General features: G+C 35.5%; 1 protein-coding gene across 1 annotated transcript; it reads right to left on the bottom strand.

Moving 5' to 3' along the window:
* Positions 1-23,172: 23,172 nt before the first annotated feature.
* LOC129228609 (polycystic kidney disease 2-like 2 protein) lies at positions 23,173-49,824 on the bottom strand. Its single transcript, XM_054863290.1, has 7 exons — positions 49,732-49,824; positions 49,430-49,556; positions 47,750-48,069; positions 35,245-35,362; positions 30,604-30,860; positions 27,612-27,783; positions 23,173-25,055 (listed from the first exon to the last, which is right to left on the bottom strand). The coding sequence occupies exons 1-7, from the start codon at positions 49,822-49,824 to the stop codon at positions 23,572-23,574; spliced, it is 2,571 nt and encodes an 856-aa protein (XP_054719265.1). The 3' UTR covers positions 23,173-23,571.
* Positions 49,825-72,089: the final 22,265 nt, after the last annotated feature.

The raw sequence follows: 72,089 nt of genomic DNA, 5'->3' as shown, positions 1-72,089 counted from the left end.
TCTATTTAAGCCTTTATCAGTCGATTGCCGCTTTGTCCGAAATTCGCGTTCCGTCACGATCGGACAAGTCCCCGCGATGACTCACGTTAGTTTAAATTTGAAAAATCATAGCAGTGCGAAATTTTTTTTCTCTCGATGCGCGTCTCTTTTTCGATTAATATTAGCGGGGAGTCTTAATCAATGTATGCTAATTATTTTTAATTAAAATTGTCCGGTGGATCGGAGATCGCCCATTGGCCGACGATTGGCAAGCCTCCATTGGTGGAACAACCAAGCCGGGTGAGGTGTACAAATGGACGAGTGCGATCCACAGCGGTAAAAAACAGTCAACCTTTTCCATGAACTTTTCTCAAGTTTTCCAAAATTGAATTAAATTTTTCAAAATTTTCAATTTTTTTTTTCAATTCATTTATTTTTCTTTTTTTCACAAGTGTGGCCCTGACGACGTCCTTTTTTAATTATTTTCGCTCTTTCCCCTTCCCCCCCCTCCTTGCCATCTCCCCCCCCCCTTTTTTATGTTTCATACATTGAGTGCTTCGCACAATTTTTGTCTACTCCACTGACCCTAATCGATTTCAGGTAAATGGGTATTCACCCAGGCCTGTGAAAATTCAATGTCTTGTCTTGTCTTGTCAGCGGTAAGGCGGAGATTCGCATTCACCCATTTCTCCTCCTTGGACACCGTTCGTAGCGGACGTGTGTACTCTCTCTCTGACGACGGGACCGGTTCTTCGCTGGCCCCTCTCCTTCCGAGCTATTCTGTCAGGGCTGAATTTGCTCCTCGACGGTTAGGCCTCGGTCTAATCGGGTCGACGGACGGATTAAGCTGCGCGCAGTTAGCTTTTCCCTGGCGAGAAGAGCCTTTTTTAAGGCTATATTACTAATCGCCCCCCCTCATCTGCAATTATGAGCCTCTTCAAACATCCTGATGATGTCTCAGAAGATGAAGCAGAAATGGATCTCACTAATGACAAATCTCCCGATAAAGACAAACAAGACGAAGCCAAGTTCGCTCTTGAAAGGAGGAAATATCTGAAGAATCATAGGGTAAGTGAATCCCAATTTACCTTATTGATCAGGGATTATCAGTGGAGTAAGACCGCTTTTGAAGTCAAAATTAGTAAGGCTAGAAATTGCAATGAATTAATGGCTATCGCCGAAAAACTTCAATCTCTTGTATCGGCCTTCGATGATGAAATCGACAATAATAGGACTTCCAGAAAATATAGCAAACAAATTGCCACCCAACTTAGGTCATGTGACCAAAAGCAAATTGCCCACTTAACCCAGCTATTGTATGCTAAACAATCCCAGTCAAATGAAGATGAGGATCTCAGAGATAAAGCAATCCCAAACAAAACCTCGAGTGAAAAAAGGACCAGATCCGACGAGGATAATGAAAATTATGACGACAATAATGATGAATTCAACTACCCTCCCCCTAACAAAGTTGCAAAAAATACAGTAATCGAGGATTATCCCCCCCTCCCTACAAAAAACTCATATGATGGTCTCCCAGTTGAGAATCAAGTTACTAATGACCCCCCTACAACCAATAGTGAAAATCAGCCAAAAAGCAATAAAAATTACAGGAACCCAGACCACAAACATATTCCACCAATCACAATCTATAACCCCACAGGTCAAGTCGACCTCCTCAAAGAACTTTCGGACATCACTGGCTCAAAAATTACAGGGAGAATTGCAATTAACCAACATACTAAAGACCCAATGCTAATAGTTTACCCCACTACCCCAGATGACTACAGAACTATTCGTAAATATATTGAAGATTACTGCTTGGAGTCCCACACCCATCCCCTTAATGAAGAAAAGGATTTAATCATAGTAATTCGCGGACTGCCAATTAATATGCTAATTGATGACATCAAAGCCGAGCTGGTTGAAAAAAAATTCACAGTTAACAAAATGACACAAATGAAAAAAGGCAAAGAACAAAATCCTATGCCCCTCTTTGTTGTTCACCTCCCAAAAAATGAAAATAACAAAAATATCTACAACCTTGAGACTATTTCCCATATCAGAGTTAAGATTGAACCCCTCAAAAAGAAAGGCGGCCGCATCACACAATGCTTCAGATGCCAACAATTTGGCCACTCAAGCCGTTGTTGTACCCGACGCCCCCAATGTGTTAAATGTGGAAATCCACACAATACTTTCGAATGTGATAACCTCCCCACTGATCCCCCCAAATGTGCTCTCTGCGAAGGCCCCCATACTGCCAACTCCCCTGACTGCCCTCTTAGACCCAAAATCCACTCGGCCAATAAAGAAAATATTTGGACCGCACGCAAACAGGCCACTGAGATCTTAAACAACATAAATCAGCAAAATCAAACTTCCCCCCCTTTTTTCCCCTCTCTCCCCCCCCTAAATTTAAATAATATAGCAACTAGCACAAATCCCACAACAAATTCAGACATTAATAACTCCACTCTTCAAGCAGTAAACACCATATTCCAGCAAATGATCCAAAATATGCAAGCTCTCCAGCTTATCTTTACCCAGCTCCTCAATAATGGCCGCGAGTAACAGCCTGCGTTTGGTTTCCTGGAATGCCAATGGCATATCTTCCAAAATTAGCGAGCTTCGCGATTTCGCTGCTGACTATGAACCGGACATTATTCTTGTCCAGGAAACCCATCTCAAGGCTGGTACTCGCGCCACCATTCCAAATTACGTCTGCCAACGTAACGATCGCCTCATAGGCCAAGGTGGAGGCACCCTCATTTTTATTCGTCATAGCCTTAATCACAACATCAATACTATTGACACCCCCAGCTTTGAAAACACGACTATCACCATCTCCATAAACAACTCTAAGGTCAACATTTGCTCAGCTTATATTCCCCCCCTCAAAACCCCCACCATCGCTGATCTCGACAAAATCACCAAAAACACTGAAAACTTCATCCTCTTTGGTGACTTGAATGCGAAGCACAAACTCTGGAACATAGGTGTTGGAAATTCCAAAGGTGAAATTATTTACAAGTATGCCACTGAAAATGATTACCAAATTCTTGCCCCTCGCACCCCCACTCATTTTGGCAACTTCTCCCCCACCACCCTCGATATTGCTATCACCAACTTAAAGCTCCCCTACCTTATCATTTCGGAAAATCTCCTTTCATCTCATTCTCATTCTCATTCTCATTGAATGTTTCACAAGGCCTAGGCAGAGCCTATTTACCTCGAGTCAAGTAGGGTGATGAGAGTAGCCAAAATATGCAAAAGCATACCTAGAAGGGAAGAGAAGGGGGGGGGAGAAGAAAGCCTATGGGCTCGTTAGGGCGACGAGTCCGGCGATGACGGCTTGGAGCTGTTGCTGCTGGGCCTGCATTTGTGAGAGCGCCTGTGCGAGCATAGTCAGAATTTGACTGGTGTCTGGCTTTGCAGAGGATGTTGACTGTTGAAGAGCAACGGGTCGTGGGATGAAGTCCAGAGGAGTGGTTGTCGGCTTGATGAGGGGGCGAGTCCAGGCGTTGCCGGATGCATTCGGGAACATTCTGGGTGGTTTTGGCTGGCGAGGCTTGGGACGAGCAGGACAGACTGGTGCATTGGCAGTGTGTTCGCCGCCACATAGAGCGCAGCAAGCTGGGGTATCCTTTTTTTTCGTACACTCAAACGAGCGATGGTCCTGAGCACACTTAAGACATCTGGGAGCACGATAGCATTTGGCGGCAGTATGTCCATAACGCTGGCACTTGTAGCATTGTATGGTGGTGCTTTTGGGGCGAAGTTTTTCTATTCGGATTTTCAGGAAGCCAATGTCGTGTAGGTTGAAAATTTCATCAGCATTGTCCGATTTCTGGAGGAGCACGATGAAGAGGGGAATGAGTTTCTTTTCAGGCCCGGTCCGCATTTGGATGACTTTAATGGGGTCGTAACCTTGTTCCTTGAGAGTGGAACTGATGTCCTCGGTCGAGTAGTCAAGGGGGAGGCCACGGATGACTACCTTGAGTGGTCGTTGTTTCGGGAGAAGGCGGCTGTGGAATTGGAGGTTGTGGTCCAACAGGTAGCGTTCGATGATCTCAACATCTTCTTCTATGCTGAGGAAAACTTGAAGGTCAGAACCAGAAAGTTTTCCTTGGACCTTTCCAGCGCAGATGTCAGCAAATTCAGCCAGGAGCTTGGATGGGGAGGGAGCATCCGCCACGATTATGGGAGGTGGTGAGCGACGTCTAGCTGCACTAGGTTTGGCAGTGTCATCTGCTGCCGTACTAGGATCCTGGCTTTTCTGGGGGGGTTCTTCGGAAGCTAAGACGTTAAACTTGTTTTTGGTGGGAATGTTGACTTGCACCTCGGGCCTGTGATGGGGGGTCTCAGGAACGTCATCAATCGCTTGGTTGATCTCCATATCGTCGTCGCTGCTGTCGTTGAAGAGAGTTGCGATCTTGTTTTCGACGTTGTCAGAGAGAGCCATGATGTCTTTCTGTACTTGAAGGTCGGCTGCTGTCCAGTCGGTGGACTTGGCTGATCTGAAGAGGTCGGTCCTGATGGCCTGTAGATAATTTGAAATTCCTTTGAGGGATGGTTCGTCGGAGGAAGATTCAATTTTTGATAAAGTTTCCATGGGGTCAAAGTCATATTTTTCTAAGACAGCATTAAAGGATTTTGTAGACATGGTCCTGCGTCCGGATGAGTCGCTCCTAGTGGAGGTCGTTGAAATAGTTGAAAGAGATGGAGAAATGGGTTGATGTGCGGCCGCCTCCCGGGGGACAGTTTCGATGACGGAGTTAACTCCGCCGGCCCTGACAAGGGCCTCTACGCTGTAATCCCCGGAGCGACGGTTCGCAATCTTCCGCGCTGGTTGCCGTGGCATCGAGACGAAGGAAAAACACGTCCGACCAGGTTGGACGCTCAGCGTGGAATGACTCCTTTCATCAGATCACAATCCAGTTTTTCTGACCCTCTCTCTCACCTCTGGTCTCCCGAAACACAAGTATTTCATTAATTCCACCAATTGGAACAAATTTTACGTTCTTCTCCACGACCAAGTCAACGGAAACCCCAACACCAAAACTACTGCTGAAATTGATAAGGAAATAAACGTTCTAACCTCAACCTTCCATTCAGCCTATGACGAAAGCACTGTTCGCATCACCACTTCTTCCCCCCCACTCAGGCTCCCCCCCCATATTAGAAGAATCATCAGAATCAAGAACAAACTTAAAAAGCTGTGGCGTGAGACTGCTTATCCCCCGTATAAAACGGAGCTAAACCACCTCACTGATATCATAAAAAATCTTGTCAAAGAACACAAAACTAGCTCCTGGAATGAGTTTATCTCGAATCTCCCCAGTGACAATAGTACCCTTTACAGACTCGCTAGAAACTTTAGAAATCCTAAAACCCCCATCCCCTCTCTCACCACCCCCCAGGGCACGATTAACTCAGATGAGGATAAAGCTAATGCTTTTGCTGATAGCTTTGAGGCCACCTTCTCCAGCAACCTTTCTTCCCCCCTCGACTCTGAAGTCAGCTCCACAGTATACAACTTCCTATGCAATAATGCTAATCCTACCGTCACTGAGTTCTGCTCCCCTAAAGAAGTTAACGACGTAATCAAAAACCTCAAGAATAAGAAAACTCCTGGTAGCGACAAAATTTCCACCCAAATGCTTAAAAATTCCCCCCTCAAAGTCATAACCAACATCACTAAGATTATTAATGGATGCCTCCAAATTTGTTATTTTCCCAATAGCTGGAAACATGCTGTAGTGGTTTGTATACATAAAAAAGAAACCCCTCTCACTAATATTCAGAGCTATCGCCCCATAAGCCTTCTTAGCGTTCTTGGAAAAATCTTCGAGAAAATCTTAAAAAATAGAATAATGAAGTATTGTGATTCAAATAACGTCATTCAGCCTGAACAATTCGGATATAGACCAAAACATTCCAGTATTCACCAGCTCCTCCGTAATATTAACTGCATTATTGACGGTTTTAATCACGATCAGTATTCCGTAGGAGTTTTCCTTGACATCAGCAAGGCTTTCGATAAAGTTTGGCATCTTGGTGTAATTTACAAGTTAATCCAGCACAATTTCCCCATTTACATCATTTTTATCATTTTCAACTACCTTCATCAACGCACATTCCAGGTAAAAATAAGCTCCTCCTCCTCCACCCCTAGGCAAATCACAGCCGGAGTCCCTCAGGGAAGTGTCTTAGGCCCCACCCTCTTTTCCATTTACATGTCCGACCTCCCTCTTCACAAATTCACTGTTCTTTCACTGTTTGCAGACGACCTTTCCATAATCTCAAAGCACTACTCCAGAAACTTTGCTCGCAAACGTTTACAAGACCACATTAATACTATTGCCACCTGGTATGACTACTGGAAGCTTACAATTAACACCAGCAAAACTCAAGCTATCTTTTTCTCCAAAGGCGACGCCCACCACCCAAAACAAATAAAAATTAACGAAGACAATATCACTTATTCCTCCCATGTCAAGTATCTCGGTATCACTCTAGATAGAAAACTCACTTTTGCGAAGCATAAAAAAATCCAAACTGATAAAACTAATTTTAGAAAACACCAAATGAGGGCCCTTCTCAACAAGTACAGTCACCTTCCCTTTACTAGTAAGAGACTCCTTTACATAACTGTCTTACGGCCAGTCCTTATGTACGCCATCTTCATCTGGGGTTTCACTGCAAAGAAAATTGTCAAAAAATTACAAACCACTCAAAACAATATCCTCAGAACTATCAGCAATTCTCCCTGGTTTATTAAAGGCAGGGACATTCACAGAGATGCCAATATTAAATCCATTTCACATCAAATCATCCGGGAGGCCAGAAATTTCTATGGAAGTCTCCACTCTCACCCAAATCCGCTCATCAGAGAGCAAGCCATTTTCAACGAAATTAGAAATCCTAAGCACAGGTACCCCGCCCACTGCAGGCTCCTTGATTACGACTCCTTAAGCACAAAAAACAACCCTCTCCCAAACCCACAAGCTGATTATGATGATCTCTTTCCCCCTTAAGTGGGCCTTTTGCTTTTGGTGCTGTTTATTCTTCTAATGTTTCCCTAGGGGAAAAAAAAAAAAAAAAAAAAAAAAAAAAAAAAAATTATATAATTTTACAAAATGACAAAAAACATAGAAAAATATCTTCTCATAAACTGACAAAAAACAGTCAACCTTTTCCATGAACTTTTCTCAAGTTTTCCAAAATTGAATTAAATTTTTCAAAATTTTCAATTTTTTTTTCAATTCATTTATTTTTCTTTTTTTTCACAAGTGTGGCCCTGACGACGTCCTTTTTTAATTATTTTCGCTCTTTCCCCTTCCCCCCCCTCCTTGCCATCTCCCCCCCCCTTTTTTATGTTTCATACATTGAGTGCTTCGCACAATTTTTGTCTACTCCACTGACCCTAATCGATTTCAGGTAAATGGGTATTCACCCAGGCCTGTGAAAATTCAATGTCTTGTCTTGTCTACGTCTGGGGGTGCTACGCCAGGAGTTCTTCGTCTTCTGGTTTGGTTCTAAATGATCGAAATGTTGACAGATGGTCCTGCCATCTATCGTGTGCTGTCTGAGCTAAATCGGACTACCATCTAAATTGTCGCTCAATAAACGGAATGTGTACCTCTCTGCCTTAAATCGAGTAGCATTACTACTTATTCTCGCGTATCCGAGTGATTTTAGTAACGACAACAACGGAATTCCGTTTATCCGGCCCTCGTTTATCCGCATCAACTGTAACATTTAACAAGAATATTACGGTCACATAGATAATTTTAAATTTAAATTGCAAGATCTTAACAACTGTTAACGCACTAAACATTCGCTTTCAATTTTAATCGATTAAAGATAAAACATTTGACAGATTGTGCTCTAGTCAAACGTCACATGTCTTCAAATCAATGCTTTGTTAAGAAAAGAAATTAAGAATGATCCTCATAGTAGGGAACAGGCTCCCCCTCCTGCTCGTTTCGCTGGTCAACCCCCGTCGTATACCTTCATTGAGACTCAATGCCGCCTGCGCTAGGTGACAATTGATGATTTTAATGCTTTTTCCCATGAATGTTCTCGGGGCAAGGACGAATACCAGGGAGGGGCTCTTGGGGCTGATCGCCCCTCCTTGAGCCGAGGTACGGGAACCTATTTCTTCAGGTATATTTACGATATTAAAGTAACAAAAACGAGATTTAACAATCTTCGATGACGTAAGGAGAAAGGAAGCAATTTCCAGAAATTCAAGTCTTGAAAACGCAATTGTAGTCAATCTCTAATTACTTTAGAGATACGGGCTGGAATTTCCTACAGGATTTTTTTCGCAATTGGAATTCCAAAACCTCTAATTTAGACGATCTTAGATGATATTAGAGATAGGTTCGTGGGCTCTCAGTGAAATTTTTCGAAGAAACACAATTGTAAGACACCTTTGATCAGGTAAGGGTAAGCGATGTGATAGAGCACACTCCAAGGAAAATTTTTATAAATTGAAGTTTCGAAGAGTATAGATTAAAAAAATCATCTCTCCCTCCTTGCAATGTTTCCGGATCCGTGTCCACACAGGGGCTTCTTTTCTTCACCCACTATCTTTGCCTTACATCGCGGCAGAGACGCTGACGTACCTCCACCACAGACTTGATTGATTAAGAAGCTAAATTTGCCGAACGTATGAATTGAGCATTTTATTGATGTACCTGTTTCGACATTAAATAACTGGTAGTAAAAATTTACTTAACCACTGCTGTTGTATAGCTAGCAGGGTGCTAGTATTTAATATCTATGCAACGTGCGCAAAGAGCGAACTCAGAGACGAGTGTTAGTTGGAGTTATGTTGTTGCGACAGAAGAATCCGTATGAATCATTCCATTTCAACATCCTCGTGCAAGTGTACTAACACCCAACCCCTACTTCTCATCCGTCAAGCATGCAAAAGTAAAAGGGGTTTGCTCTCCTCACTTTTCAGACTAAAAAACTAATTATTTAAATCACTAATTTTTTATTTCATAAAAATAGAAGCATGAAGCCTGCGGTGTTCATCCGTCTCGATTTTTGGTGCCATAATCTAAATTTTTAAAAATTATTAAATCGATAACAATAAAAGCAATAATATGGCCAAATTTTACGAAAAAAAATCAGCTCCAGAGGCTACACCCCTTAACCCCTACACTTCTTTTGATTCCCCCACTTTTTGGTGCACCACCCGCCAATGCTTACGTCCTTTCTCTCCGGAAAAATCAATTTCATCAGGTAGTTAATCACGCATTTTAATGTTCTTATGCATGCATTTTTACCGGGTGTTTCAAAAATGAGTGACACATTTGAAAAATTAATAAGAACTAAAGAGGCAGCGATAGAAATATACTGTTTGTTACCTTATACTTGGAACAACAGTAAATTTTCAAACACACAAACTTTCAAAATTAGTTGCAGTGTTCCTCAACAGATAGCGCTGGATAGGTTAGAGGAGGCTGCAAGTGTGCCAGTCTGAAATTTTATTGTTTTTTCAAGCATGTCGCAATTAAACTGTATTTTTGCCGCTGCCCGTTTAGTTTATATTGATTTTCCAAATTTAAACGGTCATTTTGGTGATCTCACGGACTGCGTTTTCGTTAATGCCTTTTAAAACATTTGCAGCGCTACCTGTTGAAAAACAGTGCAACTAATGTTGAATGTTTGTCTGTCTGAAAATGTATTGTTGTGCTAAGCAAAATGCAAAAAAAAATGTATATTTCTGTCGCTACCCGTTCTGTTTTTATAGATTTTTCAAATGTGCCAGTCATTTTTGGAACACCCTGTAAATAAGCATACACATTTTGTTAATTAAAACGAAAACTTGCTTTTGTTTAGATAATGAAAATGTTAGGAAACAATATTTTAAAGAACTTAGAAATAGATAGCACGCATAGTTTTTGAATTAATCGAAAAAAGTTTTGAAAGAAAAATATCATTAAGGTTCATTCCATAGAAATTTCAACCTCAGCCTCAGATTTTTTTTTTTTTTTTTTAAATCACAAAATACTAATTTTGACCTATCATTTCATCCAGCATACGTTCTGGTATATATGTAGTTGCAGTAACAGTTAGCAAAATTTCCATTCGGTACTTTTCTTCCGGCTCCAAACGTGCAAGGTTGTAAAATAAGGCGTAGCATGCGCAAAAAATATACTATTAAGTTTTCTTGAATAATGTAAAATTTTTTGAAAAATTTTAAAAGAACTAGGTTTATTATAAAAGAATAGATGCTGGCTCAATAAAAGTGACTATTCTTTTTTTTACATATATTATAAGATAAATATTTTAATTAAACTGATTATTTTACTGAAAATATTTGCGTTACGTTAGTCACGAACATGTGCTATTTTCTGTTTAAAAACTAAACCAAATAATGGTACCAGTCAACACTTTTTATTTTCTTACATCTGTATCATATCTACTTAAAAGGAGCAAAATGTTTATTTTACATATAGTAGATATAAAATAATATTTAGATACAGTAGATATAAACTAATTAGTGTTACAAACGTACCATTTGAGCTGCGACTAACGTAACATTTTCTAAATGACTGCTATGATTTGAAACTTATTTCATTTAATGTTCATTTTTATTAACAATTTTGAATAAATAGACATTCTACATTGATTTAAAATATTTAGGGTGAAAAATACCTCTAGTAATGTTAGAATGTAGAAATTCTGTCTGCTTAAAAAAGGCATTTTTAAAGGTCTTCTTTAAAAAAATATTATTATTATTATTATTTTTAATAGCAGGGTGGGTAAAGCAAAATGAGTACTTTGCTGAATGTGCATTCAACACAAGAATTCGAGCTAAAGAATTAAGAAAATAGAAAGACTATCTTAGCAAAGGAGAAGGTTTTCATTTTTTAGAAACTATCTCCTCTGATTATTAAAATGAAGTAATGGCAGCTCGTTGAGAAAACTTTTGGAGCTGTTATATGATACAATGACCATATACGCTGCTGTAGCATATTACAGAATATAAATGAATGATGATTTAGAAATTTAAACATTTTTGATGACATCTAGAACTACGTAAAATGCATTCTGTAAAATATTAGATTTTTTTCCTCAAGATTACATTTAATTTAGGATATACACTATTCGTTCGATGAATCAGTAAACCTTGAAGATTAATCTGTCGTTGAAAAGTGTATTACCGAGTTTCCTATAACGACAACATTTTAATTCAGGATATACACTATTCGTTCGATGAATCAGTAAACCTTGAAGATTAATCTGTCGTTGGAAAGTGTATTGCGGAGTTTCCTATTACGACAACATTTTAATTCAGGATATACACTATTCGTTCGATGAATCAGTAAACCTTGAAGATTAATCTGTCGTTGAAAAGTGTATTACGGAGTTTCCTATAACGCCAACTAGTATATTGACAGAATATTAAAATTTGGTGGAAACGTTCAACTTGTTTAAAGTTAATTTTTTAAAAGAGAGATATTTAGGATTTAACTAGCCCAAAAATAATGTTATTCAGTTAGTAAAAGCAGTTTTTTTTTTCGGAACATTTAAATTGAGTTAAATTAACTGAATCCTTCCAATCAATTTTTTACATTAATGATGAATAAGAATAAAGAAAGAAAAAAATGCAACATAAAAAACTGCAAAAGTGATGTAAGTTTATTTCAAATGGCAGAGAACTTGACAAATTAAAATACAAACAGAACTAAAACAAAGAACAAGAGGGGGGGGGGGGAGTCAATGTCTCATTCGGCTTCTTGCCTTCCAGTACCATTCTGCCAAGGAGCTTGCTCGGAGTGCTCTGCAGTGGGAAATTTAGTGGCTATCCATGAAGATGAGGTCTCCACAAAGGGTAAAGTTGGGAGTCGCATATACACCAGTTTTAAAAGAAATCGCATGCCGAAAAGTTTTACAAAAAGTTTTTTATATTTATGCAGTGCTTGTTATTCGATGGTTACGTTAGTCACGTTACGTAAGGCACACACAGTTTTCCGGAAAAGAACCACAAAGCCCCCCTCCCCCCCCAAAAAAAAGTCAGCTGTAATAAAAATGTAGTACTTTTTTGAAATAGATTATTTTTTTTTTCAAATTTTTCAGCCAATTTTAAATGTCCGTGTAATTTTCGGAAAATTTTTGAGACGAAACATCGGCATTGTTTCTCAAGGTTGCAAAAACGTTTCGTTAGTTACAACGCCTTGTTTGCTGTAAAATACCTATCCGTGATTATTTTGCTTTAAACTCTTGTGTAGAAATGAAAAATAGGCACTCTGTGCATTTTTAATCTGCATATTTAAACCAAATAAAAGTTCTTTTTGCTTCAGGTTTTTAAGTTGATTAAGAAAAATCAGCTGTTAGTGTTACGTTAGTCTCTATGGGATGACACTTAAGGTAAAAATTTAACTCGAAAAGAATAATTCTTCGACAATTTGTTGCGGAGTAGTTAACCACACTTTTAAAAAAATGATGGGGACGTATAACACATATGCATCACTCAGAAATATAATTAATCTTGATAATTGAAGCAAATTTCTATTGTTTCAAAATGTAAGGTAGCGCCATCTGTTAAAAGTAAATCATGAATGCAATGTGCAGAAAAATTAAACATTATTAGTATTCTAGTAGGAAAAGGAAAGAACTCCTCTCGACAGTTGTGAAGACAAATATATTCGTATTCATTACTGAAAAATATTAGTCTTGTATGTTTTAACCACAGAATATCTTAGACGAGCTTCAAATGTTACGTAACGTCATCTGTTGGAAGTAAAAAAAGAATGTAATGACACACACCTAAACACACACACAAAAAAAAGCATATATTATATGTAAAGAGAGGAAAAGAGGTCTTCAAAGCAATTCTAAAGTCGAATATAAAAGCAAACATTGCTCAGAAATATTAATTAAAGGGGGGGGAGGGAAACATAAAATTTTGTGATTTAATTATCTGTAGTCTATATCCCCATGTATTCGCAACTCCAACGAACTATAGGGTACACTGAAGTCACTGTCCTAATGGCGGACTTAAAAACTAAAACAAACGCACATGGTAACGAAGAAAAATGCTAAAAGTGTTGTGATTTTTGTTCGTACGTATGATTTTTTTCGCTTTATTCTTTTTAAATTAATTTTCAAAGTCTTGTGGATATTCTGGCCCACGTAGAAAGAAATGAGAATTCAAGAAGCAAAACGTCAAAGATAAATGCAAACTACGTAAGTTCGTAGTTCTAAGCAGCTATTTCCACGATGTTGAATTCGATATTTATTAATTCTTGATAAAACTAAATAATAATTGTGGCCTGACAAGAATAACAATTAATGCTGGAAAATTCAATATGACATTACAAATTGTTATCGAAAGAAGATGATACTTTTTTGCCTTGCTTGGCAAGCGCTTGTTGTTTTGCATTTGTATGAGTTATTTCTTTCGAATTCCCGAATCGGTTAATTTAAAAATTTTCTGTTTCGATTTTTCTAATTTCTGAGTTACGATTTAATTGTGTCATGTTATGCAAATCATCAACAAAATTGTCACGGATATATGGTGGTAGTTTTCTTTTCAGTTGATTGACCATTATTTCTTTTCACTTATCGAATTCTGTAATCTTACTACCATTTTATTCCACTCATGATAAAAATTAAAAATGGTTTAACTAAAAACGCGAAATCTCGCCAAGGCTACTTTGCTCGCACTATACGAAAACTATAACCCTAAACAAATTTGGCGAAACCTTTCAGCTGAGAATAAAAGGAATAAAGTAAATTCTTTCTCGGTTATTCATTTTGTTCTACGATAATATATTCAAGAAAATATTTTGCATACTGTCCATTCCAACTAAATGCTGCTGTAAAATATGGTAAGTTTAATTAATTTAAGATTAAAAAAAACCCCATATTCTTACAAATTCATACAAAACAATAAAAAATTTTACCTTGTATAACGTTATCCAAGTTTGTTAATCCAGAATTTTCGCTTTCACCAATTATGAAGGAAATAATGAAAACTAACATTATTTTGAGAAGCTCGAGAATACTACTAAGGGAGGAATTAATTTCTGTAGCTGAAAGCAAACTAAGACTCATCGATTGCGTTAATAAATACTCAGAACAAACTGCCTGTGTTTGAGTCAACAGACACACGTGGAACGCAACGTTGCAATGTTTCAGTTTCATTTGCAGTTTTGTAAATCACCGCAAGGTAGCGTATTCGAGCGCTGGAGTTCCGAATTATTAATCGAAAGGACAGATTGGTTAGTTTGATTGAGTTTTTTTTTGGCACAAGAGCCTTAGTAGTCTATACTTCGCCAAATGATTGTTGAGTAGTGGAAAGAAGAGGCAATAGTAATTTTTACTATGGAACAAAGGACATAAAACTTCAACAATTTTGAAAAATTAGCCAAAATAAATACATATAAATAAAGTATTAAATTTTGAGTGACGGGCCGAAAGGAATAACTGAGAAATATTTTAGAGCAAGATAAAAAAAAAAAGTCAACAAAACAAAAACAAGACATAAACAACGACATAAGACAAAACACTAAATAAGACGCAAAAACCCATCCTCCTGAAGGAAAAGGAACAATTTAGGAACGAAAGAACTGGGGGAATGTGAAAAATCGACGTTATTCATTAAACAGCGGCCATTGGAGCAGTTTGAAAAGAATAAAAGAAAGTATTATCATGAAGTAACATCGGCTATAGTTCGAGCGAATCCTTAAAATCATCAATTTCTGGCACCAAATAAAGGATATTTTTATTGAAAAAAAAAAAAAAAAAAGAACTCACATCTGTTCATTGACTGAGTTCTTTCCTCCAGAAAGGAGAACTTCATATGCACAAAAAACAAAGTTTTGTAACTGCATAAGTCAATCGTAAAAGCCGTAATATTTTTTTTTTTTTGTTGCTGGTTCCACACTCAAAATAATGCGAAAAAAAGACATTTTTCATTGCGGGCTAGTAGTAATTGAGAATTTTAATTACTTTTGGAGAATTGAATAAAACGAAACGAGGGAGGAAAAGAGAACCATTTTATTTTAAAGTTACTAATGAGTAGTTATATTTTCCCTCATGAGGTGGCGTTAGTTGTTAACCTTCCCCCATTTACCCAACTTTAACTGCTACTTTCTCGAGTCCCTCTATAAATTACTTCCCATACCCAAACCCCAATTCGCAACTCCAACGAACTATAGGGGGCACTGCAGTCACTGTCTAATGGCGGAATTGAAAACTAAAACAAACGCATGTGGTAACGAAGAAAATGCTAAAAGTGTTGTGATTTTTGTTCGTATGTATGATTTTTTCGCTTTATTCATTTGAAAAGATTTTTCAAAGTCTTTTGGTTATTCTGACTCATATAGAAGGAGATTAGAAACCAAAAAGTATTACGAAAGTAAACAATTAATGCAGAACACACAGTAAGTTGTTCTGAAGCAGCCATTTTCACGATGTTGAATTCGGAATTCATAAATTTTTGGTTCGCTTCGAACGGCATTTTCATTTTGTACCGTTTTTTCTATACATTAGTACATATTAAGTTCAGTTTCGTGACATTTCCAGCATTTGTTGACATTTTTGTCACATAGTGCACATACGTGGCAGACTGTCAAGAGTAACGTTTAACACTAGATAATTTATTTCTATGACTATATGATTGGATATCCAAAGAAATCATGCATTTAATTCATTCGTCATGGAAATGATTTACCTGATATGCGAAATCTTGTCAAGATACATTATTCTTTCACATAATTTTAAAACCATAAGCCTATAAACAGATTTTTGGCGAACTTTTATTTTTTATTGTTCAAATTCTTAACGTTCTTTCTGGATTTTTCAATCTGTTCTGCGATAAATATTTTCAAGAAAATTTATTTGCATACTGTCTATTTCAGTAGGATACTGTAGTAACAAAGGTTATTTAAATCATTTATGTGGAATTAGGTTAAGGAAAAGTGTCCAGTCAATGTTGTTAAGTTCGTTTTTTTTTCCATCGAATTGAAAAACTGATTCAAATTCACTCAGAACAAAATAAATAAAATGTGTACTCACAGTTTATATATGGTGGTAGTTTTCTTTTCAGTTGATTGACCATTATTTCTTTTTGCTTATCGAATTCTGTAATCTTACTATCATTTTATTCCACTCATGATAAAAATTAAAAATGGTTTAACTAAAAATGCGAAAACTCGCCAAGGCTACTTTGCTTGCACAATACTAAAACTACTATAACCCTAAACAAATTTGGCGAAACCTTTCAGCTGAGAATAAAAGGAATAAAGTAAATTCTTTCTCGGTTAAACATTTTTCATTTTGTTCTACGATAATAAATTCAAGAAAATATTTTGCATACTGTCCATTCCAACTAAATGCTGCTGTAAAATATGATTAGTTAAATTAATTTAAGATTAAAAAAAACTCATATTCTTACAAATTCATACAAAACAATAAAAAATTTTACCTGGTATTACGTTATCCAATTTTGTTAATCCAGACGTTTCTTGTTTACGCTTCCACCATTTAATACTTTTTTGAAAGAAATAAGAAAAACTAACATTATTTTGAGAAGCTCGAGAATACTACTAAGGGACGAATTAATTTCTGTAGCTGAAAGCAAACTAAGACACATCGATTGCGTTAATAAATACTCAGAACAAACTGCCTGTGTTTACGTCAACAGACACACGTGATGCGCAACGTGGCAATGTTTTAGGTGCAGACGCAGTTTTATAAATCACCGCAAGGTAGCGTATTCGAGCGCTGGAGTTCCGAATTGCTCCTTCGTCTAAATTCTTCGCAAAGGGTTCGAGACATTTTTCTCGACCTACGCGTATGTAAATATTTTAACGTGGTTAAGAATTTACGAAGAAGATGTGATTTTTAAATTATACTCTATTTTACTGTTAAAAACACTGGCAGATTGAATTAAAAATTTAAAAATGCATTATAATAATTTAAACTGAGTTTCGATGTTTTGATCATGGTTGTGAAGTCAAGCGCTATGAAGAATGCCGAGATTTTTTTTTCCGTTAGTTTTTAACGACGCTCTTTGCATCCCCCCCCCTTATCACTAATCTTACTTCGAAAATCCAAAGTGCAAAGGTACGGGTAGAAATCTTTTCAAAAAATGGGCGTGTGTGTAGGCATGAGTGTGTGTGTATGTGTGTATGTCTGTGGGTGTGTGTGTAGGCGTGTGTGTTAGTGTCTGTGTGCAGGCATGAGTGTATGTATGTGTATTTTGTGTGTGGGTAGGCGGATGTGTTTGTTTCTGTGTGCAGGCATGAGTGTGTGTGCATGTGGTGCTTGTATCTGTTTGAGTCTGTGTGCATTATAGGAATTTAAAACAGTCAATTGAGAACAATAAGCAATGTGATTGCTCAAAAAAAAAAAAAAAAGTAAAATCTGTGACCTATTTCCCCCAATTAATTCTAATTTGAATTCCGAAACTTTGAATTCAAATTATGTTTTTCGCAATCACGAGTTGCGACAAGACCCTACTGATTAGAGTTATTGTTTCTAGAAACGGCTCCCCCCCCCCCCCAAGCATGTCCCTCCTCCTGGGTGGTTACGTGTGTATAGTTGTGTGTGTAGGCTTACGTGTGTGCACGTAGGCGTGTGTATGTGTGTAAAGGCGTGCGCACGTAGGGGAGTGTATATGAGCATGCGTGTGTAGGACATGGACGCCACCGCCCAGCAAAAGTGGATTTCGGCGGACAGTGCTCAGGACCAGCCGCGCCGCCGCCGGTGGACGGTGGTGCTGCAGCCCTGGTCCAAGCTGAAAAAGGAACCGTAACGTCAAGGACAATCAAATGAAAGCAATAAGCAATCGTGATTGCTCAAAAAAATCTGCTTAAAATAAAGAAATAAATAAATAAAAATATTGGATAATATCCTCTATGACATGTTTACGCTTATTTTGCGATTGTTTAAATCATTTTTTATGCTTTTTCTCAAATATTTATTAATTTTGTGTAATTGTTACAAAAACTACTTCTTTTAACATATAAGAATTTTTTGGGATAATTCTTAAATATACCGCTTAAAATTTTATTTATTCATTTACTTTTGCTAAATCCTTGTCGGTACGAAACCCCTTTTTCCCATTTTTTTAATAGTATGCATAACGGTAAAAAAATTTTCTTTCCAGAGAAAAAAAAATGATTTGAATTTTGTCATCTTGAATTCAAATTATGTTTTTCGCAATCACGAGTGTGTGTGTGTATATGTAAGCGTGTGTGTTTGTGTGTGGGGGGTATGCGTGTGTGTAGGCATGTGCGTTTGTGTCTGTGTGCAGGCATGAGTGTGTGGGTAGTTGTGTGTATGTGCGTGTGTAGGTGTGTGTGTGTGTGTATGTGTTTGTGTATGCGTGAATGTGTATAGGTGTGTGTGTGTGTGTGTATGTGTTTGTGTATGCGTGAATGTGTATGTATGTGTGTAGGTGTATATATGTGTATGTGTGTAGGTGTATATATGTATATGTGTGTAGGTGCGTGTATGTATGCGTGTAAGTGTAGCATATTGACGAAACCTGGAGACGGTTTTCGCTAGAGGAGCAGCATCGTGAGGCCCGTCGACGCGACGGTGGTGGTCTCAGAGGGTGCTGGTGGGAAAAATCAAAGGAACGCCAAAAACAGTCAAATGAAAGCAATCAGCAATCGTGATTGCTCAAAAAAGAAAGGAAAAACATTTCCAGTCCGCATTTATTCTCTATAAGTTTTAGCCCTTTAAGATTATATCTGCTCTCAGTCAGACCTACGCAGTTCTTATATGTGAGCTCTTGATAAAGGGTGTGATTAGTCTCCTATACCAGGGCTAGCAACCCTAGTATAGCTAGTGACATTGTTCACTTGCTCCCCCTCGTGGGAGTTTGCTGCAAACTGCCAGTGTATTATACTCGTACTTATTCTCAACTTCATGTTATTATTTATCCTAGTATTTCCTATTTATCCGGATTTTCATTATTCTTCTATTACACTGTCTTATCTCATGTTGTAAATATGTATATATGTACATAGTGTGGCCCTGAAACGATTCCTTTTTTCTTGTTTTTCCTCCTCCCCCCCTCCCCCCCCTCATGACCTAACTAATGTCAACTCCATCACATCTTATCCTTCGTACAGAGTAGAGCTTCGCTCTGACTCAAAATATTTATGATCTGCGAAGTGCATTGCTAAGCGATTCCATTTAAGTAAAAATTACTTAAGAATTTAAACTGGTAGTTAAAACTCAAATTTCTAATAAATTAAAAAACTAATATTCTCTAGCTAGTTAACAGCCATGCCGGTTAAGTTTCAAACGTTTGAAAAGATTGATTAATACGAACAAAAAGTAACTAAAATCATAGCTACTATATTTCTTTATGTATCAGATGACTTATTTTGAAAACATAATAAACCAACACTCAGGTACACAGCGAGATGGGATGGAGTTATGGTCAACTCCCAGGGTACAAAATTTAACCCATCTATTCTAATATGTTATTTTATTTGCAAATAAGAATTTTTGACACTCTCTCCAGAGCAGAAGGTGTATCCTTAAAGGAAATTATATTCTGAGTTGGACTTTTCGTCATAACACGCCCTTCGTGAGTATAACTACTGCATTAGGATTGGTAATATTGAATTATAATAAATTTTCTGGGAGGGATTTTAACTCCAGAACATCCTCTTGGCTTTGGAATTTACTTTAGCACTACAGAATGTTATAAAAACCTATTTTCTACATCATACAAACGCATTTTTATAATTTAGAGTTTTCCTTGAAACGGCTATGTTAACACAATCACTAATGAACATAATAAAATCTATGCAATTTATTACTCTTTTATTCATTTTAGTTTTTTTTAAAGAAAAAGATATATTTGAGATCAAGTCATAAAAGAAAATGCAACAAGGAAATGTGAAAAAAAAAAAGCTTCGTCTTTTACATTAAAAGATTGGAGATGCAATGAAAATTGATAAGTCAGTATGAAGCTATAAGTCCAGCAATTCCTATATCAAGAGAAAGCGAGAAAAACTGACGCATGCGCAAAAGATTTGTACTAGCGGATTTTAGCGTTCACTAACGTACTTTTTCAGGCAGCCACCTGGTTGGTCTGTTTCGCTGGCAGAGAGGCAGAACTTTTGGTCATTATGGGCGATTGCTTGAAGCAAAATGCAATAGCCGCGGCATGTTGAGCGCATCCCAAGCTGTTTAAAAGACAGGTGTTCCTGATTTCCAAGTGGACGGTTAGATGTCGCCAGGTAGTACCTTTCCTCTGTAAAAAGTTGTTCAGTTTCAGAGAAATGAAATTACTTCAGGGAAAAAAATGAAGCATGAAGCTTTATTCGACTCCCCGAAATGCTTTGATTTAACCAGGGATATTTTATCAGGCTCAATTTCTTAATATTGTAAAAGCAAACCGGATGTTCGTGTGATTCTGGAATAATGTGTCTGCAATAAAATTGTGCGCATTTTCAAGAAAAAAAAGTTTTAAAAAACATTGAAAGTTTATCATGAATATTAATACTGCATATTTGGAAAGAAGAGAAAGGGAGAGAGAAAAAACTATTTTTTTAAAACGATGGGGGGGGGGGGGGGGATAAATAAGTAAAAGAATATGAACTCGAATTCGTTTCTGAAATATTATTCAGTTTTTTTCGCAATTAAGGATTGCAGTCAAACTCTACATTTCTACGTTGTAATAAAAGCCAAGCATGTAATGGCAATTAAAACGTGAATAAACGAATAAACGTTTATTTTAAGTGGATATTTCTTTGTTTTTGTATTCGTTGTAACGGGACTTCCCTGCTTTTTAAAAGTGCTGCCACAACCATGAGTGAATCATCAAAAAATAAGTAATGTATACAGTTGGAAATGGGCGCATAGTTACGGTAACGTGGTTGTACCGAAATATTAAAAAAATGTCACCACAGAAATTCAGAAAGATCCATTAAGCTATGATAATTCGGCCAGAAAAATGCATTAGCCAAAAAAATATCGTTAAAAGTTAAATTAAAGTTTAAAATGATCCGCCAAATGGATTTTAAAAATAAAGCATTTTATTACATTAAAAGTTCCGTTAAAGTGTTTAAGAAAGCTCAACTGCTTTACTTATTGCCAAGCGGCCGCATTACCGTAACTCAGTCTCATTCATAACAACTGCTTAAAGTTAGAAGAAAGTGGTATGTTTGAGAAAAATTCAAATTCTTCAGAGACATTTTCTTAAAAATTGGTTACATGATAAATCAAAATTTGCAAGATTATTATGCAATAATGTGTTTTTGGATGGATAGCAGAAAAAGGGCGCAATATTCTATATCTATTATTGAAAATGGCTACATTTTATAAAAACATTCCCTGACAGAACTCAAAATAATTTACATTAAAAATAGGTCTGAGTTTCCAATAAATTTGACATATATATCAAGATAGTGTGTTTAATGCAATCTTTGACTGTTCAAAAAAGAAAAAAAAAAAGCCAGAAGCTTGCGTATGTTTTAAACTAGTCTACAATCTAGAGTGACTACAGACATGGGTGTAGCACGACTGTTAAAGTACAATCAATAAAAATTTGATGCTGTGATAACAAGTAGCTTTTAATAGTAAACATAATCTTGCTTATTAAAAAACTAAAATGTCAAAAGAAAAGCCAGATCATGGTTTCCTCTCTATTGAAAGAGGAGGCAGTAACATAACAAGCATTCATCAGAATGTTAAGGATATATATATATATATATATATATATATATATATATATAGTAAATAATAAATGAATGCATTTAACAATTGATTGTTTTTTTAAATTCAATTACAACCACTCACAACTATGCCAACTTGAACTTGAAGGAAATAAAAGCTTTAGAAAAACTAATATAAAAGTGAAAAACACGAGAAAATTTAGGCCATATTCATTTTTTTTTCTTCAAATTCTTTGCTTGTGAAGCAGTATAGAGGAGAAAAATTCCCATTAATAATTTATAGTATTAACCATTACTATTACATCCTTATTTTTTGTTTGCATTTAATGCCACCTTTGCAATTTACTGATGATGGATGCACATAGTTTATTGCGAGGCAGTTTTTATAAGAACCGGGCAGAAATGGGGTGTTCGGATATATATCATTTTTGATTTTGATCAAATTTTTATGGTGGATTCTTTTAAAGATTTTAGAAGACACGTATTTTTTCTTTACCTCCAAAAAAAACTTTTTGGGGACCTGTAAAAATTCATAAAGTGGAATCCGACAAAGAGGTTTTTCTAAATCAGCATTTTTTAAAATGCGATTATTTCTGTGTATTAAGCATCAGCCAAATAAATTCTTGTGCTGACAATATGACATTTAGTACCTAAATTGAAATACATCATGTATTTTGTCGCTGACCTTCAGTACAGCCCTTCAGGGGTCGCCAAACTTTGTCTGATTTAGTCTTGTACATAAGTGCTGGTTCACACTTTCAGACGCAAGTCGGCACGGGTTGCCGTGGTTCATATTATATGAAACTTTTTCAACAATAATTTGCCATGCAAGGAAACATATAAGAGTGTATGTGACTTAAAAAATATAGTTTAATTTTTTTAAACGTTACCTTGAGCTTAAAATAAGATCTTTAGTATCGAAGAATTTGAAGCACAAAAAGGATCCACACTTTTTGGAATTACAGAAAGTTGTTTTATCAGTTCCAAAAGTTGCGAGCTTCCGGGAAAATAAAAAATCATCATTGTGCAAAATAAATACTAATTTTAAAATAAACTAAAAGTTTAATGCTAAAAATATAAAAGAATAAAAATAAATAAATTAATAAATGTATCTTTTTTCTCCTCCTAAAATACACAAAATGTGCAGAATTTATTATTCGCTGCTGTCTTAGAATCTGAACTTAGTTTTTAAATGGATTACGGATAGTTTTAAGAGGGTTCTTGATCTTCATTGGGGAACGATAAACTGACTAGCCTAGCTGGGCCAAGAGAGCCTGCTGCTGATCATCACATTTGTATTTAATATTTTGATGTTTTTTTTTTTTCATTTGGAAATGGTGACAGTGTGCAAATATTTTGCCATTCATGAAGGAGTAACTTATCATAACAAATACAAATGTTTTTTACCTAATATTTCGATGTAATAATTGACTAATATTAGAGGTTTGGCACGAAATATAGCTATTCAATATGCAATTTCATAAAATTAGACTCAGACAAAAAATATTTTTCTTGAATTTTATTTGTCATTTCTAAACACAATATTCATCTTCAATAATCATACACTTTATAAAAGTACATTCTAATTATGTAATATGACTAAATATATGACTGGATAACAATATTTAAAATCGTCTTTGGTTCTGTGCGTATACTCTAAAAATTAAAACAATTATAAACATATTTTGGGAATTTACAAATAGGAAAAAAAGTCCTGCTTGACTAAACCAAGTGAGATTATAACATGAAAACAGATAGCTATGTGTTTGAAGGAACTATGAATGAAATAACAGAAAAATCACTACCCTGTTAAAAGGAAAAAACATCCAATTTAGGTTACTTTTCTGATTTTTTAAAGGAAATTATATATTTGGAACAAGTGAGTGTTCTGAGAAAAAAAAAATCTGGTTGTCCTTTAACGGTTCCAACTCATAAATGACATTTTATCAGCCTTTGATTTGGTTGTTTTCATCCCAAAATCGTAATCATTATCATCATCCTTTTTGTATAAACTTTTGAGAGCTTTCTTGCTGTTGAGGTCTAGCTGGCCATCAAAATAAAATGAGTTGATGTGATTCAAAAGCCGGTCAACCTTTTCTGGAAAATCTTGTATTTTGTCTGCATTTGGACCAAGTCCGCTGCCGATGCCAAAGATCGGTTTCACGTCATTGTCAAAATCATCATCGTTTTTAGGCTTGTCATCATCAAATATAAAGAAGAAACCTTTCAACCTCTTCCACATGAAATCGACTATCTCGTAATCATTGGCCTGTTTGTCGACATCTACTTTGACGTCCTGGAAAGCGCTCAGAATGAGAGTAACGAAGATGTTCAACAAAATTATTGTGGTAGTGAGGCAGAATATGAAAAATGACAAGGGACCAAGTATCGGAGCTGCGAGGCAAATGGCATCAAAATCGAATCCACCACCATTCATTATGGCAAAGGTGGATTCAGCAGCAGTGACGAATGATGAGAACTCTCGAATCGTAAAGCCAAATACCAAGTAGAAAAATTGTACAAAAGCAAGATAAATAATTCCAAACACTACAAAGAATGATTTGAGATCTTTCGCACAAAGAGCAAGAGTACTGTACAAAATACCCATTCGTTTGTTGAAACGAAGAATTTTAATAAATTTTAATATAGCAATAAACATAAGGAAAGCCATTAAGAAACCAAACACTTCATCAACTGAAGCAACATACTGCATTTTGATATATCCGTTACCATGTGTTTTCTCAAATGTGGATAATATCTTTCTGGTTACCAGCATTCTGTAGGAATAAAATACTATAGCACTGATAGAAAGACTGATAACTATTACTTCAGCCCAGTTCCAATAAGATTTGAAATAATCTCTGCCTTCCAGCCTAAACTTTTTGAATTCACGAACCAGAAAATATAAAGTATAAATGACGTACCCCAACTCACAAGCCAAAACAAAAGCACCGAACCCTTGATGGTATCTCATGAGTCTAATTACTTCAAGGCGATAAAATGGAACTACACCTCCTCCGGGCAAAAACTCGGCAACGATTGTCATTACGCCAAAAAGATTCACTTGAGCATTGTAGACCGAAAATTCAGCAAAAACCGCTCGAGTTTTCTCATCAATCCAGTCACTTTTCTCAAGGTGAAACATTTCCTCCTTGAGCTTTTCATGTGTCCCACGTAGAGGGAACACATATCCACCTCCTGAATAAACATCTCTAATGGCCCAGAACGGCAGCCCATTCAGTTCCTTGGAAGTTCGATAGCGGTATTCATCATTCGTGTCATTTCGTGCCAGAACTTTCCAGCCAGGCTCATAACTTTGCTTGTCTTCATAAATGATATTTGAATGAGAGCGACATACCTCTGTGAGAGTTTTCACTCTTCTGTCCACATTACAAGATCCTGTAATCAAACAAGAAATATATATCAAAAATCAATAGTTATACATATCGCTCATATATGAAGGATACAGGTGAAAACTGCGTCAGTCAGCTTTTACAAGGAAACGAAATAATGATGCAGTCAAGTGGTTGCTGAAGTACACTTTTTAAAAAATCACTCATGTTTTGACAAAACTCTGTAAGTCAGCTGAAATATTTTTTTGAAAATAGTGGTACTGGGAGAAAAGCCCATCAGTCAAACATTCAAATGCGTTTTTCTCAAAATTAGCTTTTTTTTTGACTGACAGGGTTTTCCCCTGTACCCTTCATATATATATACATACCCTACTGAACAATATTATATACTCAAAAATTTGCTTTAGTCTTGGCCATAGCTTAACTCAATTTAATTTTACTTGTTATAAAATAGATATGAATAATTGAAAAAATAATCCTAAATCAAGTAAAGCTCATAGATTAAAGGAGTAATTTAATTTCAAAAGTGTCTAACTTTAATATTTAGTGAATACATGAAAAATGGATAAAAGTAAAAACTTAACAGAAAAAATCTTGGATTACAACAAAATATTGTTCAAAATAAACTCGTTCAGAGCTGTATTTTATGTATCTTTACTTTTTTGCTTTATTTGACATTTAAGTATTTACTCATTATATAAAAATTAGAAAATTTTTAGAAAATTTTTCATGGAAAAATTAAACACCGATTTTATACTATTACGACTTGTTCTTTGAAATCCTTTTCTAAAAAGTTACAGTGGATATCTTTTTTTCATTTTATAAGCAGGTAGCATAGAAACAATGATTTTCTAAGGGATAAAAAAAGGTTTTAAAATTTAAAACTAAAAATATATAAATAAATTGTTTCCTGTAAAAAATTTTAAAGCAATTTTATAAGTTCAATAAATTAAAATAATTATAACTGACCTTGAAATTGATTTTGAAAACAACTCAAATTTAAAATTGATGGCTAAATGACGTTATGAGGAAAAAAAATCAATGAGAGCTAAAAGAGGGGGGGGGGGGGAGAGATTTCTTAAAAATTTAAGGAGTTTTTGGACTCAAATGAGACTGAAAAAAAACAATAATAAAGAGATTAAATCAGATATACAAAAATTAAATGCAGTGGTTCTTTACACATAAATCTGTAAATAAGGATGTAATAAAGTATTTTGCTCCAATTGAATAACTTCCGGAACATAGTAGAATTGACAGACCATAAAATGACACATTTTATAACTTTTAAAGCTAGAACAATTGAAAGAATGATAAACATATTGATATAAGATTTCTAGAAATGAAAAACACATCATATTTTTAAAGATATATTAAATATAAAGATTAAAATGTAAATGCCAGATTGTTAGCTTTTTTCACTTGTAATTGATACAATGAAACTTCTATATGAGCAACCACCTCCATTAACGATCAGCTTTCTAAGGGACTGATTTTCCTTCCTATCTATTCAACCTTAAAAATCCTCTGAGAGAGACAAGCGAAACTGCTAATAACGATAAGAATGGAAAACTCAACACTAAAATATGAAGAAATTTTTTGCTAAGAGAAAACCAAGAAAGAGATAGAGAAAGAAAAGCAATAAAACGTTTTAGTCTGGACACACATCTGTCTTCTTTTGCTTACGAATGTGGAAACAAATCAGAATAAGGGTGCAAAATCTAGATTTCAAAGCGTTTCAAATGGATTCCCTTCGTGAACTTCTGTTCAGAGACTCAAGAATGTTACAAAAAGGGGGATGTAAGTTTATCGTCCCCGTGGGAAGCTAAGGTGACACTTGTATATCTTGCGGCAGGTCAGCCGAATTTTCTGTTATTGTTGGAGGTTGATAAGGACAAGTAATTATTGAAAAAGTTTTTCTCGGAATTTAGCTGTTATTTACGAATGGAACAGGGGGGGTCCTAGGTCATTTTTGTGGTCAGAATCCATCTTTGGCTCATTTGAATGGATGATAAATAGACAAGCTCATGTTGTACTCAGATTGCACTAATGATAATGACATCAATAATTAATTTTGCTGGCTAAAATCTGAACTACAAATAAAAGTTGGCTCAGAAAACACAAAGAATCTGAAGTAGACAAATTTCTTCTCACATTTTAAAGCGAACCAGTTTCTAACTGGAAAAATAAAGTAAGAAACATAATTTAGAGAAGAAAAAATTTAGTTTCCTCATTTAAATATATCCTTATAATATTGTTTTTAATATACTGTAAGCAGAACGTAAATGATTTCTGTTGGTACAATTATCAAAAACAACCTCTAAGAGTGACCAGTCTTCATTATCGACCAATTTTTTCAAGAACAGAGAGAATGGCTGCTCAAGAGAAGTTTCACTGTATCTGAAATTGCTGTCTACAAAACCAAAAGTTAAGACAATCTTTTAACCTTTGCAGGTGTGGAAAGGTGGTGATAAACACTAGAGACAAAGTCAATAATAAAGAAGAGAAATTGTCCTGAATAAGATTAATGTAGATCTAGTGACATTAAGTCAAACAATGATTTAAACCACAAGTGTAACAATATTTGAAGAAAGTAATAACTTACGCTCTTTTATTCGAACTTGTCTGAGCATCCCATACCCCATTATTCTGTTCACACGATCACTTAAGAAACCTCGGAGGCCAAAAGGCTGATCGCCATTGTACCATTTACCAACAATTAATTCTGGTATGAGAACTTCTCGAGTCCATTTGTAAAAATCAGCAGTGGAGGTTATCTAAATCAAAATGAATCAATTCATGAAACACACTTTTTTAAAAACAAGCACTGAACAATTAGATATTTAAAGAGTAAAGCGGAGACTCCACATTAGCAGAGAATCGACAGAAATGGAAAATCTTATTCAAATTCGGATCTTGCCGTTTTTGTGAGGCGTAAACGCGGCATAATCAAGACCTGAAAAAAGTAGAACTTTTTCTGTTTCTGACTTTTTCTAGTTTTTTGTTATCCAACAACCAATATCAGTTCACTGTCAAATGTAAACTTTTTTAGCGATGGCGTCCGTCATTGTTATTTGGTACAAATGAAAGGACATTTGTTAAATGTTCATCAGAAAAATAAGAATATACCCATTATTGAATGACAAAAAAATCAAATAGTTGAATGGGCAGCAATCTGTGAAATGCTTAAAATAAGCTTTAAGTTGAGGCTTCTAAAGTTCACTATCTGTAATACATAATCATAAAAACAATTTGCATGTAGACTAAATTTCTAAAATGTAATTAAAAGTCCCGAATTTTTATGGGAACGTAGTTTCTTGGCGAGATTTGAAATTACAAATGTTCTTTAATTTAGTTAGAGAATTGATTTACACTTCAATGGAACTTATTATTTATTGCATAGTTTGGCTAAATTGTTAATCGCTTGACAAAAGTAGAAAGATGTTTAAACTAGTTCATGGATTGTTTTACATTTTTAATGGATCTTTCAATAATTATTTACTGCATGTTTTGGCTGCATTATGGATTGCTTGGCAAGATACAAATTGGTAATTTTGTTTTATATTGTCTTGATGGAATGTTTTAGGTTTTAATAAAACTTTTAAATATTATGTACATTATATTTAGACTGACGTAATGGCTTGGCGAGATTAGAAATAAATGTATTGAGTGGATTATTTTACATTTTAATCTATTTTTAATGTTATTTAATGGCTGTGTGTGTGTGTGTGTTTTTTTTTTTTTAATTTTTTATTTTATTTTTTTTTTATTGTCATGTTTCGAATTTTATTTAAACTCCTAGTGGCTTGATGGTCTAATTTATTTGGCAGAATTAGTATACATTAATGGAACTTTTGAAATGGCTGAGACGCCATGATTTTTGAAAGCTCGCCGCAGCCACATCAACATAACTTTGCCATATTCATTGTAAGACATTAAAAGCATAATTGGAATGTAATGGCAATGTTCTCTCGGCATGTATTCAAAAATATTGGCCACAGAGTCATTACAAACTGTTCATTAAAAGGTCAAAATTTTGTCAAATAAATAAACTCAACCATCAAAAGAATTAAAACTTTGGTGGAATCACCATAATGTGGAGAATTTTTCTACACGAAATGCTGAAAGATTTTTTTTTTTTTTTTTTTTTGCACTATCAATGCAAACAAAGCATTTTTGTGCAGCAAAATAAGATTTTTTTGAAAATTTTTAGAGAAATTACTACTTTCAAAATCTAAAAAATGAAAAACATGGTTTTATTTAATACTAAAACAAATTTAATAAAAAATACTGAATGGGTATTCATCGCCAATTCTGCATGTTCCCGCTAAAAATTGGTTAAAATTGAAAATAAAAAACTGCCAAGTTAATAGAATTGACTTCCATAAAAAGTTTCATACTTTTGTAAAATAACCCACCAACTAAATTAAACAATAAAAGCTTTGATCAGTTAATGGTATAGCCCAACCTCATTATTTCAAAATGATGCCGCATAATATGTGTAGGTTTCTGTGTCGTTTTAACTTTGCACATTCATTTATATTGCTTACTCATTGAACATCAAACATCCAATGAGAATGTAAAAATTATTCCATTAGATGGCGCTTTCTTTTTGTTGTAAAATATATTACGCTGAAGTGGAGTTCACGTTTTTCCAAAACTGAAAACGAGCCATTTTACGTTCCTGCCTTATTTTTCTGTTTCACGGCAATGTAGAGCCTCACCTTAAGGAGCAAAAAATTTACTTTTGGAAAAAAATTAAAAATCACTAAACTAAGAAATGGCAAAATAAAAATATATTTTTGGGATAACAAGGAAACTTTTTACAAATTATTATAGTTATGAGCTTTGGATAAATTGGTTTCTTGTTATTCCAAAACACATGCCTGAAAACATTCACTATTTGTATATTTATTGCTTTTTTCATTTTATTATTCATTATTTAAGTAGAGTCACAAGAGATGATTTTTTAAAAGCCAATTTCAATTGCAAAAAAAAAAAAAAAAAAAAAGAAGAGAAATGATATGTTTTTTTCAAACATCTAACTAATAAGTAAGTAAGAAAACCGTAAACTAATAAGTTAAATAAACACCTTTGTGTATAAAAAGTAAAACAAGAAATAACAACATCAAATAGCACAAATAGCAGATTACTGCTTTTGTTTGATTTTTTTTCATCCATAAGCTCATTTTTGGTGCATTGAAAAAATGCATTCCTTGTAACGCTTAAACATGTGTCTGCAGCAGTCTGCAATTTGTACTATTTGGCGTTGTCATTTCTTATTGAATCATAACTCAGGAAATTATCTCTATTCTTGTCTTTATTGCTGTTAATGATACAAAATTACTTTTATATCCTCATACCATCCATGAAATTTTCGTACAAAAAGCATAAAAGCATAATTGAACAAAATCATTTAGTCTAATACTTGATTTCAACATAAAAAAGCAGTAATATGTGAAACATTTAGAGTTATTTGGTAATTTTTTTGCATTTGGGATATTTCCCTAAAAACATGTTCCTTATTAAACATATTTAAGAACACCTACACTAAGATTGAAAATGTTATTAAATAACTAAATTGAAGAAATACTTACACCCATGAAATCTATGTTTGAATCTCCTTCTCGAATAAAAGTATCCTTCAAATTTTGTCTTAAATAATAGGCACTGGGATCTCTATTTCCGTAACTCAAAATAGTTAAAATCCAGATAAAAAAGGCATAAGAAATTATTTCTTTCAAAATTGCAGTCATTTGTAACTCTTTTATCCTTTCCAGCTTTGCTCTTTCCATTTTGGCCATATCTGCTGGTTTGTACAGCAGTTTGCGCTTATCTTCTTTTGTTTCTGATTCTGTTGAAATGTACAAGAGAAATTATTACAAAAATGTCTTCTGTGTACTAAACATTTATAATTCAACAATGAACTTTCTGTACCATTATACACAGATAAAATCAGCAATAGGCATTTTCACATGACACAGTTTTCACAGGCACAAGTAAGGACCTGACTTCAGTAAGGCCCTCAAAATAGACTCTCAAAGTAAAATTTTATTTCTTGAAGGAAAAAAAAAATCTAAAATATTTTATTTTGAAAGAAAAAAGCCCTAGATTTTAAAAATTAAAATTTGAATAATATATTAAAAAAAATTATGCATATAAATACACCAACAAATTACGCAGCAAAAAAATTATGGTGGTTTATTCATTTGCTCCAGAGGATTAAATTTATCAGCAATAACTTTTTAATTATTTTAATGCATTTTATTTCTGCCATTCAAATTTACACAAGCTTTAAAGTCTAGGTGATTTTAGAATTGTAACAGAATATCACACTGAATCCTCAATTAGTTTGTAGTAGAAAACTGTAAAAAAAAAAAGATAAGAATTACAAAATCATATCGATTAAGGCTGAGTTAGCTGAGTCTCAAACGCTCTCTATCGAAGCTGATGTACACTACTAGCCATTAAAATTGCTACACCAAGAAGGCGGCATGGTGCAGACATGAAATTTAAAGAACAGGAAGAAGATGATGTGATATGCAAATGGTTAGCTTTTCAGCGCATTCAGACAAGGCAGGCGCCCCTAGCGACACCTACAATGTGTTTGAATGAGGAAACTGTACAATCAATTTCGCACATGCAAATTCAATTTGAACGTTGTTATGTGGTGGAAAATTGTTGTGATGCCTCGTGTAAGAAGAAATGCATACCAGCACCTTTCTGCCTTTGATAGAGGTCGAATTGTACCCTAACGGGATTGCGGTTTATCCTATCGCAGTTTTGCTGATTGCGTCGGTCGAGATCCAATTGCAGTTAGCAGAATATGGATTCGATGGGTTCAGAATGGTAATACAGATTGCCGTGCTGGTTCTCAACGGCCAGTAATCACTAACAGCTGAGAAGACAGGCATGTTATCCGCATGGCCTTAATGGATTGTACAGCCAAGTCACGAGTCCTGAGTCAAGAAATGGGGTCATTTGCAAGACAACAAGTGTCTGCACGAACAGTTCGGCGACGTTTACAGCAGCATGGACTGTCAGCTTGGGATGGGATGTACAGCCCTGGGATGTAATGGATTGTACAGCCACCTCACGAGTCCTGAGTCAAGAAATGGGGTCATTTGCAAGACAACAAGTGTCTGCACGAACAGTTCGGCGACGTTTACAGCAGCATGGACTGTCAGCTTGGGATGGGATGTACAGCCCTGGGATGTAATGGATTGTACAGCCACCTCACGAGTCCTGAGTCAAGAAATGGGGTCATTTGCAAGACAACAAGTGTCTGCACGAACAGTTCGGCGACGTTTACAGCAGCATGGACTGTCAGCTTGGGATGGGATGTACAGCCCTGGGATGTAATGGATTGTACAGCCACCTCACGAGTCCTGAGTCAAGAAATGGGGTCATTTGCAAGACAACAAGTGTCTGCACGAACAGTTCGGCGACATTTACAGCAGCATGGACTGTCAGCTTGGAGACCATGGCTGCGGCTACCACTGACGCTGCATCACAGACAGGAGCGCATTCAATGGTGTCATCAGCGAGGAACCTAGGCGTATCAATGGCGAAGCGTCATTTTTTCTGATGAATCCAGGTTCTGCTTACAACATCACGATAGTCACATCCGGGTTTGGTGGCATCGTGGTGAACGCACACAGGCAGCATGCATTCGCCATGGTCATACTGGCCCATCCCCTGGCGCGATGGTATGAGGCGCCATTAGATACACATCTCGGTCACCTCTTGTTCGCATTGACGGCACTATGAACAGTCGGGGTTACATTTCTGATGTGTTACGACCCGTGGCAGTACCCTTTATTCGAGCCCTGCAGAACTCTACGCTTCAGCAGGATAATGCACGACCGCATGTGACTGCTATTGTGCAGACTTTCCTTGATACGGAAAATGTTCCTCTGATGCCCTGACCAGCATGTTCTCCAGATCTCTCACCAAAAGAAAATGTCTGGTCAATGGTTGCTGAACAACTGGCTCCTAAGCAAACGCCAGTAACTACGGTCGATGAACTGTGGTATCATGTTGAAGCTACATAGGTGTCTGTACCTGTACATGCCATCCAATCTCTGTATGACTCAATACCCAGGCGTATAAGCGTTGTTATTGCTGCCAAAGGTGGTAGTTCTAGGTACTAATTTCTCAGGATCTATTCCCCCAAATTTCTTGAAAATTTAATCATTTGTTATTTCTAACATAATATATTTGTCCAATAAATATCATTTTGTTATCTGAATTTCTTCCTGGTGTAGCAATTTTAATGGCCAGTAGTGTAAATTAATAATTCTTTAAAGATGTCATGATTAATTTATAAAATTTTCAGAATTCATATTCACTATCCTAGTACATACAGTTAACTCTCGATAATTTGAAGTCCCAAGAGACCGGCTAAAACCTCAAGTAATCGGTAGTTCGAGTTATTGGAAGTTCCTTTCTCAGCTTTCTCAAGAATAATTTATAGTTTACTAGTGGTACCCGCATGGCTTTGCCCGTAATAGAAAATTAAAAGGTCTTTTGGTTCGCCTGTACATTTACAAATAATGTATGGTGAATTTTCTCGCCAATTGGCTTGTGCCCATGTTGCGGTTCCACATAATTTCGTAATTTACTCGTCCATCTTATGATAATTTTGTTCTTAAGATTGAAGTAGAAGAAGAACAAAATCGAATTTTCAAAAAATCGCTTTGAGGTGCACACCCCCATGCTGCAAACTAACTTTGTGCCAAATTTCATGAAAATCGGCCGAACGGTCTAGGCGCTATGCGGGTCACAGAGATCCTGACAGATAGAGATCCGGACAGAGAGACTTTCAGCTTTATTATTAGTAAAGATTTCTCAGGAATAGTGCATAACAGATAGATTTTTATACATTAGATAAAATTAAGTATTAGTTAATACCTTTCCAGAGAACATATTTTAATAAGGTACTTTGAAGCAGGAAATTTTTTTTTTGACTGCGAACATTTTTTTTTAAAATCACTAAAACGTGATCAAGTTTGTAAACTCAATTTGACATATCCACATTTTCAGAATTCTCCAGGTACTTAAGCAAAATATTCCCCCCAGAAAAAGATTTCAAAATGATCCCATTCGTAGGTCACTTTAGATTCATTATCATTGCTGTTTATGAAATCAGAGCACGTAAATCAGTTTTAACTACTGTTCTCTCATAGGCAGTTTCTGTCATCATATCAGGATAATTTTAGTTATCCAGAAAATAGAGGATACTATTTCCAATTTTTGACAAAATTTAAGTATCAAAGATTAGCCGGCAATGAAATTTTAGCTCAACAGCCAAGGCAAAAAACAGCACTATCGGCTACTTTCCACTCAATTTTGCAACACTGTGAGCATTAAGGAACACTATTATAACTAAGTCAAAGTAAAACAATGTGTTATTTTTTATCTTGCTTTTGCTGCATTTTTATGTATAAAATGAAAACGAAATGCATAAATATTTCCGACTTAAAAGGAGCACATTCGAGATATAGAGACACAATTGTATTAAAAACACTGAATTATTTTTGGGCCGAGTAAAAACTTTGAGATAAAGGAATATTAAAGTTTTAAGACTTCAAGTTATCAAGAATCGACTGTATTAGCATTTTGCTAACACTTGTTTTAGCTAATTTTAGCTTTTTTGCCAAAGAGCTTTTGGATTCAGCTTAAACCCAGATTCATTTAAACCGCTGATTACGTAGTTAATGTGCAAACTAACAAAATTTCATGGCCACATCTAGTCCAGAAGAAAGATTTTTTTTTCAGGGCTTTTAGTAGAAGAAGGCTTCGGACAAAACAATAAAAGTATCATAAGAATGATAAAAAAGTGAAACATGATACATTTGGCTAGGGTTTAAACACGAACAAGTTTAATAACTGTAGAACAAGATACTGTGAGATATAAGTAATTATTGAAATGATATTGAGTTGGTTCATTTATTTTTTCAAGTAAAATTCTTTGTTTCTCCCCCGACCCCCCCCCCCCCCCCCCCTCTTGCAGAACTGCATTCACATAACTAAAAACGTACATAGTGTTTATACTACATTGACATTGGTGCATTGCTATTACAAAAATCAAGACATTCTAACTATATTACTCAGCATGTTCGTACTGTTTCCATTTTAGTAAATTAGAAAACCAAAAGTGTTTAACAATGCAATATCTTCTAGCAGAACCTTTTCGGACAACTATTGCATTCCAAACATAGATTCTAAGTGCTTACCTCTGTGCAGCCATTCTTCGTCAGGGGCAAGTTCTGGAGGTTCTTCATCATCTTCATCCTCATCTTCCGTATCAACACTTTTGAAAATAGCAGAAAAGAACATTGCCACTAGGAATACCTAAAAAGAGGGATTAGTGATAAGTCAAACATAAAGACTATTGGATTAGTAACAAGCAAGATCATGGCCAGATTAAGGCATTGTCACAAGCTCAGGGCCTGCAGCCTAAAGTTTTAAAAACTTGGAGCAGTGGCGTATATATGCTTTTATTTTGGAGGGGGCCCATATAACCAAGATTAGCTCCTCCCACCCACACATTTTTTTTTTTTTTTTTGGTTTTGTAATTTCAATTTTTTGATAGGGGGGGGATCAACAGTGCTCTGATCTTCTCATTTTTTTCGAGGTGGGGAAAGGACTTCAAGCTGTCTGCCGCAACCAAACAAATAGATTTGGGAGGGCACTCTTAAAATATTCTCGCTTCTGGTGGGTGGGGGGATCCGGGGGTTTCCTCCGGAAATCTTTTGGAATTGCAGTCCTATGAACGCAGTTTTAGGCAGTCTCTGGTGATGCTACGGGAGGAAAAATTCGGAAGGCCTTCTGCGGAAATTTTTAGAAATGGAAATCTTAAAAGCACCATTATAGGCTATATTTGTCGACGTTAGTGTAATCAAAGGAATGAGATTTTAAGTTGCCCAAGATGGCTTTTTTTAAAAAAAATGGAGCGAAATCCATCACCCCTCCGCCCAATTTTTGGAAATTGAAGTTTTAAAAACGCAGTTTTAGACTAACTTCGATGATTCGATGATGTTACGGGCAGGGCGGTTCTGAGGCTCTCCCCAAAACTATTTTGAAATTTAAGTCCTAAAAAACGAAGTTTTAAAGAGCTATTCAGTTGTATTAGGAGGAGGGATTTAAACACTCTCCACCTTAAACTTTTCGAAAATGTAGTTTTTGATTTTTCATATTTCATACGGGAGCAAACGGACCCTCGTCCGAAATTTTTTCGTAATTGAAGTCTTAAAAGCGCGACTCTGGACCATATTTGGTAACGTTATGAGTTCGGCCTTTTTTCAAAATTGAAGCTCCACAAAAGCAATCTTAAACTATTTTCGATGCTTTCAGAAGGCAAGGCGTTTGGTAATTGTTCCCTGGCCTTTTTTCGACATTGAAGTCCTAAAAACGAGGTTTGAGAAGCTCTTTAATGGTTTTAGTGGGTGGAGGGGGATTGCGAAGTGTAACATTTTGAAGATTTTCTAATTTTTAGACCAATAGGAAAAAAGGGGAAAAAATGGGACGGGGGGGATGTGTGTGTGAAAGAAATAGGGGTAGTTGGACGCAATTACCTGATCAAAAGTCAGTAACTTTGAAGTTCTTTTTTTTTGAGCAATCACAATTACTTATTGTTCTCACTTGACTGTTTTTGGTGTGCTATCATTTTATTTTCCCACCGCCACCCTCCGCATCATCACCGTCGACCGGCTCCTCACGATGCTGCTCCTATAGCGAAAACCGTCTCCAGGTTGGGTCCATGTCCTACACACACGCGCATACACACACAACTACACACACAAACGCACACACACATACACACACACAAACACATACACACACATACATACAGACACCTACACATACATACATAAACACATACACACACACCACCACATATACACACGCATACATACAGACACCTACACATACACACACACCACCACATACACACACGCATACATACAGACAGACACCTATACATACACACAACTACCCACACACAGACACAAACACACATGCCTACACACACATACACATACCGCCTACACACAAACACACATACCCCCCACACACAAACACACACACCTACATACACACACTCGTGATTGCGAAAAACATAATTTGAATTCAAGATGTCAAAATTCAAATTAATTTTTCTTTTTCTTTTCTTTTTTTTTTTTTTTTTTAAGGTTATTTTCAAAATCAATTCAGATTTTTTTCCCAACATTAGGCAATTTTTGGAAAGGAGGAGTTCAAGAATCCTCCCCTGAAAGGTAAAACGCAATTTCAGGTCATCTTTGGAGATGTTTAGACGTAAGGAACGGTTTTAGGAATCTTCCTCCGAAACTTTTCAAAGTTGAAATCTTAAAGGCACAATTTCAGACTAATTTTGGTAGTAATCTTAGTGAAAGCGTGTTAGTTCGGGGGCCCTCCTCCAGAAATGTTTTGAAACTGATGTCCGAAAAAGGCCTAAATAAATGCGTTTTTAGGACATCAATTTCCATTGTTACTAAAACCAAACAACTAAAACTTATTTTAAAATTCTTGCAGGGGACAAGAGTTAACGAGAGAAACATTTTGAAGACCCTTCTTTTCAAACTGACTTTTTCTTAAATAACTTCACTTCCCCAAGCCATGTTCTTTTCTTGAGTAAGGAGTACGGATCCCCTGACCCCTTCTGAAAACCACTGCCAGTTGCCTAGTGCCATCTAACGCAGGGTTCCCAAACTTTAACGATTCACAGCACTCTTTGAAGAATTAGAATTTTTTCTCACGCCATCCTAATCTAGTTTTATATACATATTATTGTTACCATAGGCACTTCGCGGCACCCCTCGCCTCTTCCTGCGGCACCTAGTTCGGAAATCTCTGATCTAACGTATAGTAATTATTATTATCACTACATATTTATTTATTTATTCATTATTATTATTATTTTTTAAATTTATTTATTTATTTATTTATTTTATTTTTTTGTAGCTAAAAGTTTGGAAATTATTTGTGAGCAACTAAAACCAAAAATAACTACCTTCATTTTTAGATTTTTTTCTCAGATTTTGGAGGAGGCCCGGGCTCCCTCAGCCCCTCCCTTATATACGCCCTTGACTTGGAGTAACTTCAATAAAAATTTCTCAAAAATTTAATTTCTTTCACACATCCCAAAGTTTCTCCAGTTCTATTGTTACCATATCTTAGCAACCACACAGAATTTGACGACATCTTATGTTATAAGGTATACTATCATATAGAGTAGCACCCATTAAATACCAGTAACCAAAGTCGAAGGGACAAAGTAAAAACTTCATTTTCGGTTTTATTTTTTTTATAAAAGTTAGAACAATATGCTTTTGAACATTGTTTCATTTACAAATATGTTTCAAATAGAAATGCAGACTTGCCACTCTTACAAAACAGGAAAGCAAGAGAAATAAAATGAAAAAGCAGGAGCAATTTTCATACCTGGAACCAGACGAATGATAGTACAAATTTACAGTTTTAATGTTCTTAGGCTTTGAGTATAGAAAAACAAATCCACAAAATATAACATTATATTTTTAGCTAACAATTTTTAAAAAATATTTTAAGAATTAAAAATAAATACTGATTGATGCCATTTTTTTTCACGATTATTCATCGCATTATTTCTTCAGTTTAATAACCAACTATAGAGGAAAACTTTAAAGGCAATTCAAATAAAGAAATTTGGTCAAATGTAATTAGTATTTATACATAGTCAGGGGAAACACAATTTCTAAAAGAAAAATTCAAGTTGTAAAATAGTAGCTGCAACAATCTCTTGAAAACAAAACTGACATAAATTTTAATACTGGTTTAAAGTTGCTAGAGTACTACATAAGCATTTTTCAAACATATATTAATTGTTAGGGATTTCAAGATGTTAGTCAGTAAATTAGTCAACTTAGTCAAATTTCTAAAGATTAATTTTAAAATTTTAATGGTAATTTTTTTCTTTAGAAAACTTTAATTAGCAAACAAAGTACTCTCATATATATAATAGCCAATGATCGAGTAACCCATCAGTTTCAACAATGAAGCCCGTGCGACGGCATGATAATTTGATAATATGTTTTGGTAATGTTTAACATGCAGGGAAAGGCTTTATTGTGACAAGGCTGAACTCGATCCGGTAACTCCACAGTTTCATTGGTAAGACTGTGTCATTTCAGGGGAATAAAGAAACGAAAAAATGGTCAACAATGAACGCTACCTACTGGATGTTAGGGTTAATCCACTAGAGTTGGGGTTATGATTTCAAGTATCAAAATATCACCAAATAGGCAATGGCTTCGTTCAAATATAGAAGCAATTTTCACCCGTCATACCTTGATGGCCAATTTTCTGATATTTCAATAAAATATGCAGGGTAAACACAAATTAATATTTTAAATATCCAGTTTCCAGCGCAAACTTAATGGACTGTTAATCGGACACTCAATAACTATGAAAGGCATTTAATTTTCATTCTACAATCGGCAGTTTTTGCGGCAGAAAGAGATTCCAAATCTCAATGTGGCGACATTTATCTCCAGCAGTTTTTTTAACAATCCTTTGAGGTTTGAGGGAAACATTTTTCTGTCCAAATTTTGGAGAATTTTCTGTTTGCAATACTTGCACTAAATCAGAGTTTACTTTACCAAGTTTATAATTTTGTCACATTTGGCATGGTAACGAATGCTTAGCCTGGGCCCTGCATATTGTCCAAATTTTTCGGTGTACAAACATTAGACTCCTTTTCTTTCCTCAACAATCATTAGTTTTCAAAATTTTCACTACCACAATAAATGTAAAACTAAAAGACTTTTGACTGTACTCTTGACAGCCAAAGTGCAGCAATTTTATATGCCTCAAAAATCAGGAGAAATATCTCTGGTGGCATGAGGCGAGAGATTGAAGATTACAGCAAGAAAGTTGGCATGTCTGCAGAGGAATCTATATATATAAAAATGGATGTATGTTTGTGGGTGTGTGTGTATGTTCCTTATACAAAGCCAGTTTTCGTCGGATTTCTTCCAAATTTGGCACAAAGGTAAATTGTTGCTCAGGAATTCATATAGGCGGATTTTTGGAATTTTAAAAAGACCCAAAGAGGTCTAATTTCATATTTTGACTCATAAAATTGCTCTTTTCTGCACGAACGAATTTTTGTATAGTTATGAATTTAGTTTAAATGAAAAGCCCGTAAAAAACTACCCTAGGTGAAGTTTCTTTAAAGATTAACTTTAATCGTTAAATTTGTGAACCTTGGTTGAAAGCAAATGAAAACGGTTATCAATATATAACTACCAGGAGCTATTTTAAATGCAATCAACACAAAAAGTATCCTGAGCGATGGCCATCAATGTCGTTTAGCGATGAGCGCTAAAGTATGTTTGGCGAGAAAGCCGAAGATATAAGAAAGGATGCTGTGCATCGTTTCTTGAACTGCGAAATACGAATCCAAGGGGTCCATTGATGCTACTCATGGTTCTATTTAATTTGAATGCTATCGTTAAATTGTAATTTTTAAATATTGTGTAACTATAAAATCCACAACAGTAAGGGTTGCGTGTAGTTTTTTTTAGCAGTGTTTTTCTCGTTAATAGTAAAGAAAATACAAACATGAGTAAGGTAATAATATTGCATTCAATATTGACGTACAATCTTCGACTGTTTCAGCATTAGACTACTTTTATTAAAACCACATCTATTTCATCCTTGCAACAGAAATTTAATTTAATGCTCTATGATCCCTATGAAACCAATTTGCAATATATAAATTTTCTTTATACTATTCCTTGATTTACGTCGAATCTTTAAGTAATTCGGAATTCGGTTTAATAGAAGTTGCTCCAGGCTGTCGAAGAACGGGTGTAAAAGTACTAATAAAGCAAAGAAATTGCAAAATAATCATAGTAATGCATAATAGCGCATTTGGAATTTATCTTTCAAAGGGGAGGGATGTGGTCAAGGCTTTCCTTACATGTATTATATACACACTACTATTCTAGGATTGCCAAAACGTCGTGAAAAAAAAAAGGTTGTGTGCACTTTTTGACTCGCAAAATCGCATGGAAATTTAATATGGCGGAGTTCACATAGTGTTCGAAGGGTAGGAGTTTAAATATCGAAAAAAAAAAAAGCTGGTAAATATTAATTTAAATTTAAATTCTTTGAAACTGCATAAAATTGCTATATTTTTTCAATGAATAAATTTACATGACGAAGTTTCTTCAACATCTACCGATAATTGTCACCTGTTAACTGGGAATGACGCAATATTTCATCATACACGGACATCAGCGTAAATGGGTATGATGTAATATTTCGTCAGTGTACTACTGAAATGGGTATGACGTAATATTTCATCAGACAGAGTACTACTGAAATGGGTATCACGAAATATTGCGTGGTACTATAAAGTTTTTCTTTTCAGTCTTTATTTTGATACGGGTTCATTCCCGGTAAACAGGTTTTGAATTGAACAAATTTTTATTACAAACAATCGAAAAATATTGCCAGTTTATAACTACCACTAAGCATTTTAACGATAGTTGTACAAATCGCTATGATTAAGAGCTTACCGTTCAAAGTTTTAGCGTTTGTCTTGCCACTCTTTTGGTTCGAGAGCCATAAGTCTAAAATATGTTATAGACAAGCTAAATTATGGGGATATTCGTTATTTTGTAATCTATGATAGCTTTTACTGCACATTAAAAGTTATACTACTGCGTAGGTACTTCTCCTCATTTTGTCTCCATTAGTTTAAGCTGTGTTACATTGAACTCTGTAAAAATGCCTCCAAAGAAACGTAAAGGAATTGGCCAAGTTCATCCAAAGGCTAAAAAGATGGCCCAAAAGCGTAAGGAAGAAACTCCTGAAGAAAAAAATAGAAGACTTGCAACAATGCGCGAGAGAGCTACGACATCTAGAACTTTAGAGACAGCGGAAGAACGTGATGTCCGCCTGCAGGATAAACGAGATAGAGCGGTGGCAGCTAGGGCTTCAGAAACAGTTCAGCAGCGTGAAATTCGCCTTCAGGGTAAACGAGATAGTGCGATGACATCTAGAGCTTCAGAAACCATCCAGCAGCGTGAAGCCCGCCTTCAGGATAAACGAGACAGAGCGGCAGCATCTGGAGCTGTAGAAACCATGCATCAGCGTGAGGATCGTCGAAATAAACAACGCGTTCGAGCTGCTACATCTAGAGAATCAGAGACAGTGACACAACGTGAGCTTCGAACGCAGGAAGTGAGAAATAGGAGAGGACAATCACGGACTGCTCAAAACTTCAGTTTAGCGCTAGAAGGATTTCACTATAATGCTCAAAAAGATTACGCGAGCCATGAAAGTAATAACATCGGGAAAATGGACATTATTTGCAGTTATTGTCAAGCAAAAAAATTCAGTTCAGAGTCTTCTGGTATTTGCTGCAGTAACGGAAAAGTAAAACTATCTCCATTAGAGCCGGTACCACAGGAACTTTTGACTTACACTGCAGGGAATACACCAGAGTCAAAACATTTCCTTAGTAGCATAAGAAAATACAATGCGTGTTTTCAAATGACGTCGTTTGGCGCAACATCAGTTGTTCAACAGCTTGGTTGACAACTGTTGAACAATTGTCCCTGCACTGCACATTAACATTCACAGTGCAGGGACAGATTTATCATAAAGTCGGATCATTGTTGCCTCCACCAAATGAACCACCGAAATTTCTACAGCTGTACTTTGTTGGCGATGAGCAAAGAGAAACTGAACAAAGATGCTCTTATATTTCAGGAACAAGACGGCAAATTGTGTTTAAATTACAAAAGATGCTTCATGACCACAATAGTCTCATTAAAACTTTTAAAACCACATTGGAAAATATGCCAACTGATGAATATAAAGTCATCATAAGAGCAGACAGAAGACCTGCAGGTGAACACGAGCGACGGTTCAATGCTTCGCAAGTAGATGAAGTTGCAGTGGTTATTTCAGGAGACGAGTTTGAGCAGCGTGACATTATTATTCAAAGAAGGGGGGAATCTTTGGTTCGCATATCAGAAACACATTGCTCCTATGATGCTCTTCAGTACCCAATATTATTTCCCAGCGGGGAAGATGGATATCATTTTAATCTAAGGCAAGTAAACCCAGCAACAGGTGAAACAACCAGCAAGAAAGTTTCAGCGATGAATTTCTATGCATATAGATTAATGGTTTGTGATGCTGAAAATAATCACATATTAAACTGCAGACAACTGTTTCTACAATTCATCGTAGACATGTATGCGAAAATTGAGAGTGAACGTCTTCTTTACGTTCGTTTAAATCAACGTAATTTGAGAGTTGAAGAATATATTCATCTTTGAGACGCGGTGGTAAATGATGGGAACATTGAAAATCTAGGATCCCTGATTATATTACCATCCTCATTTACAGGCAGTCCTAGACACATGCATGAGTATGCGCAAGATGCCATGACTTACGTTAGGACGTACGGGAGACCGGATTTATTCATAACTTTCACTTGCAATCCGGCGTGGAAAGAAATAAAAGAGATGCTCTTTAGTGGTCAATCGCCCAATGAGCTCCACGATTTAGTTGCGAGAGTCTTCAGACAGAAGCAGATGAAACTAATTAATGTTATTACGAAAGGACATGTGTTTGGAGTGCCAAAATGCTGGTTATACACGATTGAGTAGCAAAAGCGAGGTCTCCCACACTCACATAACTTAACCTGGCTAACAGAAAAAATTCAACCAACTCAAATAGATGACGTCATATCTGCTGAATTGCCAAGCCCAACACAAGATCCTCATTTTTTCTCAATAATAACAAAACACATGATTCACGGACCATGCGGGAATCTTAATCCAAACTCGCCTTGTATGAAAGATAGAACGTGTACCAAGAAGTACCCTCGTAATTTTATCAAAGAGACACAAACTGGAACTGATGGCTATCCATTATACAGACGTAGAGCTCCAGAAGACGGAGGATTCACATCAACATTGAATGCACGCAACAATTCAGTAATAGAAATAGATAATAGATGGGTCGTTCCATTTTCTCCTCTTCTGTCGAAAATGTTTCAGGCTCATATCAACGTGGAATACTGCAATAGTATAAAATCAATCAAGTATGTCTGCAAGTATATTTACAAAGGCAGCGATATGGCCGTTTTTGGTTTAGGCAACGAAGGAACGAATGACGAAGTGATGCGCTATCAGTTGGGCAGATACATTAACAGCAACGAAGCAGTTTGGAGAATCCTAGGGTTTTCACTTCATGAACGACACCCAACTGTTGTTCATCTCAGAGTTCATTTAGAAAATGGTCAAAGGGTGTACTTCAAGCCAGAAAATGCCCCCAGGCTGGTTGATAATCCATCAAACACGACCTTAACAGCATTTTTTCAACTGTGCGAGCACAATCCTTTCACAAGGACTTTGTTGTATCACGAAATTCTTAAATATTACACTTGGAATGCGTCGATGAAAGTTTTTTGCAGAAGGAAAGTTGGTCACTCTGTTGCTGGTCATGATGTTGTCACGACTGATGCCCTGGGTCGTGTATATACAGTTCACCCAAACAATGCCGAATGCTATTTCCTAAGGATTCTTCTTCACTCAGTTCGAGGACCAAGATCGTTCTTAGAATTAAGACCAGTAAATGGCGAAGTTTGTCAGACCTTTAGAGAAGCATGTGAGAAGTTGGGATTACTGGAAGAAGACCAGCACTGAAATGATACCTTGCGAGAAGCTGAACTGAACTCTCTACCTGAGCAAATTAGAAATCTTTTTGCAATAATATTAACTACATGCTGCCCTTCAAATCCAATGACTTTATGGGAAACATATAAAGAGGCTTTAAGTGAGGATATTCTCGCTAAAGTTCAGAGAGCAAATCCGACAATGGAAATTACATTTAGTCCGGATATTTTCAACGAAGCATTAGTTAATCTTGAAAACAAATGCATTGACATAAGCAGCAAAACATTACAACAACTTGGCTTGTCTGCACCATTGCGAGATAGACAAGATCTGCTTCAGGCAGACTTAATGCGAGAAAAAAACTATAACGTCGAAGAGTTGACTGCATACGTCGAAGAGAAATTGCCGCTTCTAAACCAAGATCAAAAACAAACATTTGATATTATCATTGATCTCTTAAAGGAAGAACGAGGCCGTATTATTTTTTTGAATGCTGCAGGGGGCACAGGAAAAACGTTTTTGACAAATCTAATTTTGGCTCAAGTAAGGGCTCAGGGAGAAATTGCTCTTGCGATAGCTTCTTCAGGAATTGCGGCAACACTGATGGAAGGAGGGAGGACAGCTCACTCTGCACTTAAATTGCCATTCAACATTGCCAGACAGGAAAATCCGACCTGCCAGATAAGCAAGGCAAGTGGTCGAGCACAGGTGCTCAAGACATGCAAATTAATCGTGTGGGATGAATGCACAATGGCCCATAGACAGGGTTGCCACAGAAGTTCAAGAATGAAATTCCCTGACATTTCCAGGTTTTCCAGGTGGTTTTGAGAAAAATTCCAGGTTATCCATCTCCACCTTCATTTTGCAACATTAATATATACATCTCAAATTTTGATAAAACTTACCTCATTTTCAAACATTACAAACAATGATTACCAAATTTAATTTACTCAAGCTGAAATAATCAAAAATATGTACTAAGGGTGGTTCATTTTTTTTTTTTTTCTCTCAGCTCGAGTCCAAGACACCCCTTATTTTTTTAGACTTACTAATAGTATTGTGCTGTAAAAGTTTTAGCTTCTTACTCAAATTTTAAGAGGGTGCTCAATGACCCCTTAATTTAACATTAGCACTAGCACAGAAAAAGTCACAAATTTAGAAACATTTAATTTCCCCAGCTGTTTTTTTTTTATGTAAGTAATTATTTTATTGCAATGAATATGCATATAACTCGTGTAGATTATAGTATGTAACATTGTTTTTCGGTTCAATATATTTTTTTAACCCCCTCCTCATACTTATGAAGTTTGAGGGAGGGGGTCGAGCACCCTCTTTCAGTTGGAATAGGAAGTTAAAATTCTTCCAGTATTTTACTATCCACAAGTCTAAAAACATTGAGTGGTGTCCTGTCTTCTAGGAGAAACCTTTTTTTTTAAAGTGTATTTTTGAACTACCCTAACCTTCACTAAACACAAGTGAAGCAAATCACTGTAATAAACAATTAATGTAAATGTAGCATATCTAATTTTCAATAGCGAGGAGCCACTGCCTTACATCAAGTGAAAGAACTGCAAAATTAACAATTGTGACATCTGTATCACAAAAATAAAGTTAATTGCTAAAATAATCTTAACTAAAAACTTATGAAACCTAAACTTTTTCAATTATTGCCTTCTACCCCTCCGATCCATTGAACTCAAAGCGCTTTTAGACTTTGGCCTGTAAAAAAAACTTGCATCTTTTAGCTTCACATATTTCCCCTGTTTGTTGCTCATAAAACAGGGGTGCTCCCCCCAAGTTCAATGGCACAACCCCCCCCCCCCCAATATTTCTGAACGCCTTAGCGCTTTTTTCATTTTTAACCATCTTTATTTATTTATTTTTTTACCTATTTATTTTTAATTATTATTGTTTTGAAAGAAAAGTGTGCTCGCTCCCCAATAAAATACACACACACAGATGAAAATAATAAAGTAAAATAATATGAGTAAATAATTTGAATAAAAATAAAATAAAATAAATAAGTAAAAAATCCCCCCACCCAAAAAAAAAATTTTTGATGGCGCAACCTGAGCCATAATTACCCCTGTCATAAAGTTAAATTTTGAGCATAGATCAGAAACTTCTCTGATGTGCAGATTTTCTTTTAATCGGATTACTTTTATTTTGAAAGAAAGAAGCGCATTGGAAGTCTTTAAAGATCACTACCAAAATACTAAAAGATTAGCGATACTTCTGTAAAAAAGAACTTTCTAAGTTTAAATTGTCTAATGAACTAAATTTACAGAACAAAATTGTTTAGAATAATACGATTTCATTAATTAATTTAAAGAAATAATATAAAATATGAAAAGATTATATTGCAGCTCATTAAAAACTTCAGTCGCACTCGCAGACAAAACAATGTGCTGTGCATCATAACAACTTCAGAACTGCCTGACGTAAACAAGTGGCGTTTAAACAGAGCCCGCTCAAACGAGGAAGAAAAGAAGTACCTTCTGCGCATGTCCGCCGCCGACTGCTATGACGCACGCACGCGCCATTAGCAGAGAGTTGATGAAAAGAACTGCAGGGGGAAGAAAGAAGAGAGAGGGGAACGACAAAACGACGAATGGGAAGGGAATGGAGGCGAAAAAAACAAGGCTGAAAGGTTTTTTTTTTTTTTGACGTCATAGACCGCGGGCCGCGCTAAGAACGATCGGAAATATGCAATTTTTCATTTTCCCTGACATTTCCCTGATTTTTCGGCCATTTTCATTTTCCCTGACAATTCCAGGTTTTCCCGGTGCGTGGCAACCCTGTTGATGTTATCGTTTCTGTAGATGCTTGGTTTTTCTGTGCTACTTAAGTTCTTTGTGGTATCAATTCCACTTAGAAGTTGGGTTATACAACTTTTTTTACATCCGTGTTGATAGAATTCCTTCTTTAATCTTTGAGATATGTGGACTTAATAAGCACCCGGGCAACGCCGGGTAGTAAGCTAGTTATTTATATAAGAGCTACTAAGATTGTTAGAGCATTAAATTCAGTATTTTACCTTAATTGGTTGAGTAACTAGAATAGAGCTAAAGAATGAGACCAGGAGGGATGTAATCCATTTCTTCGTTTTTTCATCTCCAAACTGCACACCATAGGCCCACAGGAAGAAGCAAGATACAACAATACTTGAAACTGCCAATAACCATGCAATGATGCGACACCACCATGGAAACAAGAACTTCTTCTTCTTCTTTTGCTTGACAAAGCGATTCTCCCGACGTGATTCATCATCTTGAGAAATGTCATCCAATATTAGTGTTGTACCGGATGCAGCAGAACCAGGGCGTGAAAATGTAGATAGTTTTTTCTTTGACGCTTCTGTATAGAAATTAAAAAGTAAATTCCATTAATTGGTATATATAAAATGGACGGTCTTATGCCGGAGTGAATTATCATCCATAATATATTTTTTGATGAGACAAAGTTAGATCAAAAAAGACACATAAAACATATTTGTATTTTATAAACTAGGAAAGCAGTATTAGGTAATACTGCCATGCTAGGCACAAAAGTCGTATCTGCACTTTTTATCAAAACTGAGTTAGAATCACCAGTATGTTCTTTGTCACATACTTAACCTAAATACAATGTTTTGTAGTCATATGCCAATGGGAAATATTTTTAAAAAAATTCTAAAAAAATTCCATCTGAATCAAATACATGAAGCCGCACAACTTTAAACGTCAATTTCTCATTTTGAACTCAGCTGCAGCTACAACTTTTGCGCTTAGCACGGCAGAATACTTGACATGTTTATATTTAATTAATTTGAGACAGAAAGCAATATCTGCAACATGTTAAAGTAGTTAAAGTCACAGTTTGCTCTGGCATAAGAGTATCCAAATGCAAGTTTGTAAGTAGAAAAATAGGAAGTTCTATTAGATGTTCTGAATAACTATTGCTGTTATATAATAAAATACCTTTGCAAAGCTCAGCAACATACTTTTGTTTGCTCTTTTTACATCCAGATAATATTAGGTATATGTAACTGAACTATTTCATGTTCTTGTTTTTTCATTAATTTGTTATAACAGCTTTTGGAAATAATCTTACAACTAGTTGCATCAAACAAAAACTATGCAACAAACAATAAAATGGATTTTATAGATGTTAATTGAGTCAAAATTATTTAATTAGTCATTACTTGATAAGTTTTGTTTTTGAAGACAACAGTTCTAATATGAAAGTCAATGCAACTAAACTGAGAAAAAAAAGTAAATTTAATTCAGGTAAGTGTCCATAGTATATTTATGGAAATTATCCACAAAATATTATGAACATTTATTATTATATAAAATGATTTGTTTGCAACAAAGGTTTTTTTAATCTTTACGTACTAAAAGAATTTCTAGCCCATGAGTTTTTTAATTTTGTAAATGAATTTGAAGCTAGCAAGACTTTCAAGTCAAGCTCTACATGCTTCATTCAATTGTATGAAGGCAGCACAGACACATTTCAATTTGGAAGCTGGCTGTAAATGAAGAAAATGTACGATGCAAAGCCAAGACAAACAGAAACTTTTTTGAAAATCCATAAATAAAAAGTTAAGAAAACAATTTATTCAACATAAGTAATTACACAAAAAAAAAATCCATTGCTCTGAGCTTCCTGGAACCTTTGAAATTTTCCTGAATTATATTGATCAATTAAAGGACTTAAGTAATATTCGGCAACTTACGCTGCTTTTTGATAGCTTCAGTAACATGTGATGGTCTCAATGTACGTAGGCGGGTTTTTCTGAAGAGAGTGATCATCAAGAAAGTAGGTGGAAATACTATAAAGTTAGCCATCACTCCAACACCAATCTAAAATCACAAAAAAAAAAAAAAAAACATTGCAATTTGCATTATCCATTCTTGCGCAAAAAAAAGTGATATAAAAGTGAAAATATTGTTCACACAAAAAACAATCTTTTTTTTCTTTCTTTTTTTTTTTGACATTGGGCAAAAATGTACTACATTTAGTATGAGAAGTACTTGCCTGTTCAGGGCTTAGAGACAATGGACCAAGGCTAAACGCTGATCCTGATGGTTTGGATGGTACCCTACCATACCACATAGCATTCACTAGCATGGACAAAAACAACATTGCAAAACAACAAGTTACTCTTTGGGCCCTCGTGAATCGACTCTTGGGAGGGCGCATAAATATCGAAAACCAGAGGTGACCATCGGATAGATTTTTCTGTGTCTTTTGTTGGAATAAATGATTAAATTCAGTGGCTTCTCCTTTCCCAGCAACAGGAAGCAACCTATCAATCTAAAACAGAAAAAGAAAATGTAATCACTGAAATTTTTAATGGTAAATTCAATTTTTTTCTCAACTGAAATATTGGATACCCTTTGTCAATTGCAATCAATATAATACTGACAAGAGAACATTAACCTTTATAATGGAAACTTTTAAGCTCGAATCGTATGGAAATGGTATATACTAATGAAACAAAACCCCTGAAATATCTTTTTATTTAGCAGTGGGTATTAATACTCAAGGCTGAAATTTCCAAATCTTTCATGGATTAAGGGGGGAGGGGGAGAAAAGGCTTTCAGCCATAGGCGGATTTACGAGGGTGCCAGGGGGTGCGCCGCACCCCCAAAATTTTTGGTTAGGTTTTGAAAAAAATTAGTTTATTATATTTCACTCAGAAACGCAGTTGGGGAGGGGGGGGGGATTCATAGCTGTTATACTAGTAAATTTACTTGAATCCAGTGTATCACCACACATCGCTAGTGCAAGAAAAACATAACTGAGGTCATATTAAGAATTGAAGTAATTTTATCCATTTGGGAAAAAACTAATAAATTTCATGCAAATAAAGAAACTTCTGAAACAATTTATTGTTCAGTGTTGTGTTATTGTATAGAATAATTGCATGTTCTGTAATTTGGTATTTAATTCGTATATCAATACCAATTCTTCTATTTTAAAACAACAATGGCTAAAAATGTCCAAAAAAAAAAAAAAACATGGCTGTTGCAAGAAACTTTAGCAATAAAATCTACACCGAAACCAACCGAAAACCAAAATTTTAAGGTAAATTTTCAAAAATTTTTGAAGGAGCACTCCCGGACATTTTGCTGCAGTGGTGCATCCAGGGGGGAGGGGGGCAGAAGACTGGTAACCCTCCCCACAAAATGCTGAGTAGATGTTTTTCAAAAAATATTCTTTATTATTGAAGAGAAGAAATGATCTCATTTTAGGAAAACGCAGTTATTTTATGAAAAAAAAAGAATGTTGGGGAAAAAATCTTAATTTCTCTTTCAAAAAGAAATATTGACATTTAAATTTTTCAACAGCTTCAGATAATTGGCGGCGAATTGTGTGCCTCCTCCCCCCTCCTCGCACAATCCTCTTTCTTTCATATCTCCCCCCCCCCCTCCCCCCTTTTTTTTCATTTTTTTTCTATTTCGTTTTCATTTTTTCTATTAGTCCTCAAAACTTTTCTTCTCCAGCCAAAGTTATTACAGAGTACCTCAAAATTCGTTTATTGGGTTTTACTTTTGCAAAATTTCCAAGGAAGATCTTCTAATCACCTAAACACATCGAAAATACAATAAAATTGCCTTTTTGGAGTTTCAGTTTTGAAAAACTGCAGTGTCCCTAACGTTACCAAATATGGTCTCACACTCATGTGTTTAAGACTTTAATTTTGGAAAATATTCGAACAAGGGCCTCCGACCCCCTTTTTCTAATATCATCAAAGAGTGTTAATATTTTGAGTGTGAAAACTACTATTTCGAAATATTTAAGTGGGAGAATCCTTTTTTTTAAAATACGATGGAGTATTGCAGAAGAACTTCATTTTTAGGACTTCAATTTCGAAAATTTTCCACAGGAGAGCTCCAGAACACCCCGTCCGGTAACAGCATCAAAAATTGTCCTTCGTAGTATTTTTAGAACTTCAATTATGAAAAATTAAAGAGGTAACGTGGGGGAGGGGAGGGGGTACGTATTTCTATCTGCTTTTCAAAAAATCGATTGGAGACAGTCTATGAATCTCATTCCTAACCCAAACTATAAATATGGACTATAATCACATTTATAAGACTAAAATTTCTAAAAATAACCTTGGAGCCACACGTACCTTTCTTGCCCCTAAAATATCAGCAAGAACTGTAAAACTGCGTTTTCAAAAGTACTATTACAAATTTTTTCAGGGGCGTGAATCCCATTCCAAACCAGTAGCTGGATTCACCCACTGCTTCTAATATCGACTTTCGTTTGAGACTTTTTCTGCAGTTTGAAATGTTAATAATTGCCCATCCCCTAATCTTACTAAATATGGTTTACATCGCGTTTTTTAGACTTAAAAGTGTGTCCCGCCCTAAAATTATTTTCTGATTTCGCCACTGCCTTGTTATTCCGGGAATACCCCCCCCTCCCCAGATCCCTGTTATTGTTGCACCCCCATATATTTCGGCCTAAATCCGCCTATGCTTTCAGCGTCAAAAAAATCACCTTTTTTACGAATTTGTTTTTAGAAAATGGTCTGAAAAAATTTATTAAAACCTTTTGTGCATTATTATGCATAATTTTAAGAACATTCTATGAATTTTTGATCAACAAATATCCACAGACAGGGCGGTGATGGAGCTTTTCCCAGAGCAAATTTGGAGAAAGATGATTTGTGGTGTTCACTGTATCTCAGCTCAGGGGCGGATCTAGAGGGGGGCCATGGGGGCCATGGCCCCTCCCAAAGCCTTGTGATTGTAAGAATTTTTTTTAAGGAAAAAAAAAGAAAAGATTATTATGAGAAGATAACAAAATTAACACATGTATTTTACTGAAAAAGAAGTATAAGCCTTAATTGGGAGAAAAATTATACCCCTATCCTCAAAACAAAATTTTATTTCCAAAATTTTTCTCCATCGTTTACGTTATTTCTTGATTCCAACTACAGACACTTGGACGATCTCTAAATGCTGTGGTTCTCAGAGTATAATAATTGTTCACAAGACCAAAGAGAGGCTGAATTTTCGTTTTTATGGCTTTAATATCGAAACTAGGAGGATAACCACCTTTCTCATGCCCTTTCACAAATGCCTTGATATGTAGCAAAAAATTGCATTTTAAGTCTTTCATTTAGAAAAAATGTCAACGGAAACTAGCTTATCCAGGCTTTATCAACTTACTTAAAAGCAACTTAAATGAATTTTTTAGGACTTCAATTACAAACGAGTTTCGATAGGACCTCCTCCCTCCCTAGTTTATATCGTTATGATAGCTTAGTGAGGAAGGAGCCCACGAATCTTCCATCCCTTTCTAAAATATGTATAAATATAGTTAAAAATCGAATTTTTAGAGCCTCAAAGGCAAAATCTTTCCAGGAAGGAAGGATTCTAAGCACCTCCACACTTCCTTTAATATAAGCAAACATTACCTAAAGGTGCATTTTCAGGCTGGACAGCTGAAGAGTTACAAGAGCACCCCTCCTCTTTTAACTTCTTAATGTATAATGACAGAATATTTTGGTTTTTTAAGCTTTATTTTCAAAAAGTATTTTAGGAGTACCTGACCTTTCTCCGTACATCATCAAAAATAGACAAAATGCGTTTTTAGTTTCCTAATTTTCAAAAATTACTCGGAAATTTAAATTTTGAAACATTTTCGAGGGAGATTCCTAAATCCACCCTCTCAATGTCTCGATACCAAGAAAATTGAGTTTTTAAGACTTCATTTTAATAAAATTTCTGGGGAGTTATCAGGGCCCAATTTCCTAATAGGCAGAGTAGGCAGCTGCCTAGAGTGGCAAACGTTTCAGGGGGTGGCAAATTTGCTATTATAATACACATTTTTTGAATTAAATTGTTATTCTTTGAAAGTAAAATATTAGCATTCTTTCATTTTCCAGAGACAATTTTTTCTTGTAATTTAATGATGGTTACTTTCCCACATCTTATGAAAGTCAAATGTTTTTCAATCATGGTATTTGCCGAATCGTCTGCAAAATTTGCCGAATAAAAAATTTTGTGGGAGAGCACTGTGATCATTTCAACGGGACGCTTCAGAATGTGAACCGCCATCATTTCTTCATAACTTTGACAGTATGAATCTAGGGAACACTTTTTTACGTTATTTTGAGTTAAGGATATTTTGCATCTTTTAGGGAGGAGGGAAGGGGACGGCAGATTTCAAATTCGCCGAGGGGCAGCATGGAGCTAAATTCGGCCCTGGGGAATTTGTTTAAAAATTTCGGATGGCCCCTCCCAAAACAATCGGCTGGATCCGCCACTGTCTCAGCTGACATTTATCTGAAATCAAATTCTATTTGATTTTAGTCAAAGTATTAATTAATACTCCCCCCTACGTTCTCGGATCTTTTTCTGTGTGACTTTAAAATTTTTGGCGGTCATTTGAAGTTAAAAGTGATATTTTTCACGAAAAATTCCGCTATTTTGTTAATAAAAAACGCCTTAAAAGAAAAACAACCCAAACTCAACGTAGGGTGGAGGTTTTTTATATGCAGAATGTGTGTTCAAAATTTGAAATAGATCGGTAAATTGGTTTTAAAATGGGAGTACCTTTTCGCCTCAGCGGATCGGAAGTCAACTTATCAGAGCCAGTCTGTACCCGACTATACCTGACATATTGAAGCTGAACTTATGGTTTCTTTTTTTAAAATGATTTGATTCGCTTTCCTTTTTTTTTTTTTATTACTTTATTTTAAGGCACTCCCTTTGTATGTAGTCAGTTGTAGTTTGCTTTGGAAGTGAAAGGATCGTCTGTGTTCGTTGAGGCGTATGCCTAACACTTTTTGTTTGATATGTTTCGATAGTAATTAACATTAGACTTCGCCAATAAATTTATTCTAATTTCAATGGCTTGAATTCATTGCCCATTTGAACCACATTCGTTATCAATATTACTCGAACCACAACTGTTGCTACGACAAATACTTTTGGAAGTGGTACGCTTATTTCATACTGTACGTTTCGCTACTGAGGGAAGAGGGGGATGAGCTTTTTGAAACCTTTGGAAATAACTTTATTTTTCCTCCCTATTTTTCGGAAATCTCGGAAACATGCAACTTTTCCTTTGAATTTTGTGTATACTGCTTCACTGATTTTTAGGTAATTTGTCTAGGTTAATTCAAGACAAATTTTTCAGTTTAAAAAATGATAGTTTTTTTTTTTTTTTTTTTTAATTCGCAACAACTGGTAGAGATGATGTCCAATCCTGATAAAGACACAAAGCAAAATGCAATCAATATGTTTTGAAAAGCGTCTTCTACTATTTCATATTATCGAGTAAATGGACACTTTTGTCAATAACATAAGTCTTACTTAAGTAAACGTAACCGAACTGCCTGCATACATTTCAGTGCTTGTTCAAGAAAGGACAGAACTAAAAATAAAAACTTGGGATCGTCTGACCGATATTGAACTAAAACTAATTGTATCAGATGAGATGTTTTGGAACATAATTGATTTGAATCAATTTCCATTTTTGAAAAATGCAGCAACAAAAATAAAATCGTATTGCGGTTCTACATACTTAAAGTGAATTATTGTTTTCGACGAATTGAATAATGAATATCATACCTTCTAATTACGAAGCAATTCCCAATCAAATGCAATGACAAAAATAGTAATGACTTTGAGATTATAATGAGTTTTTATACTTTGCAGATTTCGTATGCATTGTTTAGGAGTTATTTATTATGCACAAGAATATTAACAATAATCTTTAAATGTTTAAGTATATCGGGCAGCTATTGATTTAGTGTGAAAATGTTAACAGCGCACACACGAACACACACGCCTACGTACACACACTTGTGATTGCGAAAAACATAATTTGAATTCAAGATGTCTTTTTTTTTTTTTTTTTTTTTTTTTTTTTTTTTTGCCTACTGCTCGGTTTTGGACTGACGTGTTCAAAATGAAGGTGAAACTGCAGTCTGTGGTTGTTGTAACTGCCTGTTGGGTATTGCGTGCATTCAAGTTGTACAACAAATAACAACATGAGAAATTGCATAAAATTTTGCACAAAACATCACATTTCATGCCATGTTATTCATGAAATTTGCCATAAATATTCTAATTATTTACTATTGTCATTTAGAAGAGATCTATCGTTCGCTACGAAAAGTATTAATAATAAAATGTGACTCTAAAAATCTAAGCTTCAGCCAGTGGCGTCGCTACGGGGGTGGAGGGGGGCGGTCCGCCCCGGATGTCACCTGTCTAGGAGGTGACACCCAAAGTGGAATTGCTAGTTTTGAAAGTATATAAATACTTCAAATCAAAAAAATTTCCCACAACAAAACTACACATTACCACCCCGAGTGTCACCAATGCTAGGTAAGCCACTGCTTCAGTTCATATATTTATACTAGCATTCCCGTACCCGGCATTGCTCGGGTAATGGAATTAGCAGGGGTTAACAGTGCTTGGTGCATCTAGTTTCGAAAATCCCCTATAATAATTACTTATTACCTAAAATTTTTTCAAATTTTAAGAAGATTCCGAGACCCCTGGACTCTTTATATATATATGCCCTTGTCCTTAACCGATCTTTAACTGTTATTAACGATCCTTTTAAAGTATTGATTATCTTTGCAAACACAGGCCATCCACATTTTATTGTTATACCTATGTTTAAGCAAGAACTTCTTTGTATACAACATTTTTAGTTATTTCTTCTGGTGCTAAAATTGTTAAGCTGCTTGATGAACTGAATTTGGAGCAAGCTACATAAAATTGGTCGTGTTGAAAAAAAGTCTTCTCTTAAATCGATCCCTGCTGCTTTTAATGTCTGTCCTTGTGACTTATTAACGGTTATTGCAAAGCAAACTTTTACAGGAAACTGCACTTTTCTAAATTCAAAAGGTAGTCCACCTGTGATGATGTTCTTAAAAACTTAGTTTCTAGTTTTGAAAAAATGAAAGCAAAAGACAGAAACATTATTATTTGACTTGAGAAAAGCCTCGAAGAATCAAGTGAGAAACAAAAACAATATCAAATTTAAAATTCGCTATCTACCAAAAGTTGAGATGAAGTACTGAATAATGATTTGAATGGAGGAAAGCCTCCGAAAATAAGGAATTTAAATTTCAATGACAGGTTTTAATTTCCCGGAAATTTAGGGGTTTTAATTAATTTCTCCTGAACTAATTGATATTTCGAAAAATCCTCTCTTAGTGGATACTTTCGTAATCATGTGGACATGCCTGCCAAATTTCAAGTTTGAGGCTTCAGCGGTATTGGCTGTGCGTTGATATATATTTTATATATATATATATATATATATATATATATATATATATATATATATATATATATATATATATATATATATATATATATATATATTATCTCAGGACATTGATTTTTATATATTAAGATTTCACATCAGACGTATCTGATTCTAACCTGATTTGAACAAATAAATCCCTACCGTGACTTAAAACGGACTAGAGACTTACAAATGCAAGTGCTTTTTAGTTAAACTTCAGTTTTTGCTTAAAGCACTTCTTTCCAATCCAAATTTGCATGAAACTATGACATACAAAAATCAGAAAACAGTATCAAACGTTATTCAAAAACTCGAAATGTCTTACTAAGAAAAAAAAATAGGAGAAAGAGAATTTGATTCTATATAGTAACTGTTTTACATTTGCTAAGTCGGAAATAGAATTTAAATGTTTTTCACTGTCGCAAACGAAGCAGGGACGACTTCGCTCAGAAATTTAAAATTTTTACGAACGCTTACGCATACCATCGATAGAATATGCTGAAAATTATGGAAATACTCTTCGATAAAAGTTGTTTCTATGCATAATAAAGTCGATTCATATACCTTGCTTTTGCATTAGAAATATTTGAAGTTTCGAAAACTTCTACTTTCAAATATCTTCATTTTAAGATATTTTGAAATAAATTGATCGATAGTTGATATTGGACTGAGAATTGATTTATTGGCTTTGACTTCGACAATGAACGAAAACGTCAAAAATTGAGAAATTACATGGAATACCGTAAAAGTCACTTGCCATTTTGAATAAAGAAGTTTTCCTGCATTAAGTTTCAGTAATTTCACTATTCTGCCATGTGAAATACAGAAAGTTTAAAACTCATGTTATACTGCAATGTTTACAACTTCTACTAAATTAAGTAGGAATAGGATCGAGTTTTCTGACTTAGTTTATTAATAAGAACTTAAAAATAACTGACGTATGGTAAGCGACTACACTATTTAAAAACAAATCCTGAAATCTTACAGTAAAAGTTGCTGGCCTCCACGTTGCCAGTAACTTTTTCCGTAAAATCATATTTTACTGTAAAATTTTACGGTAGAATAAACAAAAGTTAAAAAACGCAACATCCCAGCAGCAGGTTCGAACACGGAACCTTCGTATTAGAAAGCGGCTTCATTGACCACAATATCAGAGAGAGGGGGAAATACGGTGCTATATGCTTCGCACTGTAAGTCACGTACAATTTGCTGTAATCTTTTACCTGTACTGTAAAAGCACTCCATTTTACAGTAATACTTATCATTAAAGTTTCCTGAATTTTTAAGTGTAGTTAAAACGCACGATTAAAACTTGTTTTCTTAACTTATATTGTTGTTGATAGTGATGTGGTAGTTCTAGTTTATCGAAAAAACTAATTCTCACGATGTTAGAACTTTGAGATCGCACTTTTATAGCTGTTAAAAATTTCATTACTCTTCAACTATGGTTTATATTTAACAGTAAGTTACCACAATCAGCTAGGGCTAATAGACTAAGAGCTGGCTACACAAAAAAAAAGTACTCATAAGGTAAATTAAAAATTTCTGTATGGAATGAAAGTACATACATAGCCAAGCATTTATCGCTTGGTCTGCCAGGGCAGGTAAGGGGCCGGACGGGTTGGCGGGGGATCAAAGGTCACTAATGTTTAGCAGGAAAACTGCAGATTTCTGCATGAAAACTGCAGTTTTTCTGAAAGTAAAGTCTCAAATCTTAATCTGCAGAATTCTTCAAAATTTCTGCAGGTGAACTTCTGCAGATTTTGTGAGGAAAACGCAGCACATTTGGCTATTCCCGTTTAAAATTAGGCATTTTCGCGCAAAACAAAATTCATTCTGATTAGAACTCATCAGTCACGAATTGTGAATAACCGAGCTGGAGGTACATGTCATCACATTGCAGATGAGGGTGCCAACAAACTGGTACATAAAGTGATCTTATCCTCATCAGTTCGACTCGTGAAAAATTGCCTTCAATTCACGAGTCAAACCGCACCGTGCTGTGGACACTCGCTGGTGAGATAAATTCACTTTATCTACCAGCTTGTTGGCACCCTCATCTGCAATGTGATGACATCTACCTCCAGCTCGGTTATTCACTATTCCTGACTGAGGAGTTCTAATAAGAACGAAACTGCAATCTGAAACCGGGCTGTCTGATACATTCCATACATAGTTTAGTTTTTTTTTTTTTTTGAAATAAAATGGAATACCCTAAATGGCCAGTTATGGCCCTACTTGCTTAGTTACGGACATACGAAAAATTAGGAATGGTTATGCTAGCTGAATTCAATCGTTTTCCGTAAATACAAAAGAAAAACGTTTTCAACAACATTTAAGCACAACATTAAAGCACTTATTTTTCTTACAATGTACTCAAATTTAAAGTATCTTGACTAGTTATGGGCACATTAGCTTGAAAGGATCATAAATACCTTAAACTAAGGCAAAAATAAACCTATATGATATGGCTAAAAGCTTAAGAATGACGTACTACTGAAACTGCAATCAGATTTAAAAAATAATAATTAAAAACAAAAAACAGCAGTGTAAGGTCCTTCAGAAAGAAACTCTTCGAAAACTTATATGCTAGACTAAGTTACTAAGAAAACTAAGTTTTGGTTACAAAGAAACATTAACAAACAAAATCACGCTGTTGGGAGCGGGAGTCTGGGGATCTTTCTCAGAAAACTTTCGAAGTTAAAATCTTATAGTTAGCAACGTCAGGACTGAATGAGTTTGGAGGACTTATCCCGCCATTTTTTTTGAAATTTTAGCCCAAGAAATGCATTTTAGGTTATTTTTGGTGACATTAATAGAAGGGTCAGGGTTCGGGGGTTGTCTCTAGAAACATATTTTGAAGCAATTTTTAGTGACTTTAGACAGCAGAGGAGAGGGGTGGGGGGAATGAACATTTTGCAGGTTCAAGCAGACTCGTCATTTCGAATTTTTTCAGAGGAGGGGGGACAGAATATATACTTAATGCAAATTCCATCGAAAAACAACACAAACCAGGCTCACTTGTATATAAATGTGACTGATTTCTCAAAGCCGGAAGAGGAGCAATTGCACTCTCTTGACAAGCCAAAAAACGACGCCACTTTAGGCTATACTTGGCCATTTGAAGTGGGAAAAGATGGGTAAAGTGTTCCCCTACTGAAATATTTTAAAACCAACACAAGATTGGCAAGTCTTTGATGACATTTGGGAGGGGATCGAAGATCGGGAATTCACGCCCAGAAATTTTCCGAAATTGAAGGCCAAAAAACGCAAAATATCTTTATTTTCATCATGATCTCCTTTTGGATCTGCTTTTTGTTGCTACACTTAAATGTTTCGACCTCAGAAGTTGCTGCCTGGGACAAGGCTCCTGTCCCCGCTAGATTCAACATTGAGTAGTTCATTTCCGATTTTAGTTATCTCCCGAAAAGTGTGAAAAGGAGAAAATAATCAAGTTTTACTTCGTTATTCATACACACTTGCCTCTCAGGGAAAGAGCAATCGCCCATATGTCCCTTGTATCCGCGCTTGTTAAGACAAATGTATTTGTTTGAAGGGCTTATGAATGTATCTTATCAATTAGTTTTATTGCTGAAATTATTTCTGAGTGTTTTCTGAGTAGTGGCCGCCTTGTGTCCCTTTTGGTTGACGCCTTTTAATGCTTCAAGAGGTGTTAATTGTCCCCTCTCCTATACCCGCGCTTGTATCAGCTCCTCCGAACTGATTTCAAAAACAATGATGGAATGGTTTGTCTAGAAGCGAAATAAGGAGACATAATATTAGTTTTAAACTGCGTTATTAGTAACGATAACAAGCTTTTAATTTCGTGCATCTTTCTTTTTGATAATTTTTCTATCCGTTTTCACCTGTAAACCGGATGTTCACATTTGGTGAACTATTATTATTATCATTATTAAAATTCCCTTGAAAAACAAATTTATAGGTCTCAACCATCACTAATATTGCATAGAAGGAAGAATTTGATAATTATTTGGAGTAAAACACCTAAAGCACAACAAAAAATATTATCTTCAGTGAAAATTGCTTAGAACAAAATTTCCCTCACCCCTTAAACTACAATAACACTCCGAAAAAAATTTCAGAAGACCTAAAAGTGATCCTTTACATTTCAATCTCTTCTTAGTCCTCGAGGGAAAATTACGAAGATAGAAATCGAAAACCTTGTTGCTACCCGCTATCAGTAACGCCAAATGGATGAGCTTTTAAATAAAAAATCGAAATTGATTCGAGTGATTGGCTCGCTGTCATAAATCAGCCCGACACGCTTCAAAGGATTTGATCGGAAATAAATTGAATATGAACTCATAGTCATGCGTGAGCAGAAGTGAAAATTCAACCGCTCAGCGCCAAGTTTGCGAATTGCTTTCTGATATCATTTTGGTTCAGTGCCGAATCTTTGTTTTCTTTTTGATGCATGGCTAGTGACAACATTTTTTAGTATTTAACTAAATCAGCAATTCTCAGTCTAAAGGGGCATGCCCAGTGGTGTTTCCATAGGGTATAATACTTCATATACGCCGTATACTCTCAAACATTTTTTAGACATATAGCGTATACCCTCAAAGCTTCAAAAAATTTCACATACTGTCCAACCAAGGATTGCATGGAATTTTCAAATGTCCAGATAAGACGAATCTATGTGAATAAGGGGGGAAAAGTAAAAATTTGATGCGCGTATTCCGCTCATTTGAATGAGACTGTTTCTGCAAAAGCTGACATGGGTAAAAAAAATAATAGATTCGTCCATTTCCGGCTGTAAAACGGATGTTTGTCTTTCCATAGAATCCGTGGTCAGACAGTAATGACATATGACGTATATGATCGCTTACACATATTGTGCATAATGGATTACTGGGGGTATATACCCTCAGAAAAATAGATGGGAACATCACTGGGCACCCCCTCCTAGAGAGATGTAGAAGAATTTCGCGTAGGCGTGAGTGTATTAAAGGCTAAATATAGAAGGAAAACAAACAATTTACTCAATTTTGTGGCCACGTGTGGATATTAAATAACAGTGTCATAAAGTGGCGTATCCAAGAGGAGGTGGATTTTCGGACATATTTTCCTCCGTAATTTTATTTCATTTATTTATTTATTTATTTTTTAATATTTTTAATTTTGAAAAAGGCAAAATTAGCCCCCCCCCCCCCCTCCACTTTTTTTCTATGCCGCTGAGTTTTATACCTCTCATTAATGTAGTGACAGTGACTGATTTGGGCGCCAACCTCACGTAGATCCTAGATTATTTTTGGAAAAATGTTTATCCCTTTCCGTCTCGAATTTCATATGTTCTAATTCCTGATAATAGTATGTTCAATATGAATAAGTGCAAATTAAGTTTTGTGTAGCCATGTTAAATTTTGCATATGAAATTACTAAGATCTTTACTTAAAAACCAGCTTCAGTTACCCTAATCCAGCGGTTCCCAAAACGCAATTATAAGCGATTTTCGATGTTGTTGAGTATTTGTGGGCTTCTCCCAAAAACTTACGTATATTTACTTACATTTTCTATTTATAATCAGCAAATTATTTATTCGTGTTCTTAGATCAATATGAATAACCGATTCAGTTTTAATTGTTTGTTTTTATCTAGTTGGATAATATTTAACTGGTTAAATATTTGAATTTTTAATATTTCCACTTTTCGAAAAGTTTTTGGGGCATAAATGTTTCACAAATATTAGAAACAGATTCATTGCTTGTGTTTTAATTAGTATTATGCATAGTCCTCTGATTGTTATGTTCATTAATATGTAAAAAAATCAAGTATAGGTTATGCACTGATATTATAACCAACTTGATTTTTCTGTGTAGGGGGGGGGGGCAGGAAACTTTCACCCCGGGCGCCGTCAGCTCTTCGGACGGCCCTGCCCACAACTCCTCCCCCCCCCCATCTTGCTGTGAGCTTGAGGTATGTGTGTATATATAATGCAAACTCAAATCAATATTTTAGCTGGATGCATACAAGAACTTTAAAAATTTTTAGGGGGCTGTTTTTGGAGATTATTTTCTTTCTTTGGGGGATCTCATTCTTGGAAAGGGGTGCTCTGTAGTATTTGAGGGCTTGGGTTATCCTTTTTGCTTCCCCCCCCCCGAAAAAAAAAGATTGGCACTCCTGTTTTTTTGGTCAAATAGTTTCCAAATTTCGCATGGAAATCTGGCCCTACACTACTTAAAACAGTTCTAATTTTCTTTTTAAAACCATAAAATTGACTTTATCTACTTGACTAAATTTCTGCATCATTTCAGTTTTTACGCCATTTTAAAGTCCATAAATTTCGCACGAGATAAAATTTGCACCACATCGAAAGCAAGTAAAATAATCGTTTATAAAGAAACAAGCCCACCTAAATTCACAACAAACAATCAAAAACATTCCGTGAAAAAAAAAAATCATCGTAAACGATGAATTTAATTAAAGTCCTAAAATTACTGTTGTTGATTGAAAAATAGTAGTTGCAAAATATCAGTCAATAAAATATGGACTACTTTTGTTTTAATGAAATTGAATGTGCATTAAAAGCGTGTAATTATAAGAAAAGAAAGTAGTTTAATTCGTAAGGGGTTAATTGTGAAAAATTATTAACTCTTTTGTTCTTCTCGCCTTCTTACTAGTCCACAAAGAACTTTGACATTGCAGGCCCATTTCGCTATGTGCTTTGAGAGGTATTATTAGAGAGAAATGGAGAGAGAGAACTAACTTTTCCATAATTTAGTAATGTTGCATCATTTCAAGAGAATTTAATGTAAGACAAATGTTTTCCATCCTGAAGACGCGTGAACCGATACCCGCATTTTGACGGGCAACGTAAATGTAACGAAATTTGCTCATATCGCGAATTCCACATGTATGAGCATTTCACGCATTTTTAAACCCTTATCCTATTATTTCATCATTCAGATGCATTATCTGAAGAAGTATTTAGATTGACAGCTACGCAATTTTCAAGCCACATACCTCTTATTTCAATCAAATAAAGAGTTTCAAAGGAGGTGTGTTTGTTACAAACGGACACAATTATAAACTGGGAGAAAAGGTAACGTAAAGAAACTCGAGTTGGGATATAGGGCCATTTCACGGTAATTTAGCCATTTATGTAGAATCCGTAACGTGACCTTTTTTTTGCCATAACTTTTTAACTTACTGTTTGATTAGCATATTATTTTATTTTGAGCTTTTCTTACCAACACACCAACTTAAATTAAAATAATTTGCAAATAAAACAGTAAATTAAAAAGTTATGGCAAAAAAAGGTCACGTTACGGACTCTACATAAATGTCAAAAATACCATGAAATGACTATGTAAAGATTGCGAAGCAGAGTTTGCACTTGATACTTGTTAAGATTTATCATACCAAACGTCATTTCTAACGTATTTTTTGTTAATGTAGTTCATATTTTTTCACACAGGATTTTTACTTCTAAAAAATCCATTTTAAACGACATGCGTAAAGAATCGAGTAGTCAGAAGCAGAAGGTTAACAAACCTGCCAACTTGTTACAAGGACTTCAAGTATGTTCTTTGTGACAATATATTGTATTTGCAGAAGAGAACTTTCTTCAAATAATAAAAGGTTATATGGAAAGGAAAATGTACCAAGCAAGTCTTTTTCATGAAGTATAAAGTAGCGATCCGTTTCATCTTTTATTCACATCTCTCATGCGAATAAATTACAAAAAAATATATATACTTACTATTACTACTGTCAAGGCGCAATTTAGCAGTCACATAAATTAACACATGTTTCTCAAATCACAATTTTCCCAACCTGTTGAAATTAAGTAATAAGCGTGACAAATACCTTGCTTCGGACATAGTGGTATAAAAGGTACTCTTTTATCATATTATAATAACAGCTTCAAAGTACCAGGGTAAGAGCAAAAGACAAGTGAGAAGTGTGCCCCTTGCGTTAAGTTTTATTTCTCATAAATGGAACATAAGAATAAGACCACTTGCATTTTACCTTTCGAAAATATTTTAGTTGCATAAATGAAGTAACGTAGAAAAATTCCTTGAACACGGAATGTAAAGTGTCAACAAAACAACAACGAAAACTTACTCTTAACAAACTGCAAATGAAGTAATGCACAGTAACACAAAACCCCTGGCCCTAGGATCAACGTTCAATTTAGTGATGTGCATCAATATTAGAGAACCTTCTCTCGTTGAATGTCACATGGCGTTTAAAGTACCTTTTGCAGTAATTGCTTGTTACCTCGGTTCAAAGCTATTCAACAACAAGCACAAACCAAACCAGTTCAATTTGCATTCTTCAGCTTGTTAACAACAGGCAGAAACTAGTCCGACAAAACAGTCCAATTTTCATTTCACAAAAAATGCTTCTTCCATCGGTTCAAAGCTTGTCAACAACAGGCAGGTTTTATTTTTTTAGTCAAATTTTGAATGCAAGTAGCACATCAAAGTTGAATTCCGAAACATATTATGAAAGACAACCATCCATCCTCCTTGAAAAGGTATATATTTCATTTGGAGCTGGTGTACTTGGTAACAGCTTTTGTTCCTTCTGAAACCGCGTGCTTGGCAAGTTCTCCGGGTAACAGCAAACGAACCGCAGTTTGGATTTCTCTGCTAGTGATAGTTGATCGTTTGTTGTACTGAGCTAAACGAGACGATTCAGCAGCAATGCGCTCAAAAATATCATTCACAAAGCTATTCATAACTGACATGGTTTTACTTGAAATACCAGTGTCGGGGTGCACTTGTTTCAACACTTTGTAGATGTAAGTACTGAAACTTTCCTTTCTCTTCTTCATTTTCCTACCTTTATGTACAGTGCGAACAGCTTTTGGGGCTTTTCCAGCCTTTTTGACAGTGTTTCCAGTCCTTTTAGGCGGCATGATTGTAAGTTTTAAGAATCACAAAATTCAGGCTCGCGAAAACGGACGTAATGAAATACAGAATCCAATCTTTTCGCCAAACAAACGTAGACTGTTAGAACGACGGATTAAACCAAAGGGAATTTCGAACCTGTTGGGAAGCTTTCGTATTCACAGCCAATCAAATTTAAACCTCTGATTGTATTGCCAACATTCGTAAAGTAATGACGTCATGTATTTCAGCTTTCGTACTGCTTTTCCTGTGAAGAAATTTGAAAATGTGTTGCTTATGTGGATAGTAAACGTTAATCCAGAGAAGTGGGTCATGACCCCTCCAACCAGGCCCGTCAATTGACCCCCTCCCTAAATTTTAGAAATATAATGAAATTAGGCATTTTTGTACGTATTTTTTTTTTTTTTTACAAAAAATATATTGAACACAAACCCTTTGCCCCCCGCCCTCCAAGCTCCTTGAAAATTTTGAAATGACTGGTCTGTACTCCCTCCTCCCTTCAGGGGTAAAATTCTCTGGGGTACCTCGAGATTATTTAAGGAGTCTCGAAATCAGTCGGGTCTCAACTCGGGTTTCCAATCCCGCAATCTCGATCCCGAATCCCGCGGGATCTCGAATGATATTTAGCGGGATAAATCCCGGGGAATTTCCAATCCCGCAAAGATTTTTCTTGCAAACGTTTCCCAATTGTTTCCGTCCACAAAACGAATATTTTTACAAGCATCATCTGAAGTTTTAACCACCTACTAATGTATCTGTATGTCGGCAAGAGCAAAAAAAAACTTTGTCTTATATGATGAACGGCAAGTTTACCATTCATGGAAACAATAAAAATAAAGTATATTTTTCTGAGAATGAATTTGCATTGTTATTCGAGGTTTCAGCGTTCATATCTTCAGCAACTGCGAAAATGCTTAAAAATTATAATCCTTTTCAAAAACCATTGCTGCATATTGAAACCCAGAAAATTGGGCCTTAGAAGAAATTGAGGAAAGTATTACAGAGTGCAAAATCCGTTGGAGTAGCCTGAATGCAATGTTGGAACTCTTCTCTAAACTTAAGGAAGGCTCTCGAAACCTTTAACTTCCTAAAAGTGCACAGAATTTTTTTCCAAAGAAGTTAGCAGTGAAAGAAGCCTGATATTTTTTATTTATGCTCTCTGACCTATAGAAAGTGCCTGTCGATGTCTTTTGTCACCGTGGAGCTAATAATATAAATGTGGGTGGTACCTTTTGAAAATTATGTTCGATAAATTAGCTGAGCAATCTTTAATATTCGGCACGACTCTAAAAGCGGTGACAGCTGATAGATGAAACACTAGAAGACTCGAATGACAGTGTAATGCTGTACGTTAAGCTGCTCAAGATTTTGATTGTCTCTTTAAAGTGAGGGGCAAAATCATTCAAAAACTTTTACTGTGACAGCTACTCAATCAGCGTTCACTCCCTGCTGTAACGAATCCAATTCACTGATGCAATGACCAATGTTAGCGAAGCAACAAAGCAAGTTAAATTGGATAGAGTAATACACAAATCAAACATAGTTTTTGTCCGAAATTTGAAGTTCATGAGCAAAAACCCCTAACTTGATCCCCAAAAGAAAATAAAAATCTATTGAAGAGGATGGTGAAGTTTATGGGGATCTTTTACTAAATGTCCACAATTATTTAATCTCAGTAAAACCAACTGCAATGGAGCGGCATCACGCATTTTCGTCAAGCCCATTATTTTTTGCGCAAAAATCTTTTCCCATCCCATACGAGCCACCACTATTTGAGACAAAAGTAGTCAGTCTTTTCTACAAAGCACAACTTTTGACATAAAAATTTAACTTTCAGAAGAATAAAGTCAATCCCGCGGGATCGGCTCCTTACGATCCCGAAATCCCGCGGGATTGAGATTGACGCTGGAAACCCTTGTCTCAAAACTTACGCGATAGATACGTTCCAAAACCCTTCGCGTAAGTCGAAATTTCGCGTTGTGGAAAAGGCTATGTATACGAATTTCTTACAAACATAACTAATTATTTTAGACATTTGTAAGCACCCCTTAAACTGTTTTAAACCATTTCTTAATTTTATATTACCGTTTTTTACGTAAAGAACTGAATTTTTACTGCATTAATAAAAACTGTGTTATTAAAAAAAAATACTGTTACGATGCACAAATTCAATGGGAGAGAGATACATAAAATGAAACAGTGCAGTATGTATAGTATGTGGAAATAAAAAAATGCAGTACTTTAATAGTAATGTGTGCGGTACCTTTTCTTTAACTGTCACACAGAGACTTGGTTTTCTATTTTACATTTTCCAAAACGTTAGAAAAACGGTGTGCTGAGGTTGTTCTGTATGTATACAGAGTCGTTCTTAGCACGTGTATCACCCGGGCGGATATTAGTGGCACCTCCCCCCCCGGGGGGGAGGTGCCACTAATATTAGGGGACTATATTAGGGAGGTAACCACAGTTTGAGAAACTCTGTTCCAAGGTAATTAGAACGTGAATTATAATTGTTTTAAACTAATTTCACGCTAAAATGTAGGTGAGCTATGAATTGAAAATTCATTGTTGATCACAGTCATTGTTGAACGATGCTTTCATTAAAATGTGCTTAAAATGTTTAAAGCAATATACATACAAGTATTTATAGCAATTTGTATGTGCAAGGGATATTTCAAGATTGTGGCGAACTTTCAATGTAAATGCTCAAAACTGTAAATAAAATGTTTGGTTGAATTGCAACTTTTTAGTAGATATGTGTTTTTGTTGCTGCTTACTACCAAACGGCACGAACTTGAGGGTCACGGATTCGGACAAAATTCTAGATATATGTCCATTCCCACTAGGTATGAGCCCAGGTAACGCGGTTTGACTGCATAGGCCCTAGTTCAGCTGCAACGGGGGTCCAAAGATGGTAATTTGGGCCCAGAAATACAACGGAGTTTCCTTCAGAATTACAATCTTTACAACTTTTTTCCGCTATTGTACTGCAGTATGAGCCATTTGTATGCACATACCTTTGAATTAATTACTTTGAATACTAGTTTTATAAAGGTGTTTCTCAAATTAAAATTGGATACTACTTTTAATTTCAATATTTTGAATGCCGAAATAACATAGCTACAGGATATTTATCGTTTGCAAAGAAAACTAATTATTTCGTTTTATATTAATCGTCTGATAGTAAAAAGTATTTATTGTTTGCTAATCGAAACATTTATTGGATATTTATCGTCGGCTATCATACATGTTCCACAACGATAAGCAAAAAATGGGAGAGGGGGAAAAACTCGAATTTATTGCACATGACACAATAAAAAACAAAAATACAAGATCATTTCGACTTTTCAAGTAACTTAAATAACGCACATAAATAATTAGGTGTTTTCCCTTCCACTCATTTTACTAAAAAAAGATGCCAAAGGTGTTGGGAAATCGAACATAGTGTCGAAGTGAAATTCCAATGGAAACACCACTGCATTTGTATGGCCAAACTAGCAACTTTGGACCCTCATTGGAGCCAAACTAGGGCCTATGCAGTCAAACCGCTTTACTTTGGCTCATATCTAGTGGGAATGTACCTATATCTAGAATTTGTCCCAAACCGTGACCCTCAAGGTCGTGCCGTTTGGTCGTTAGCTCATCTCTGGTATATTTTTGTTATCATCTATATGTTTCCAGTTCATTCGCAGAGAAATAAATGCACGATATGTTTTGGTATTTCCACATAAAAAAATTTCTACTTGCATTGAACTTATGTTATGCATAGAAATTTAAATAAAGCTCGATGTTTTTTAGGGTTACAATGCACATATTTATTGCGCAGTTTTTTGTTTAAACTTATTTTATCGACTGAATAAATTTACCGAACTCCCCGTCATCGTCAATTTAACCTTCTCAATCATTGTCTGATCGAACTATGTAAAATCGAATGAAAAATTTCAGAAATACAATACTAAAATGCAGAAAATAATTAATGAAATAAAAAAGTTTCAAAGTACTATGTTTTTAAAATGAATTAAAAAGTATGAAATAATTTCTCTAAGCTTCACGTAGATTTAGAGCCCCATACAGTTTCAGAGTTTCTAACAGATAGTCTGGAAAATTTGTGATTGTGAGTTTTTATAGCTATTAAAATACATGTAAGCTTTAAAAGGAAAAACATGGGGGCGCATGTACAATATATAACTATAAGTGTAAAGAAAAGTTATCAATGAAAAAAAATTACGCCTCAGTTTATGCTATTTGCAGAGCGATAAAATTGTTAGTTAAATTACAAATGCATGTATTGTCTGTTGCGTGTGCTCCATAACTTTCCTGACAATCTGTAAGAAACTCTGAAATTGTATGGGGCTTTAAATCTACGTGAAGTTTTTTATTATTATCATCATTCTTATTGAGCAATCACGATTGCTTATTGCTTTCATTTGACTGTCCTTGATGTTCCGGTTCCTTTTTCAGCTTGGACCAGGGCTGCAGCACCACCGTCCACCGGCGGCGGCGCGGCTGGTCCTGAGCACTGTCCACCGGAATCCACTTTTGCTGGGCGGTGGCGTCCATGTCCTACACACGCATGCTCATACACACTCCCCTACGTGCGCACGCCTTTACACACATACACACGCCTACGTGCACCACACGTAAGCCTACACACACACACAACTATGCACACGTAAGCCTACACACACAACTATACACACGTAACCACCCAGGAGGAGGGACATGCTTGGGGGGGAGCCGTTTCTAGGAACAATAACTCTAATCAGTAGGGTCTTGTCGCAACTCGTGATTGCGAAAAACATAATTTGAATTCAAAGTTTCGGAATTCAAATTAGAATTAATTGGGGGAAGTAGGTCTCAATTTTTTCCCCTTTCTTTCTTTTTTTCAAAATATGCCTTTTTCTAATTTTCCATTAAAAAAAAGGGCCAAATGCATAACTATGCAACTCTTAATCTTCATTTAGTAGATGCATTAAACGAGAAAAAAAACTTATTATTGATTTTACTTTTGAGTTCTAAGAAGTTAGTTATGAACTAGTGCGTGTACAGAAGCTATGACAAAAGACTTCACTCACTCACTTAAAAACATTTGCTAGAGATTATTATAGGCATATAAATCCATAATATATTCAAACAAGTACATGTGTGCTATATATATTTCAAAAAGAGATCAATATTTGAACACATCGATGTTTTTTAGTCGATTTATAAATCTTATCGATGGTTTAATTTCTCGCATCGATCCTTCGAAACATCGAAGTTTTGCTATCAACGTCACACCTCTAGTATATAATTATATGCAGGTAACTTTTGTTATGGATAATTTTATTTTTAAACATCTAAATAATTTTAGACTTGAACCTGCAGTTCTCGGCCGTTCACGAATAAAATAAAAAACCAACACATACACACATACATTTGCGAATTTGCGTTAGCTTATTTCACGTGACTCTGTTTTAACCCATCACACAGTAAATTGATTTGACATCAAGACAGCCATGAAAAGAACAGGGGCGGATACTAGGGCCCAATTTTCCAATAGGCAGAGTAAGGCAGCTGCCTAGCGCGGCAAAATTTTCAGGGGCTGCAAATTTTGCTCTATAACCACACATTTTTTAAATTAAATTTTTTATTCTTGAAAGTAAAAATACAGTAGCATTCTTTCTTTTTCCACGGAGACAACTTTTCTTGTAATTTAATGATGATTACTTTCACACATCTTATGAAAATCAAATGTTTTTCAATCATGATAATAGATCAGCGTATAACACAGTAATTGAAGACGAAAAGCGGGTCTCGGTTTCAGAAAGTTGTTGCGCTTGGCCAAAAGTCGCAATAAGATAGGAGTTTTACTAAGATTTTTGGAGCTATACTAAAGTTTATTCAGTTCTGGTTTCTTTACATTATTAAAAATTACATTATTAATATTCAAAAATTTGTTTTGTTCATATTAAGTCTCGGAGGCAATGAAAATGAGTGACGAGCGAAAAAGGCTGAATGATTTTAAATTTAGGAAACATGCTAAGTTAAATGATATATATTTTTTCAAACGGACAGTTTTCAAAAGCAGAAACTTTTAATTCTCTGCCATGTAATCCAGTTACAATTCACTAAACAAATATACCATGGAAGAGTGAGGAGTGGTAAGAACAGTGTTGCCAGATTGGGGGAAATTTCCCCATTTTGGGGAAATCTGGTGCTCTCTGGGGAAATTTTGGGGAA

Source organism: Uloborus diversus, chromosome 8 (genome assembly GCF_026930045.1).
Source record: "Uloborus diversus isolate 005 chromosome 8, Udiv.v.3.1, whole genome shotgun sequence".
NCBI lineage: Eukaryota > Metazoa > Arthropoda > Arachnida > Araneae > Uloboridae > Uloborus > Uloborus diversus.
The sequence above is the reverse complement of the archived record's forward strand: the minus strand, read 5'-3'. Positions and strand labels throughout refer to the sequence as shown.

Coding starts and splice junctions, on each gene's coding strand:
- LOC129228609 (XM_054863290.1), bottom strand. CDS start 49,824: ATGCTAGTGAATGCTATGTGGTATGGTAGGGTACCATCCAAACCATCA. Junction 35,363..47,749: donor TAGTTACTCAACCAATTAAG/GTAAAATACTGA, acceptor CCCTCTTTTTAG/GTATTCCTAGTGGCAATGTT. Junction 30,861..35,244: donor CGAAGAATGGCTGCACAGAG/GTAAGCACTTAG, acceptor ACATTTCAACAG/AATCAGAAACAAAAGAAGAT.